This window comes from Dendrobates tinctorius, unplaced genomic scaffold (assembly GCF_039654945.1).
Source record: "Dendrobates tinctorius isolate UK_male_01 unplaced genomic scaffold, ASM3965494v1 ptg000366l, whole genome shotgun sequence".
Classification (NCBI taxonomy): Eukaryota; Metazoa; Chordata; class Amphibia; order Anura; family Dendrobatidae; genus Dendrobates; species Dendrobates tinctorius.
In genome coordinates this window covers 3098929-3171017 of record NW_027362032.1, presented here as the reverse complement: position 1 = coordinate 3171017, position 72089 = coordinate 3098929, and the positions used below count along the sequence as shown (strand labels likewise).

Here is a 72089-nt window from a genome sequence, read left to right as displayed (position 1 = left end):
AAATGTGGGAAATGTTTTAAACAGAAATCAGACCTTGTTATTCACCAGAGAATTCACACAGGAACAAAACCTTTTTCATGTTCAGAATGTGATTAATGTTTTGTACAGAAATCAAATTTTGTTACCCACCAGAGAACTCACACAGGGGAGAAGCCTTTTTCCTGTTCAGAATGTGGGAAATGTTTTAACCGGAAATTGATTCTGGTTAAGCACCAGAGAACCCACACAGGGGAGAAGCCTTTTTCCTGTTCAGAATGTGGGAAATGTTTCAAATGGAAATCGTTTCTTGTTAAGCACCAGAGAACTCACACAGGGGAGAAGCCTTTTTCCTGTTCAGAATGTGGGAAATGTTTTAACCGGAAATCGGTTCTTGATAGCCACCAGAGAACTCACACAGAGAAATCTTTTTCATGTCCAGAATGTCGGAAATGTTTTGCACATAAATCACATTTTGTTAACCATCAGAGAGTTCACACAGGGGAGAAGCCTTTTTCCTGTTCAGAATGTGGGAAATGTTTTAACCGGAAATCAGTTCGCGATAGACACCAGAGAACCCACACTGGGGAGAAACCTTTTTCCTGTTCAGAATGTGGGAAATGTTTTAACCGGAAATCAGTTCTTGATAGCCACCAAAGAACCCACACAAGGGAGAAGCCTTTTTCATGTTCAAAATGTGGGAAATGTTTTAAATGGAAAAAAAATCTTGATAGGCACCAGAGATCCCACACAGGGGAGAAGCTTTTTTCTTGTTCAAAATGTGGGAAATATTTTAACCGGAAAGCGCTTCTTGATCACCATCAGAGCAGTCACACAGAGGAGAAGCCTTTTTCATTTTTTTAATGTGGGAAATTTTTTACCTTGAAATCAACTGTTAATAAACATCAGAGTCATCACATAGGGGAGAAGTCTTTTTTATGTTCATAATGTTGGAGTAGTTTTAACCAAAATTGGATTTTCTTAAAAGGGTTGTCTCTTGTCATTCCTCATGTTTGCTGACAAAAGGATAAAACTAAACTTTATTAACTCAAAATATAATACTATACTCATTATTCACCCCCTGAAGGTCAGTCAGAAGATGACTAATAGAAAAAACATATACCCCACATGTCAGTATATAGGGTGATTAAATAGCAATTTGTATAGCAATTTGGTTATGGACATTCTTAATGATGTTGATACTTATAGGAAAGTAACAAGTTACCCTACTAGTGTTTGTAAAAATGAATTGGAATCTTTTGCAATGGAGGGAGAAAATTTAGGGGTAATTAATAAAAAAAAATAAAACTTTTTTGAATAAAGATTTTCCTGTCACCTTGGTGTTTTACGGTCTCCCGAAAATACACAAACAAATTTTTCCCCCTCCATTTCATCCAATTATATCGAGTATAGGATCACTTAACGAAATTTTAAGTGTTTGGATTGACAGACATCTACAAACCCTAGTTTCCTAGGGGAGGGAGGTGCCGGACAACGGCCGTTTCGCGATTACTCGCTTCTACGGGTCCAGGTGAGGGGATTAGCTAAAGGTCATTCCCTATATAGGATCACAGACCTTACTAATTAACATACATAACAAGTTGTGAAACAAACATTTACAAAAAAATATATAGTTATACAATATACAGAGTGCAAGATACTAGTAAAGAATAAATCTTTCCATATCGATTTACAAGATAATCTATATTTTTACAATATCATAGGAAGATTATAATCTAAATAACTTTACATACAATTTTTTATATAACATTTTTTATAAAAATACTGATAGTCCCAAAGGACTAAACGACCGGATCGATCTATCAGTATTTTTATAAAAAATGTTATATAACAAATTGTATGTAAAGTTATTTAGATTATAATCTTCCTATGATATTGTAAAAATATAGATTATCTTGTAAATCGATATGGAAAGATTTATTCTTTACTAGTATCTTGCACTCTGTATATTGTATAACTATATATTTTTCTGTAAATGTTTGTTTCACAACTTGTTATGTATGTTAATTAGTAAGGTCTGTGATCCTATAAAGGGAATCACCTTTAGCTAATCCCCTCACCTGGACCCGTAGAAGCGAGTAATCGCGAAACGGCCGTTGTCCGGCACCTCCCTCCCCTAGCATTCCTCCACGTCCTGCATGTCCACACATTTGATGGAAATTATGTGAAATAAAGACTCACAGTTTTTCAGCTACATTGGTGAGTGCTGCATATTTCTTCTTTTTTCGCTTCACATTGAAATATTCATGTTTTTTCATGCAAGCACCTCCATTTTTTGACTGAATCATATGCCGCAATACTTCAGATAAAGAGCTCCGTCTGGTAATGTGGTGATTTGTGCCCCCTAGTATGCCGTTCATCTGTTTGCTCTTTGCTGGGATCATTCAACTTGTGTAATTGAACTGAGCACAGGGTTTATTTCACTCACTTTTTATCTATACAATGGACACAGACGTAAATATGGAGCTTTCTGATATGAATGCGGTTGAACAGGGACTTTTAGCAGGACGAGAGGATGCAATCGTAAGGAAGAGCTGCATATTATCAGCACAAGATCACTTGAATTTAAAATACAATCATTAGCTGAGAGAGAAATCCGATCATTCTGGACTGTAAAATCATTGAAATCATACACTGAATGCAAGAGAGTCCCGAGAGGTTTACGTATCTTCAAGGAAATTTCACAATTTCAAGATGATCCTATTTTCCAAAAGAAATGGACTGATCTCCTTCACCAATGTTCTTTCAATTTATTACAATTGGTAGCAGAGAAAAATGAGCAGGAGTATGATCATCTGACTGAACAGTTGGAGAAAGCGAAATCAGAAATAAAGTCACGCTACACAGAAAACCAAAATACAAATTTTTACAAAAAATTGGATAAAAAACTCGTATTACAACAAATTGATATTAAACAGAAGAAAAAAGGAAAATTTTTGAGAGATAAAAATGACTATGAAAAGAACATGATTTTTTCCTGGAATAAAAATCGTTCCTCTTTTTCTAAAAAGCGGAGATACAACATGGCTCATAAAAAGAAAAATAACTATGAAGGATGGACCACGGATTCGGACTCAAGTGTTGCAGACGATCGAGAGGACTCAAGCATGCTTACTGTTCCTTCTACCTCTAATAATACGCCCGCTTTAGGAAAAAAACAAGACGAGGCCGGAAAATTACAAAATCAAGAAACGCAAGCAAGTATCATGGAGGAAATAACACCTCCAAGGACAATCTACGTATAATAAACCTTTCAAAGCACCAATTATCCAGTGAACATACTGAAGTTCTATCTAAAGGCTTAAATTTTTGTATTCCAGAAAAATTTGATTATGTCGATTTTAGGATTGAATTGTTTAAAAGTATAAGAAAGCTACATCTAAAAAAATCTTTTTCCAATGTTTCAGCTGCAGTTTCTCTTCCTATACATGAAGGTGAGAAACCTCCAACTATTGGTCCTTTAGGCTTTATGCTAAATTCAGATATCTGTCCCAGACAATTTTTAAGTGATGTTGAAATGTTAATGAGTATAACTGAACCAGATTTCTCCCTGGAATCAGTTAATTCCAACGAAGAAATACCAATACCTTTTAAAGGAGGCATAAAATCAAATTTCATGCCTCCTATATCTCCTGGGAACAGTATCGATCTTTTCCATGATCTGGTCATCAAGGATGTAGAAGCTTTACTCTATCCCATGTCAGAAAAAAATTTGAAAGTACCTGAGATGAAAGCTTTGCAAGAAATGAAGGGATGGAATGATACTGTTTTCAGGAGATCTGATAAAGGAGGAAATTTGGGTCTTTTGGATAAGACATACTATATACAAGATGCCCTAAATCACTTGAATGATAGTAATACCTACTGTATGCTAAATGACAACCCTTTGCATAAATATAAGGACAAATTAAGATCTCTTTTAAGAAAGTATGTTCAATTGGGGATATTATCAAAAAAGAGAGCAGAAAAACTCTTTCCAGAATACCCAGAAATTCCCTATTGGTATAGTGTGCCAAAAGTGCACAAGTCTTTAAAAGAGCCTCCGGGTCGCCCTATAATTTCAGGGGAAAACTCTTTGACTGAACCACTTTCACAATACTTAGACTGGCTACTAAAACCTTTACTAAAAGCTGTGCCATCTTTTGTAAAAGACTCAGGAGATTTATTGAAAAAATTGAAAGATTTCCATTGGCAACCACATTTCTCCCTTGCATCTATTGATGTTGAGAGTCTATATACCAGCATCCCCCATGATAAAGGCATAGCAGCAATAAAGGAGATTTTACATAACACAAACAAATCACAGGATTTTATTTCCTTTATTATCGAGTCACTCGATTGTCATTGTGATTGGCATTGTGTGTCAATTATGTTTTGACACACAATGCCTTCAAATTTCTGGATAAGTGGTATATACAAAGGTGGGCACAGCAATGGGCACGCCAGTCTCTTGTGTCATACAAAGAGTGGGCACAGCAATGGGCACGCCAGTCTCTTGTGTCATACAAAGGGTGGGCACAGCAATTGGCACGCCAGTCTCTTGTGTCATACAAAGGGTGGGCACAGCAATGGGCACGCCAGTCTCTTGTGTCATACAAAGAGTGGGCACAGCAATGGGCATGCCAGTCTCTTGTGTCATACAAAGGGTGGGCACAGCAATGGGCACGCCAGTCTCTTGTGTCATACAAAGGGTGGGCACAGCAATGGGCACGCCAGTCTCTTGTGTCATACAAAGAGTGGGCACAGCAATGGGCACGCCAGACTCTTGTGTCATACAAAGAGTGGGCACAGCAATGGGCACGCCAGTCTCTTGTGTCATACAAAGGGTGGGCACAGCAATGGGCACGCCAGACTCTTGTGTCATACAAAGAGTGGGCACAGCAATGGGCACGCCAGTCTCTTGTGTCATACAAAGGGTGGGCACAGCAATGGGCATGCCAGTCTCTTGTGTTTATGCAAATTTATTCCTAGCACGATTTGAAGAGTTTTATATAAAAACAGCCCTAAATCCACACTTAAAACATTTACAAGCATATTTTCGCTTTGTGGATGATATTTTTATTATCTGGGGGGGTTCTCTGGAAGAATTTGCAGATTTTGTAAAATACCTGAACAATGTGAACAGTGACAACATGCGCTTCACATTTTCATTTGGGGGGAACACAATAGATTTTCTTGATGTCAAATTTAAAATAAAAAATGGCTCTTGAAAAACAGAAGTGTTTAGAAAAGAAACCGCAACAAATAATTACTTACATTATAAGAGCGCTCGCCCATTACACACTAAAAAGGGACTTCCATATAGTCAAATGCTAAGAGTAAGAAAACTGAATAAAGATGAAACCATTTTTAATGAACAAATTTCTGAGCTGAAACAACGTTTTTTGCAAAGGGGATATCCTATGAATTTATTAAATGAAGCATATGAAAGGGTAAAAAAATTTTCTCAGATGGATTTATTAAAGGAAAGGACTAAAAAATTAAATAGTGTACTCAAACCTACAAAAAAAATTTAATTTTTGTTTCAAACATAGTGCAATGGATAGAGCAATACAAGCAGCAGTGAGAAAACACTGGCATCTCATTGATGCAGAAAAAACCTCACACACAGATGGTAAATTAGTTCCTCAATTTGCATACAAAAGGGCACATAATATAGGGGATTTATTAGTACATCATAGACTTCGTCCCCCTCAAAAAAATTGGCTACGAGATTTATCAATAAAAGGAAATTATAAATGTGGTCACTGCAGATACTGTCATCTTCATCTGACAGGGAATTCTATACATTTCGGCTCTATGGAACATTAGGTACAAAACTACATTTCTTGTCAAACTAAATTCGTGGTTTATGTTATTTTTTGTCCATGTGGTTATTTTTATATTGGAAAAACTATAAGACCACTTACGATACGTTTTGGTGAACACTATAGATCTATTACATCAGGAAAGGGCTCACTGCGATTAATTAAGCATATTCAAGATGTGCAGAAAGCTAACCCAGAAATTTTGAGTTTTGCAGGGATTGAAAAGGTCAATTTTCCACCTCAAGGAGGGAACCGTGACAAAGCTTTACTGCAACAAGAAGCAAAATGGATCCTGAAAGCGAACGCACAAGGTCCTTTGGGACTAAATGACGGATCGATCTATCAGTATTTTTATAAAAAATGTTATATAAAAAATTGTATGTAAAGTTATTTCGATTATAATCTTCCTATGATATTGTAAAAATATAGATTATCTTGAAAATCGATATGGAAAGATTTCTTCTTTACTAGTATCTTGCACTCTGTATATTGTATATTTTTTTGTAAATGTTTGTTTCACAACTTGTTTTGTATGTTAATTAGTAAGGTCTGTGATCCTATATAGGGAATGACCTTTAGTTAATCCCCTCACCTGGACCCGTAGAAGCGAGTAATCGCGAAACGGCCGCTGTCCGGCACCTCTCTCCCCTAGCATTCCTCTAACGTCCTGCATGTCCACACATCATATTGATGGAATTTATGTGAAATAAAGACGCACAGTTTTTCAGCTACATCGGTGAGTGCTGCATATTTCTTCTTTTTTCGCTTCACATTGAAATATTCATGTTTTTTCATGCAAGCACCTCCGTTTTTTGACTGAATTATATACCGCAATACTTCAGATAAATAGCTCCGTCTGGTAATGTGGTGATTTGTGCACCCTAGTATGCCGTTCATCTGTTTGCTCTTTGCTGGGTACATATTGGGCTGTTATGAAAGAGTCACCGTAGGAGGCAGACACAAAAATAGAAGCTATGTCCAGAAAACCAGAGAAGTTGGCAACTATCAGATTGCAGACCCCTGAACCTATCAACACAACTAGCAGTAGCCGTGGGGGGTTCCTACGGTGCCCTAGACCCCTCGATCACAGCCGGAGAGCTAAATAGCCTAAAGACAGAAAAGGAAATCTAAACTGCCCCAGAGCAGACCCCAAAGTAAAAGGCAGCCCCCAACATATAATGACGGTGAAGCAAGATGAAAAAACACTCACACAGATAGAAAGATAGGCTGAGCAAACGATGGGGCCCAAACTAACTAAACAGGACAGGAAAGGAAGGTTGCTGTCTGCAATCTGCCAAAACCCTATCAAAGACATAAGCCAACAGGCTGATATGGAAAAAGACCCTGAAGCAGCTAGGCTTCAAAAGCTATATCAGCACTCAGGTACTTTCTGAAGACAGAGCTAAAGGAATTCAGCTCACCCCAGCAGGGAATGGCAGAAATCCAAAAAAACAAAGCAAAACAAAGTCAAAGCCAAAATGCAAAAGGCAGAGCAGAAAACTTAGCTTTAGAGGAGCAGGAATTCAGACTGGTCTCCAAGGATCCCACAGAGAAATCACCCGCAGGGCAGAAGGGCGTCGGCGGCCTTATATCCAGTCAGTCACTCCACTCAGCCAGTCATCATCACTAGGCTCAGGTGCTTGATAATCAGGCTCACTACCTTTCTTTACCAGAAGAGGGAGTTCATCGGGCCTCAGTAGTGAAGGGGAAAATGAACTCACAACATTGGGCCGTCTGAAAACTGAGTTTAGTCTAGGACAATTTGTCTGCACTACTAACAGCAGTTACAATACCAAACTAGGGCAGACCCTATAGGAGAAAAACACAAGAATTATACTGTATTTTCACATACTATCTATTCCTGACACTGGAGTGGGTTATAAACTTACACGGAGTGGGTTATAAACTTACACAGTATATAGTCTGAGGTCTGGGATCTGCCAATATGGGGCTAGTTTTCTGACTGTTTCGAATAACATGATACATGATTTTATTTTTTTCTTTTGTCCAGTCTCACTTGAATATAGGTCAATATTAAATAGTCTCCTGATGAGTCGCCTTTGGTCAGGACGATGAAACCCGTAGAAATGAGAGGCTTGGAGAGTGAGTGTGTATACGTCAACTCACCCTATATACTGAACTGTGGGGTACATGTTTTTTCTATTAGTCACCTACTGACTAACCTTCAGGAGGTGAATTATGGGTATAGTTTTACATTTGGAATTAATAAAGTTTAGTTTTATCCTTTTGGCAGAAAACATGAGGAATGACAAGAGACAACCCATTTAAGAAGATTCAATTTTGGTTAAAACTATTCCAACACTATGAACACAAAAAAGGCTTCTCCCCTATGTGACATCTCTGATGTTTATTAACAGTTGATTTCCAAGTAAAATCATTTCCCAGATTAAGAAAATGAAAAAGGCTTCTCCCCTGTGTGACTGCTCTGATGTCTAACAAGAAGCTCTTTCCGGTTAAAACATTTCCTACATTCTGAACAGGAAAAAGGCTTCTCCCCTGTGTGACTGCTCTGATGTCTAACAAGAAGCGCTTTCCAGGTAAAACATTTCCCACATTCTGAACAGCAAAAAGGCTTCTCCCCTGTGTGGGTTCTCTGGTGAGTAACAAGATTCCATTTCTGGATAAAACATTTCCCACATTCTGAACAGGAAAAAGGCTTCTCCCCTGTATGGATTATCTGGTGCTTAACAAAATCTGATTTCTCGTTAAAACATTTCCCACATTCTGAACAGGAAAAAGGCTTCTCCCCTGTGTGGGTTCTTTGATGGCGATCAAGACTTATTTTCCATTTAAAACAGTTCCCACGTTCTGAACAGGAAAACGGTTTCTCCCCTGTGTGATTTCTATAGTGAGTAACAAAATGTGATTTCTGGATAAAACATTTCCCACATTCTGAACATGAAAAAGGCTTCTCCCCTGTGTGACTGCTCCAATGGCGATCAAGACGTGCTTTCCAGCTAAAACATTTCCCACATTCTGAACATGAAAAAGGCTTCTCTCCTGTGTGAGTTCTCTGGTGTGTTACAAAATGTGATTTCTTGTTAAAACATTTCCCACATTCTGAACATGAAAATGACTTCTTTGCTTTAGGAGCAGTTTGTTTTTTAATGCCTCTTTTGTGACTTTGATTTTCCTTAGTAGTCGGTAATGAATCAGAAGATGGGACCTGTTTCATAGGATCAGATGACAGATCTTTGCTGTGAATGGATGATGATATATCTGGAGTAATGGCATTCACTTCAGTTGTATCTTGTAGGATCTCAAGATCATCAGATTTAAAAATTGAAGATGTCAGCTGTCCCTCTGTTCTCCTGCTACAGTCATCTGCGAAGATAATAAAACAAAGTTTTTTAATAAAATATCCTTGAGTTTTATATTTTTGAACATTTCTACTTAAACTGTCCATAAAAATGGCAAGCTATGTAAAAAAAACTTTAACCCCTTTCTGCCATATGACGTACTATCCCGTCCATGTGCCCTGGGACTTAATTCCCAAGGACAGGATAGCACGTCATAGAGATCAGCGGCGCTCACAGGGTGAGCGCCGCTGATCGCGGCCGGGTGTCAGCTGATTATCACAGCTGACACGTTAGCCCCTAGCACACTGCGATCAAACACAATCGCAGTGTACCGGGGGTTTAGGGAAGCATCGACAGGGAGGGGGCTCCCTCCGTGCTTCCCTGAGACCCCCAGCGCAGCGCGATGTGCTGCCCTGGGGGCCTCCTTACCTGCAGGTCCCTGGATCCAATATGGCTGCGGGGACCTTCAGGGGCCTGCAGGGAGGCGGCTTCGTCAGTGCCTGCAAAGCGCAGGCATGATGAAGCCTTGGGCAGTGCCTATGTGAGATCGCTGATCTGTCACAGCGATCTGTGATGTGTCAGATCAGCGATCTCACACATGACAATGATTTCCCCCCTGGGACAGTATAATAAAGTTAAATAAAGAAAAATAAGAGTAAAAATAATTTATAAAAAAAATCGCTAAATTTAAAAAAAAAAAAATATTCCCTAATAAATTCATTTTTTGGAAATGAAAAAAACCCAAAACAATAAAAGTACACATATTTAGTATCGCCGTGTCCGTAACGACCCACCCTATAAAACTGTCCCATTAGTTAACCCCTTTAGCGAACCCCTTAAAGAAGAAAAATAAAAAAATTATGCTTTATTATCATACTGCCAAACAAAAAGTGCAATAACGCGCGATCAAAAAGACGGATATATATAACCATGGTACCGCTGAAAACGTCATCTTGTCCTGCAAAAAACGAGCCACAACACAGCATCATCAGCAAAAAAATGAAAAAGTTATAGCTCACAGAATAAAGTGATGCAAAAATAATTATTTTTTATATAATAAAGACATAAATGAGGTATCGCTGTAACCGTACTGACCCGAAGAATAAAGCCGCCTTTCAATTTTACCGCATGCAGAATGGTGTAAACGCACCCCAAAAAGAAATTCTTGAAATGCTGGTTTTTGTTCATTCTGCGTCCCAAAAATAGGAATAAAAAGAGATCAAAAATGTCACGTGCCTGTAAATGGTTCCAATAAAAATGTCAACTCGTCCCACAAAAAATAAGACCTCACATGACTCGGTGGGTCAAAATATGGAAAATTATAGCTCTCAAAATCTGGTAATGCAAAAACTATTTTTACAATAAAAAGCGTCTTTTAGCGTGTGACAGCTTCCAAACATAAAAACCGCCATATATAGTAAATCAAACCCCCCGTTATCACCCCCTTAGTTAGGGAAGAATAATAAAATAAAAAAAATGTATTTATTTCCATTTTCCCATTAGGGCTAGGGTTTGGGTTAGGGGTGTGTTGGGGTTAAGGTTGGAGTTAGAATTGGGGGTTTCCACTGTTTGGGCACTACAGGTGCTCTCCAAACGCAACATGACGTCTGATCTCAATTCCAGTCAATTCTGCGTTGAAAAAGTCAAACAGTGCTCCTTCCCTTCCAAGCTCTGCCATGCGCCCAAACAGTGTTTTACCCCCACATATGGGGTAGCAGCCTACTCAGGACAAATTGCAAAACAACTTTTGGGGTCCAATTTCTCCTGTTACCTTTGGGAAAATAAAAAAATTGGGGACTAAAAGATCATGTTTGTGGAAAAAATATGATTTTTTTATTTTCACGCCCGGGCGTTATAAACTTCTGTGAAGCACTGGGGGGTTCAAAGTGCTCACGACACATCAAGGTAAGTTCCGTGGGGGGTCTAGTTTTCAAAATGGTGTCATTTGTGGGGGGTTTCCACTGTTTAAGCACATCAGTGGCTTTCCAAACGCGGCATGGCGTCCAATCCCAATTCCAGCCAAAAAAGTCAAATGGCGCCGTTTCCCTTCCGAGCTCTGCCATGCGCCCAAATAGTGGTTTACCCCCACATGTGGGGTATCAGCGTACTCAGGACAAATTGCACAATAACTTTTAGGGTCCTGTTACCCTTGGGAAAAAAAAACTGGGGGTGAAAAGATCATTTTTATGGAAAAAGTATGATTTTTTAATTGTACGGCTGTACGTTATAAACTTCTGTGAAGCCCTTGTGGGTTCAAAGTTCTCACCACATATCTAGATAAGTTCCTTGGGGGGTCTAGTTTCCAAAATCGGGTCACTTGTGGGGTTTCCACTGTTTGGGTACATCAGGGGCTCTCCAAACGTGACAAGGCGTCCGATCTGAATTCTAGCCAATTTTGCATTGAAAAAGTCAAATGACGCTCCTTCCCTTCTGAGCTCTGCCATGCGTCGAAACAGTGGTTTCCCACCACATATCAGGTATCAGCCTACTCAGGACAAATTGAACAATATCTTTTGCAGTCCAATTTCTCCTGGTACCCTTGGTAAAATAAAAAAATTGGACCTGAAGTATTTTTTTTGTGAAAAAAAGTTAAATGTTCATTTTTTTTAAACATTCAAAAAATTCCTGTGAAGCACCTGAAGGGTTAATAAATTTCTTGAATATGGTTTTGAGCACCTTGAGGGGTGCAGTTTTTAGAATGGTGTCACTTTTGGGTATTTTCTATACTATTATATATATATATATATATATATATATATGAGAGAGAGAGAGCCCTTAAAGTGACTTCAAATGTGATGTGGTCCCTAAAAATAAAATGGTGTTTCAAAAATAAGAAATCGCTGGTCAAATTTTAACCCTTATAACTTCCTAACAAAAAAAAATTTTGGTTCCAAAATTGTGCTGATTTAAAGTAAACATGTGGTAAATGCTACTTAAGTTTTTTGTGTGGCATATCTCTGTGATTTAAGGGCATAAAAATTCAAAGTTGGAAAATTGCAAAATTTTCAAAATTTTCACCAAATTTTCATTTTTTTCACAAATAAACGCAAGTTATTTGAATTAAATTTTACCACTAACATGAAGTACAATATGTCACGAGAAAACAATGTCAGAATCACCGAGATCCATGGAAGTGTTTCAGAGTTATTACCTCATAAAAGGACAGTGGTCAGAATTGTAAAAATTGGCCCGGGCATTAACGTGCAAACCACCCTTGGGGCTTAAGGGGTTAATTATTTACCAAGACAATGACAGTTCACAGTCTAATAAAAAACCTTGTTGGATGAACCAGTAGTGTGTGGTGTTCAACTGTTTGTTCATTCTGCCTCCCAAATATCGAATAAAAAGGAACCAATCAATGTTATGTAGGCGAAAATAATACCAATTCTCATCTCACAAAAACAAGTCCCCACTCAGGTCCATCATATGTCAGTGGAAAAACAGATAAGGCAGGTTACAGTTAGTGCCATAGTTAGGGTTAGTGTTGGGGCTAAAGTAAGGGTTTATTCTAAAGTTAGGGTTTATTCTAAAGTTAGGGTTAGGCAAAAGAATTAGACTTTTCTCTATTGTCTCCCAAATAATTTGGTCACATCAGAGTTTTGTATTTCCGGAAAAAAATATTAAAAAAAATAAAAATGGCCCGTCAGTGTTATAGTGCAGAGGAGACTTATCCACTTTCATGTTCTGACAGTGAAGAAAGTGCAGTGTCAGATGGCGATGTGGATTTCGAGGGCTTTAGTAGCAGCGACAGTGATAGCTCAGAAATGAGCAGTGATTCCGGTCCATCCTCACACACAAGGACCAGTACAACAAGAAGGACAAATAGCGCTTCTGGAGAAATGTCTCCAACTCAGGGAACAATGCCCAGTACTAGCGCTGTCCCTAGTGCTAGTGAATTGGCGCACACCAATGTCCAAGGGGCTTTGCCTCTTGATGTAGCATTTCCCAGATGGGAGGCTTCGGATTCGGCTAAACCATTCATCGCTCATTTTAATGCCATTCCTGGTCTAAATGTGGAGGTGGTGGAAAATTTTGGACCAATTATTTCAAAGAGGGCAAGGTTCAGAATAAAGCTCTATAAAATGTGTGAGAGTTCAACCGGATACACATCAGCTTTTCATATTTATGAGGGGAAAGACAGCCAACTAAACCCACCAGGATGCCCTACTTATCTGGGGACATCTGGAAAAATCATTTGGGAACTGATAACTCCATTTTTACAAAAAGGCTACAATCTGTATGTTGACAACTACTACACCAGCATACCCCTATTTAAAAGTCTGGTTGTACATAACATAGGGGCTTGTGGGACCATTTGCAAAAACCGTCAGGGGTTTCCACAATCAGTGGTCAAAAAAATTTCCGAAAGGGGCAGTCAGGGGTTTTACGCAATAGAGAGCTGCTTGCCCTTAAGTATAAGGATAAAAAAGATATTTTTATCCTGAGCTCGATCCACACAGATGCCACAAGAGCCACTGCAGACCAACAGGGATCCACTACTCCAAAACCTGTGTCTGTCATTGACTACCACAAATATATGGGGGTGTGGACCTTGCAGATCAGGTTCTACAGCCATACCAGGTATCAAGAAAATCATATATCTGGTATATAAAGTTAGTCATTTATTTGTTTCAGGTGGCCACATATAATTCTTTTGTGTTATACAAAAAAGGTCACTGAAACAGGGATTTTTGTGATAAACTCACCGTAAAATCCTTTTCTCCGAGATGCTCATTGGGGGACACGGGTACTGTGGGTGTATGCTACTGCCGCCTGGAGGCTGACACTAAGTGAAAAAAAGAGGTTAGCTCCTTCTCTGCCGTATACACCCTCGCCCGGATTGCGGGCGGAAACCAGTTTAGTGCAAAAGCAGTAGGACAACAACAAAAATCAGCCTTAATGCAGGTAACAATATGTTTAGAAAAGAACCACCCTAATATCATCGAAAATGCATATTAATTAAACAAGAGCTAACTGGCTATCAGGGTGGGTGCTGTGTCCCCCAATGAGCGTCTCGGAGAAAAGGATTTTACGGTGAGTTTATCACAAAAATCCCTGTTTCTCCCTCGCCTCATTGGGGGACACAGGTACTGTGGGACGTCCTAAAGCAGTTCCTGGGTGGGAAGTTGACTCACCGATCCAAGCTACATGCACCTCCTGTCTAAAAGGTGCGCCACCGCTGCTTGGAGAATCCTTCTACCTAGGCTCGCATCCACTGAAGCCTGAGTATGGGTATTGAAATGTTTGGCAAACGTGTGCAGGCTGGACCAGGTTGCTGCCTTGCAAATCTTTTCCATCGAAAAGATGGTGCTGAAGTGCCAAAGAGGCGCCCACTGCCCGAGTAGAGTGTGCTCTGATCCCTGCTGGAACCGGCGCACCCCTGATGCGGTAGGACTCCTGAATAGTCAAATGAATCCACCTCGCTATGGCCGATTTTGAGGCCACGAGTTCCTTCCTGCGCCCCTCGGGGAGCAAGAACTGAGTGTCTGTCTGCCTAAAGGGTGCCGTCCGTGACACGTACCTCCTGAGGACTCTTACCAGGTCCAACGTGTGAAGGGGCTTTTCCACTCGGTGTGCCGATGCTGGACAAAATTAAGGCAAGACAATATCCTCATTAATGTGAAACGAGGAAACGACCTTCGGTAGAAAGGGGGGAGCTGGTCTGAGAACCACCTTATCCCTGTGGAAAGTGAGAAACGGGGCTCGACAGGATAGGGCCGTCTGCTCTGAGACTCGCCTGATAGACGTTAACGCTACAAGGAATACCACCTTCCAGGAGAGGTATGACAAAGAAACATCCTGTAGCGTTTCAAATGGAGCTTCCTCCAGAATGCTTAGGACCAGGTTAAGGTCCCAGGCGTCCAGAGGCGCACTATAGGAAGGTACCAAGTGGGAGACCCCCTGGATGAAAGTCTTTACCTGCACATTTACAGCAATTCTGCGCTGGAACAGGACGGATAAAGCTGATATCTGTCTCCTGAGGGAGCTCGGGGCCAACCCTGAGTCTAGGCCAGACTGGAGAAAGGCCAAGATGTTGGGAATAGAGAATCTCAGTGGAGAATAACTGCGGCCTCGACACCAAGAAAAGAAAACCTTCCAGGTTTGATGGCAAATTCGCGCCGAGGTAGGCTTCCGGGCGCTAACCATTGTAGCAAGCACCTCGCGCCCAAACCCCACCTGGGTCAGAATCCAAGATTCAACGGCCATGCCATCAAACACAGGGCCCCTGAGCTCGAGTGGAAGATCGGGCCCTGGGACAGTAGATCTGGGCGCTCTGGCAGTCGCCAAGGAATGTCGGCGAGCAGCTGCACTAGATCCGCGTACCAAGCTTGACGGGGCCAGTTTGGGGCCAGGAGAATCACTGGAACCCCTTCTGTTTTGATCTTTTTGAAGACTCTCGGAAGTAGTGGCAGCGGGGGAAATAGATATGAGAGGCAAAACGGGTTCCACGGCAGAACCAACACATCCAAAGTGACTGCCTGCGGGTCCCTGGACCGAGCGACAAACAGGGGCACCTTGGCATTCGCCCCTGAGGCCATCAGGTCCCTATCCGGTGTCCCCCACCATTGGAAAATCTGCTGGAAGATCTCAGGGTGTAGTGATCACTCCCCGGACGCAAGACACTGCTGGCTGAGGAAGTCTACTGCCCAGTTCTCCACGCCCGGGATGTGGACTGCCGATATCACCGAGTGGTTCCTCTTGGCCCAATGCAAAACGTGCCCTACTGTTGTGAGTTCATTTTCCCCTTCACTACTGAGGCCCGATGAACTCCCTCTTCTGGTAAAGAAAGGTAGTGAGCCTGATTGTCAAGCACCTGAGCCTAATGATGATGACTGGCTGAGTGGAGTGACTGACTGGATATAAGGCCGCCGACGCCCTTCTGCCCTGCGGGTGATTTCTCTGTGGGATCCTTGGAGACCAGTCTGAATTCCTGCTCTTCTAAAGCTAAGTTTTCGGCTCTGCCTTTTGCATTTGTGCCTTGACTTTGTTTTGCTTTGTTTTTCTGGATTTCTGCCATTCCCTGCTGGGGTGAGCTGAATTCCTTTAGCTCTGTCTTCAGAAAGTACCTGAGTGCTGATATAGCTTTTGAAGCCTAGCTGCTTCAGGGTCTTTTTCCATATCAGCCTGTTGGCTTATGTCTTTGATAGGGTTTTGGCAGATTGCAGACAGCAACCTTCCTTTCCTGTCCTGTTTAGTTAGTTTGGGCCCCATCGTTTGCTCAGCCTATCTTTCTGTCTGTGTGAGTGTTTTTTCATCTTGCTTCACCGTCATTATATGTTGGGGGCTGCCTTTTACTTTGGGGTCTGCTCTGGGGCAGTTTAGATTTCCTTTTCTGTCTTTAGGCTATTTAGCTCTCCGGCTGTGATCGAGGGGTCTAGGGCACCGTAGGAACCCCCCACAGCTACTGCTAGTTGTGTTGATAGGTTCAGGGGTCTGCAATCTGATAGTTGCCAACTTCTCAGGTTTCCTGGACGTAGCTTCTATTTTTGTGTCTTCCTCCTACGGTGACTCTTTCATAACACCCTACCTTGCGCATGGTTGCTCTGCTGCGGGTGCCCCCTTGATGATTTATGTAAGCCACCGCCGTGGCGTTGTCCGATTGAATCCGGACTTGGCGGCCTGCTAGAAGGTGACGAAAATGTTGCAGAGCCAGCCAGATCGCTCGTATCTGCAACAAGTTGATCGGGAGGTGTGCCTCCTGCGGCGACCACCGTCCTTGGGTCGTGTGGTAGCGAGAAAACGCTCCCCAGCCGGGGAGGCTGGCGTCGGTTGTGACCACCAACCAATAGTCTGGGGGAAAAGGTTTCCCCTGAAGCAGGGAGGAACTGGTTATCCAACACTCGAGTGACTGTCTGACCTGAGAGGACAACCGGCACCGATGATCGAGCGAGAATGGGTTCTTGTCCCAGGATGACAAGAGGGCGCGCTGCAGGGGGCGAAGATGGAACTGGGTGAACGATATTGCTTCCATCATTTTTCCTAGAATCCTCATCCCGAAACGGATGGTATGAGGGACTGGTTGATGAAATGTCCGGACTCCCTGCCGGAGAGCTAGGGCCTTGTCCTGATTGAGAATTACCAACCCTCGAAAGGTGTCGAAGATCATCCTAAAAGGAAATCCTCTGAGCTGGAACAAGAGATGATTTCTTCACGTTGACCAACCACCCTAAGCGGGAAAGAGTAACTAGCGTGATGTTGACACTTTCCTTGCATGCCCAAATAGAAGGGCCCTTGACCAAGAGGTCATCTAAGTAAGGCAAGACGACTATGCCCTGGGAGTGCAGGATGGTCATGACGACTGCCATGACCTTTGTGAACACTCTGGGGGCGGTGGCTAGCCCGAAGGGAAGTGCTGCGAACTGAAAATGTAGACTGTTGATGGCGAAGCGTAGAAATCTTTGATGCGGAGGAAAAATGGGGATATGTAGGTAAGCATCTTGGATATCGATAGAGGCCAAGTATTCTCCCTGCCCCATGGCCGATATGACTGAACGGAGTGCCTCCATTTGGAAATGTCTGACCCTGATGAATTTGATCAGGAGCTTCAGGTCCAAAACAGACAGTCCCATCCCTCTCGGGGACCGTGAATAGGTTGGAATAGAAGTCATGAGCCTTTTCGTGTTCTGGCACGGGAATAATGACTCCATTGCGGTAGAGCGATTCGATGGCTCCTAGCAAAGCCCTTGCCTGGGTATCCACCTTGGGAAGATAGGAAAGAAAAAACCGTCTTGGGGGGGTACCTGACAAACTCTATCTTGTACCCTGAGGACACCAGCTCTCTTACCCATGTGTCGTGTGCGATGGTGAGCCAGACATGGCGAAACCAGAGTAGGTAGCTCAGTGGATAGCACTGCAGCCTTGCAGCGCTGGATTCCTGGGTTCGAATCCCACCAAGGACAACATCTGCAAGGAGTTTGTATGTTCTCCTCGTGTTTGTGTGGGTTTCCTCCGGATACTCCGGTTTCCTCCCACATTCCAAAGACATACTGATAGGGAATCTAGAATTGTGGGCTTCATCGGCGACAGTGATGATAATGTGTGCAAACTGTAAAGCGCTGCGGAATATGTTAGCGCTATATAAAAAAAATAAAGAGAAGATCTTTGGGACCTGGATCCCCTCGACCTGGGCTGGTGAGTATGCATTCTCCCCAAGGGGTTGGCTCTATATGAGATCAGGTGGGATCAGAGATGAGCTGATCTAACTTCTCTCCGAAAAGGCTGCACTGATAAGGTAGAGAAGTCAAGGACTTCTTGGAGGCTGAATCGGCCCGCCATGTCCTTAATCATAGAGCTCTCCTAATGGAAATTGTGCTTGCGTCAGCAAGTGCCGCGCAATTGGCCGCATCCAAAGATGCATTGATTAAGTAGTCCCCAGCCATAGCGATCTGACTCGCGATCTCTGATAGTTCTGCAGGTAGGGCCCTATCCTGCAAGGCTTTGTTTAATGATTCTGACTAAGAAATCATGGCCTTGGCCACCCACGTTGCCGCGAACGAGGGAGAGAGTGAGTGCTGACCCTGATGCCTCAAATACTGAGTGAGCCAAGCTCTCTATGAGACGATCTGTGGGATCCTTCATAGAAGAACCACTAGGTACGGATAACAGGGTTTTAGAGGCCAAGCGTGACATGGGTGAGTCCACCGTTGTGGATTCCGTCCATCTTTTACAGAGGTCCGGGGCAAACGGATACCTCGCTTCGAGCGCCTTCTGGCCCGAGAAGCGTCTGTCCGGCCGTTCCCTGTGTCGTTGCACTATGTCCTCGAATTCTGGGTGAGTGCAAAATACTCTATGCGGCTGCTTAACTCGCTTAAATGACACCTTATGGCCAGAAGCCAAGGTGCAATCATCCTCAATCCCCAAAGTCTGGTTGACGGCTTCAATGAGGCTGTCCACTGTTTCTCAACACCCCGGAGTATCTAGGTCAAGGGGCTCGTCTGAGCATTGCTCGCTATCGACTACTGGTGAAGGAGAGCGAGAAGCAGAACTCACGGATGCCGAGGCACCGGATGAACCGGGAGACGCCGTGTGGGTTCGTTTCCCCCGCGTCTGCCTGGAGTGAGGGCGGCCCCTGCAGGCCGGATGCTCTTGTGAGGTAAAGGACCCCTCTAACACAGGCAAGCCACTGTCCCTGCCCCTATCTGGGGCACGAAGGGACTCGATTGCTCTCGTAAGCGACGCCATGGACTGCGACAGTGATAGGGCCCACTCGGGGGACTTGCACTGGGCTCAGTCGCAGGGTAAGGCTCCTGGGCGCGTTTGGAATCACAGGCTTCGCATAATCGCTTGCTCTGTGCCCGCGGAAACGCGGCCCGACAAGAGATGCATGCAGCGTATAGAAACGTGTGCGTCTTCGCTTTTTCAGACATGCTGTATCTACCCGGCATCAGCACTGCAGACTGCTGGGGGGGGCACTCCTCATTTTCCCGCAGCGTGGCCTCTCGGGTTGGGGGGCAGCACTTACCCCAGTCCTGTGCCCCCACGTGTCCTGGAAGTGCCGGGCATTGCTCCAGCTCAAAGAAGCGCGCGCCACAGCTGCGGGAGGGCCGTCAGAAGAAGAGGCATCCTTGGGACAGTCTTTCCAGTTTTGCGGCCTAGTGCTGGTCCGAAACCGGGGCCTCAATTTCTTCGGCGCCCGCCCAGGCCACAGGAGGCAGGCTGCCGGAAGTGACGCGAAGGAGGGTCTTCTGCCTGCGGCCTAACGCCAACCGAAACCGCGGGCTAGATTTACATCGCCTGCCCGTGACGGGGGGTGGGCGGACCCGTCTCCCACGGAGTTCCAGGCCGAGGATACATGGCTGGACATCAGGACCCGCCACCGTGCGCGATGGGGGTGCTATCTTCGGATGCTGCCGCTCTGACCCCCGAGGAAAAGGCTAAGGGCTCCATCCCTGTGGACGCTGCTGCAGGAGCCCTCCCCGGCCATCCCCCTCCGTGACCATGCTTCAGCTTCCCAGCTCAGGTAGAGGGGAGGGGGGCCACATATAGGACAGTGCAGGCACCCTAGCTCCATCTTTCCCTCCAGGGATGAGGAGAGGGACCGTCCGCTGCCTTGCAGCACCGCAGTCTAGCATTGGTGGAGCAGTGGGAGCCGCACGGACTATGCTTGTGCCTCTGTACAGCCTAGGGTTTCAATACCTTAGGGAGGTCAGGGCTAAGTCCGGCATCATGTCCCACGTTGCGGGACAGGATACATGGAGGCGACACTCGCACGTGCTCGCCCGTTGATGGTTTGGGGAAATCGGACCCTTTCAATAGGATCCATTGCCCCTATCTCATCTTCATGGAAAAAATAAAAAAGTCTGGGAAAAAAGGACCAGATGTGTCCCACGTTGCGGGAGAGGATACGTGGAGGCGACACTCGCACGTGCTTGCCCGTTGTTGGTTTGGGGAGATCGGACCCTTTCAATAGGGTCCGTCGCCCCGGTCTCATCTTCATAGAAAAAGGGAAAAAGAAAAAAAAATAAGTCTGGAGAAAAAACAGGCATGTGCCTCCAACGGACACAAAACATGAACTGGTTTCTGCCCGCAATCAGGGTGAGGGTGTTTACGGCGGAGGAGGAGCTAACCTCTTTTTTTCACTCTTAGTGTCAGCCTCCAGGCGGCAGTAGCATACACCCACAGTACCTGTGTCCCCCAATGAGGCGAAGGAGAAAATCTTGTTTTTGAAAATTTTGTCCCCGCCAATCCTTTAGAATGTGAAGATGTCAGAAGACTCACCAAGTGACATTTTATTGCACTCATCCCAGTAACTGAAACAAGAAAGAACCCCCAGAGAAGATGTCGTGTATGTTCCTAGAGAGGAATGAGGCATGATCCCCGCTATTATTACCCACAATGCCCATCATTGCCAGCCTTATGCCTCCATGACGGCTTTACAATCTTCCACACAGAACCACGTTTTTTAACTGTTTTGACATTCAAGCATTTGGATTATTTAGTGACAGACACATTTGAGTAGAGCGGACTTAACAACTTCCGGGGGTAGGTGGGGGGAGGTCTCCAGAGACACAAGCTGGGCACAATATATTGGGCACTACAATGACTTTTTTTTGCAATTTTTGCTCTGAAACTTCCACTACGTGTTTCTGGAAATCATCCTTGTAGTGAAAATGGTCACTATATCCATAGATGAATTCCCAGAGGGGTGTCATTTCCAAAATGGGGTCACTTCAGGGGGGATTTGAGGGGGAAAATTTTTGTGAAAGAAAAGTAAATGTTTATATTTTCATTCCACATTCCATTCATTCCTGTGAAGCATCTGAAGGGTTAATAAACTTCTTGAATGTGGTTTTGAGCACCTTGAGAGGTGCAGTTTTTAGAATGGTGTCATTTTTGGGTATTTTCTGTAATTTTGACCCCCTAAACTCACTTCAAATGTGAGGTGGTTCCTAAAAAAAATGGTTTTGTAAATTTTTTTGCAAAAATGAGAAATCGCTGTTTAACTTTTAATCCTTATAACTTCCTAACAATAAAAAGTTGATATAGATGCTACTGTGCAGGCGCCGCCATCGCCGCTGACATTTTGCTGGATGTAATTTTTTTTCTAAGCCTCACAATAGCCACAATATTATAGGCATTATCACCAATAATATCAATGCTATTATATGCATTATGTAATAATGGGGGCAGGTCAGTGAGGGATCAGCGACCTGTCATAAGCCAATACAGATGAATATGTAATCAGAGCACCACATAAAGCCCCGCCCACAGCCCCACCCACAGCCCCGCCCCAGAGCACGAGAATCTCATTACCTGAAAGCTACAAATACAGATTAAACAACAGTAAACCAGAGTTGCCCTCATTTATGGTGGACCATTGGAGCTACTATGGATCCTGAGCAGAAGATTAGAGAAAATAATATTGCTCCCCATTTCAGGAGAGATTGTGCAGTAATCTGAATTCCTTAGGATCAAAAAAAAATGTAATTGGTTGTAAGTTCTATAGAAAAGGGCTTTCAATGCCCAAAGTCATTTGAACAGTTTTGGGTATAGGAGAATGTTGTGGTCTAGAGGCAAAATGGGGATCATGGTAATGTGGCACCCCTGAGGGTTCAGTCGCCACAGAGGTACTGCACCTCCTCCTGAGGTGTGGTACCCCACCATCCAGGTAAGGTGAAGACACCTGACCACACTCCAACACCTACAACCCCACGCCACAAAGTAGTGTAGCAAAGCACCTTCGGCGGCTCCCTGCTTGGAGTGTAGCATAGCACCCCTTGATGGCTCCCTGCTTGGAACATGAAACGTGCTGGGAGGTGGGTGGGGTTAGTTCACATAAAAGAGCGGAAAGAGTTGAGTCAGTCATTCAGTCAGTCTTTCATTCAGTCAGTGAGTGAGGATGTAGAAGGACAGAGTATGAGACACAGAAGATCCCTGGGAGAGGGATGGAAGAAGGAAGTGCTGCAGCAGGCCACAGTGATCTGGGTCTGCTGGCACAGGAAAGAGACAGAGAAAGGAAGCTTGATTCTCCATTGGGAAGAAGGATTAGCACGGAACGTGAGGAGAATAAGACCAGGGTTAGAGGAGAACCCTTTTCAAGTTCTAAGCGCAAGGCCGGGGTCCGGTCCCCGAGGTTGTACGGATACTAATGGTCCTGCAGCAGACACCGGAGGAATAGAAGTAGTGACCACTTTATTCCCACTCAAGACTTGGGGGCACAACAGCAACATATTAGTGAGCCGGGACTTAGTAGCAAGGAGTCCCCGAAGCAGGCTACAGCTGTCTGCCGTAAAAAAATAAAAATAAAAACAAATCTGAACTGAGAAAGTAAGTTAATGTGTATGCACAATGTAAGTGCATATTAACACATGACCATTAACCATAGAAAACAAAAAGCAAAAAACACAAATATCCTGAACTAAAAAGTAAAAAATATACTGCCAATAATGCATAAAGGTAGTAATAATAATAAGGGTATTTAGTAAACATAATTCTGATCAAAATAATGTACAAGCCATCCCGCCACGTCACGGCAACCCTTGTGGGACAGTCCCTACTCTAGTATTTAAAACCTTTTCACTTGCCAAGTGACGTGAATGTTAACAAGGATCGAGCAGCTGAACCACTAGTAACAGCTTAGGCCAGACTGGATGGCTTTCCCAGCTCAGAAGCTGCCGTACAAGAAGAGTTCATAGGAACATCTGTCAGGAGGAACTCCAGTGTAATTCAGTACTGAGAGTACTTCACTCAAAGGCGCTATAAGAGGAGACGTTCAGGAAAGGCACATATGTTGGTGGAGTGTTGGAAAGGAGTACTTCATCTTGCCTGGAAGTTGGCTGAGCTCCTGGCCCGGAGGACACGGCACAGATGCGGGCACCTGTACCTGCAACAGACTGTGAGTAAAGCTTTGGAACTACATGCCCTGGTGTCCTTATTCCTGCGCCAACCTGCCCAGCACTGCTACATCTCTTGCGCCTGACACTACACCATCTAAGTGTCACTTCACCTACACTGCCCGGGGACTACAGCCCTGCCTGTGGAGGGCTATAACATCATTGCTGCACCACACCATCTGTCCCAGAGGATCTGTCTGCAGCGTCGGCTTACATCTCTATTGCCAAACACCACAGGTGGCATCACGAATCACTCATCATAAGCACACTGAACATTTCCCTTTACAATGGGCACCCAGGGCCACGGGCCAGGTCCCAGCTGCTGTGACATCTGCCATTGAAGCTTATCGGGCCCGGTACCCCACAGCCCTGGGAGGGCGTCGCAGTAACACGGTCGGACTACACCACCGATAAAGCAGCCACAGCCGGTGACTGAGAGGAATCTGTGACTTCTCTGCATTCAGTGGTTACTACTCACCTGGGTAGTCATATGTGGGAATCTCCTCTTTACACCACTCATCACCCCTCACATATGTCTCTGTAGTGTTAATATGGGTCAGATCTTCACCCTGAAACAAATATTGTAAAAGTCACAGACAGATGGAGAAGTCCCATCTATGATCAGCTCTAATCCTGCCATCTCCACCGCTCTCATTACACAAGTATAAAACATATAATACTGGTGGATAAAACAAGACTGAGCACAAGACCTTCACAGCCGTCTACACATCATAGGGGAGATCTCCTGACACCTTCTCTCCATCTACCTGATGATCCTGAGGAGCACTGGGATCTTCTTGTTTACAGTCCTCACAGACAAAAGGCAAATACAGTCAAAAGGTCAAACACCAAGTAAAAACAATTTTATTGGTATGTATAAAAATATGTATACACATATATACAGACAAACATGCATGGAAAAGGGCTGAAGGATGGAAAAAGGCTATATCAACCACATACAAAAGAGCCCAGGTAGGTGTGTCACAGGGGAGTAGCAATAAACAACAGGGTACTGTGAATACATCAATCACTCATAATGTTATGCCAACAGGTAATAAATACCGGGTACCCATGCAGGCAAATATGCCATATCAAGAACAGATTCACATGTTCATACAAGAGATGAATGCCACCAATATTAAGCAAAGTATAGAAATATACAGGTACCTTGTAGGCAAAAGGCAACCCTCCCGGACCAACCTACCAACCCCAACGCGCGTTTCGGCGTGCCTTCATCAGGGGGAATAAGGCTTAAGGTACTGGATCTGAATTTAAATACAATCCATACCGGAACCATCATCGCGGCCGCGCGGCCCCCCGGTGACGTCACGTCCGCCGGATCGCGCTCGCACGGGCAGCCGAGAGCCGGAAACACGTGGGGCCCCACGTGATCCGGAAGTCGGCGCACTACAGAGACACGAGCCGGCCGACACAACGAAAGCAGGGCGCACGTGCACCGTAATGAATAAGATAGGGCGCGCCATGGCATATGTGGGCAAGGAAATGGGCGGCTGGAAAGAATGATAGTCAAAGTATGTCACAAAGACAAAACCTAGCAGAGAATTATATACAATTTACATCACATAACAAATAATAAGAAAAAGAAAAAGAAAAAGAATTGGCTTTGTAGAAATGACATCATACAGTGGACCAATAGCATAAATCCATATAGTGAAAACCCATGCCTAGACGAACATAATTGCCATAGAATCGCAGATGAACATAACAATATAAACAAAAGCGTTAACATTATACAGGTATATGTTTATATAGAGTATCAACAAAGAAAATGAAAATGCACATACAAATATAACAAAAGTGATCCCATATGGATGCATAAAGACAGATACGTCACAAATATAATGGCCATGTCATTAATTATAGCACACATATTATCCCATACATTGAGAGTATAAATACAACATGACAGATACAACATCAATCTGTCTCACCAAAAATACGGACCCCAAAAATTATTTATATATATATACACATGTGCATATACCTGCAAGCAAAAACATTCAAGATGACAAAAAACGACACCAACGCATATAATATATATGTATAACGACGATTGTGGAATAAATCCAAAGATGAATACGCGTCCATATCAGTAACCGGATACAGATAGCCGTCAACAATAACACAAAACACTAGAAAAAAAAAGGAAAACAAAAACATAATTAAAATCAGTTAAAAACAATGTATGCGGAAGCATAACCAAGCACAGTAGACCAATGGTTAGAGAAATGGCGAAAAGCTGAGATTCTCATTTAATCCGTATGGCTGAACTGTATTAAGGGTCCAAATCCATCTACACTCCAATTGACCTAAACGTTTGGACAAATCACCACCCCTGATATTAATCTCCAACACATCAATGCCGCAAACTCTCAAAAGAGAGCTGTTGCATTGATGGAATAACTTAAAGTGTTTGGGGATAGTTTTGAGGGTGGTTGTCTCATCATGCCCGTCGGCAGCTTGAATGCCCAAAACGTGTTCTCTAATCCGGACCTTAAGCTGTCTTGTCGTCATCCCCACGTAAGTTAAACCACAAGGACAAGTGGCGAAATACACCACATACCTTGTGGTACACGTGATACGTTTCCTAATACTATAGGTTTTTGTACCAGCCGAATTAGAGAAGTCATTGCACCTGTCCACATTAGGGCATGCCACACAGCGGCCACAAGGAGAACAACCACCCACAATTGAGCCAGCGCCCAAAAACGTCTGTGACTGTAAACCCACATGGTGGCTTTTAGTTAAGAGGTCACGTAAATTTCTAGCACGTCTAAACGTAATTAAAGGTCGTTTAGGTAGAAACTTATTAATTATAGGATCCACTTGTAGAATAGGCCATGCCTTAATTAGTGCTGACCTAACACGATCCGAATGAGGATGGAACGTAGTAATGAACCTACAATGATTCATATTATCAGGTTCCCTGACCCGTTTATTGTATAATAGAGAATTCCGTTTAGAGTGCTTGGCCCTATGATAGGCCTTCTTAACAATCCGCCTACTATGTTGAATCTTTTTTATTGAAGAAGTTAAAAGATTTTAACATACAACAAACAAGACATAAGGTACAAGATACAGTATTAGACATGGTTATACACCAATCCGTACCGGATTCGCCAACATTTTACCCATAACCTGTGAGGGTGTATTACAAGTATCAAAGAGATAGGGTAAGGAAACAGAAAGAAAAGGATAACTCACAGGGAGGGGAGGGGGGGACTGAGGGATGGGTTACGGATCTCCGAGCCGGTCTCTAAGAAACATTTTCAGTTAACCGAAGTAGTCCAGGCATCTCCCTGAACACCATCCAGGGCTGCCATGTTCGAATCAAGCGAGAATTATCTCCCTCCAATTCAGCCATCAACTCCTCCATACGAAAAATGTCTATAAACTCTGATAACCACTCTGCTATAGTTGGCTTTGTCGTTGTACGCCAGTAGCGCGGGATCACCATCCTTGCTGCAGTAATACAAAACCGGAGAAGGCTCTTCTTTTGTGTTGATATGGAACCCGGAAGAATTGATAAAATGGCAATTTGTGGGGAGGGAAGGACACATTTCCCAGAGATCTCCTGGTATGCCCGAAAAACCCCCTCCCAAAAGGGTCGTATAGCAGGGCATTGCCACCATATGTGGTATAGCGTGCCTCTCTCCATTGCACATCGCCAGCATGTATCATCCAATGTCGGGAAGATGGACTTCAATCTAACGGGGGACAGATACCACCTAGTCAGTATCTTGTAATTTTTCTCTTGAGCGCCCCCGGCCGGAGACATTTTATGTGTATAAAGAAAAGCTTTATCAAGGTCCTCCTTCGAGAACTTGCATCCCATCTCTTCCTCCCATGCGCGGATGTAACTTGGAACCCCTTCCGAATCCCCTGAGTGAAGTTCCTTATATAAAAAGGAAATCAAATGTGAGGGAGGGTCTTGCATTTGTAAGAGAGCTTCCAACCGCGTCATGGGAGGGCGAGAAGTACAGTCGGCCAAACGTCCCCGTATAAACGATCGCAACTGGTTATACTCCAACCAGGAGAGTGTCCTACCTGGGAACTTTTCCCGTAAGGCGTCCCATGTCAGAAATTTTCCGTCCATTAGTGTCTGTCCCAATCGTAAGTCAGAACTCCTGTGCCAACCCAAAAATTGGTCTATGTGACACCCTGGGGGAAAGCCCGGATTACCAAATATCGGTGACAATGGGTTCAAATTACTGATCAGTTTCTGTTTATGTTTAACCCGATTCCAGACCCGTAGAACTTCTCGAGTCAAGAAACCTGTTGGTCCCTTATAGTCATTTGCAACCTGTTCAGTTCGTCTGATCCACGGGAGATGACGCAATGGGACGCCGAAAGATACCTGTTCCAATTGTACCCATTGTTTAGAATGATGACCGAACTGCCAGTCAAACAGACGTGCAAGTAGGGAAGCTCTGTGATAGAGTTCCAAGTCAGGGAGGCCCGCTCCACCTCTGGGTTTCGGGGCGGTTAGAATAGAATATTTAAGACGAGGTTTAGATGTCTGCCAGACAAAGTGTATTAACGCAGATCTAATGGTCTGAAAGAATGTCTTCGGCGGCACTATCGGGACCGCCTGGAATAGATATAAGAACCTTGTAAGAATGTCCATTTTAAATGAATTCATCCTACCAAACCATGAGATGGTCTTCCGTCCGTATTCCCTCAACCGTTTCAGAGTCGACTCCAACAAAGGCACATAATTTAACTTATATAAGTCGGTCGTGTCAGTAGGGATTTGAATGCCTAAATATTGAATGGCCCCAGTCTTCCACCGGAAGGGGAAATTTCCCATAAGTCTTATAAGTTCAGCCTGTCCTAGGGATATATTTAGGGCTTCAGTTTTCTGAAAGTTAATCTTGAAGTTACTGACCTCTCCGTATTTTTGAAACTCCTCCATCAATGATGGAAGGGTTATGTGTGGCTGGGATATGTACACTAAGAGGTCATCCGCATAAAGAGAGACTTTATACTGAATATCGTCCACCCATAGACCGTGTACACTAGGATTCTTCCTGATCGCCACTGCTAAGTGCTCCATAACTATCGCATAGAGAAGGGGCGACAAAGGGCATCCCTGCCTGGTCCCGTTCCCAATGGTCATAGAGCCCGACATTGCTCCATTTACCTTGACTCTGGCCGACGGGCCAGAGTATAGGGCTGCGACCCTATGCAGAAAGCGGTTCCCTAGGCCCAGCTGTCGCAGGGCCGAAAACATGAAGCCCCAGTGCACACGGTCGAAGGCTTTCTCCGCATCCATCGACAGTACAGCCAACGGTTTACATTTCGATTTAGCATAGGCAGTCAAGTTGAGAGTCTTACTTATGCCGTCCCTCGCCTCCCTTCCTCGCACAAACCCCACCTGATCTGAATGTATTACCGAGGGCAAGAGGGGAGCCAGACGATTAGCCAGTATTTTGGCGTATAATTTTACATCAACATTGATGAGAGATATTGGGCGATAATTTGTTACTAATTTAGGGTCCCTGCCCGGCTTTGGCAACACCGTAATAAAAGCCTGTAAAGACTGTGGGGCAAGCGGGGACTCAGCTGTGATGGAGTTAAATACCCCCGTCATAATAGGGCTAAGTTGTTCCTGAAACATCTTATAGAAATGAGGGGAAAACCCATCCGGTCCCGGGCTTTTACCAGCCGGAGTGTTTTGGATGACTTCAACAATCTCCTCTGTCGTAAAGTCCGAATCCAACGGGATGGTTAAATCCGTGGACAGTGTGGGAAGAGCGGTGTCGTGAATATACGATTCTATGCTTGGTTGAGGATCCAAAGGTGACTGAGGGGAACAATCTCCACCAATATTATATAATGTATGATAGTAATGCCTCATTATGTCCAAAATTTCTGTCGGGTTCGACGTCGCTCGACCCCCCTTTTGCTGAAGAGAAGAGATATATGTAGTCTGGTTACGCGGATGTAAGAACCTGGCCAGTAGACGTCCGCATTTGTTAGCCTGACCGTATAATATACTTTTAAAGCGATTTCTGTGGTGTCGGTATTTCTCATTCAGTAGGGACTTCAGATCGTCTCTGTATTTGATCAAGTCAATCAGCGTTTCCGTGTCCTTGTCCGTTTTATGCTTCGTCTCTAACGTCAATATCTTTTCTGTCAAGTCTGTAATCTCTTTACTTTTTATTCGTTTCAAGCGAGATCCATGCTTAATGAGGACCCCTCTGAGAACACATTTAAGGGCCTCCCATTTAACAGGGATGGCAGTAGTGTCGTGTGCATGGTCTTGTAAGAAGTCCGCTATGGTAGACTTGATGTCGGCCGCACAAGTATTATCTTTTAAAAGATTATCGTTCAATCTCCATGTCCAATGCCGCTGCCACGAGTCAGGATGGCTAATGTCCAGAAACACTGGAGCATGATCCGACCATAGAAAACTCCTGATAGAAGGTCTTGGGTTCCAGGCCAATGCACAGTGGCTAAGGAGAAAGAAATCAATCCTCCCATAAGAGTTGTGCGGTGTGGAAAAGAACGTGTAGTCTCTTTCAGTGGGATTACAAAGTCTCCAGACATCAGTGAGTCGCAAATCCTGGAGATCCCTTTTCAGTGAGGATAGCTGGCGATATGAAAGATATGACCTCGCTGCCGTGGAGTCTAGAGTCGGGTTAAGAGTCATGTTAAAGTCACCTCCCAGTATGACCACCCCCTCGGCAAACTCAGCCACGATCTTCAGGAAAGATCTAGCAGCTCGTATTTGGTCCCGGCCGGGAGCGTACCAACCCGCTATAGTATATGTGGTTGAAAAAATTTAAATTTTCAAAAGCACGTATCTGCCCTCCGCATCAACCAATGTGTCCAATATGGTATGCTGGAGGGATTTATGGAGCGCTATGGAGACCCCGCGGGAGCGTGAATCCGGGTTAGCACTATGAAACCAGGTCGTGTAATGTCTGTCGTGAATATTAGGGATGTGTCCGACTTTAAAATGTGTCTCTTGTAGGATTACTATATTTACTCTTTTCTTATGCATGCCATATAAAATATGTGACCGCTTCTGCGGAGTATTAAAGCCTCTAGTATTCAAAGAGCCCAGTGTTATCTTTTGTACAGTGTTCTTACCCGACATTGTATCTGCAGCGTGAGGCCAAGGATGCAGGCTACGGCTAACAAGATGGATCGGCTCCGGAGTCCTACGCCCATTGTTGATGAGGGAAGGAGAGCTAGGGAAGGGAGTGGGTATTAACAAAGAAAGTAGATGAGAGGTTAGAAAAAGGAAAAAGAGAAAGGAGACAAAGAAATAGGATTTTTAACTATACGAGTGTAAGTAAGCACACTCCAGGAATACCTGTTGGAGGTAAAATATAACAGCTGCGTGCCTCGATGGCAACCCAGCGCCTCCGGGGGTTAAGTGTATAGCAAAAAGAGGAGTTGGAGACACCTACTCCCCCAGTTCCCGACCCTGCAATGATTTAACCATCGTATTCCCTTTATAACGGGAACTAAACAGATAGAGAATATACGTGTAACAGCTAATTATAGGCTAGTGAAACATGCCCCAATTCTCAACTATTTTCAATATCGACAGCACTGATAGTATTATAAATACTTCGCTTTTAAACAACAAACCAGTATAACCTACTAGACTGTAAGTTAACTCTCAAAACATAACACCGCAGAGCCACCTGCAATTTAGGACAAGGCATACTATCCAGCCTCGTCGTCTACAGGATGCATGTGCCCTGGACCGTTGGGCCGACCCCTGCGACGACGTTGCTGCTGAGGGATCTGGCCTCTTTGGAGACCTTGAAGTCCATAGTATGAAGGCAGGGGTGGCCAGTCAGGTATATCCACCTCCGTTAGATCCAAGGCAGCTGAGAACGCCGGAACTCCGCCAGGATGACTCAAACAATGCACTCTACCTCCCTTCCGAACCCGAAGGCAGAATGGAAATCCCCAAGTATAGGGAAGGCCTCGTCGTTGTAGTTCGTCTAAGAGGGGGCAGAGAGCTCTGCGTCTCTGTAGTGTCCATCTGGACAAATCTGCGAAGAGCTGTATACGAGATCCCAAGTGGTTCATAGATTTTGCTTTCCTGGCTGCTCCCATGATCGCATCTTTAAGTTGGTACTTGTGAACCCGGCATATCACATCTCTTGGTGGATCTTGCTCGCCGGGACGCGGGCCCAGGGACCTGTGGGCACGATCCAGTTCCAGTTGGGCATCCTGAGGCCTATCTAGTACCGAGTTAAAGATATCTCTCAAAGTGGTGTTCAACTCTTGGGGGGATATAGTCTCAGGCAATCCCCTTATTCTTATATTGTTTCTGCGTCCCCTATTCTCGGAATCGTCCAGCATTTCAGCTAGAGTTTGCAACTGTCTTGCTTGTGCGGCTGTGGCAGTTTCCTGAGCCTCCATTCTTTCGGTTAGGGAGGCTATAAGCTGGTCATGAGATTCCACTTTCTCACCACATTGCTGGATATCATCTCTTAATACGGAAAGTTCAGCCTTATAGGAGCATTCCAGACGAGCAATGTACTGCTCCATATCCTGCTTCGTCGGGATATCTTTTATCTTATTGTATAATAGGCTGAAATCAGCTCCCATGGGTGTCACGGAGCACCCTGTCGTGGAGGAGAATGATCTCCCGTGTTGCGGTGTCAGGAGTGCGTCTGGTCGGCGGGTTACATTATTTTGTATATCTGATGCTGCGGTGTCCATCATCATAGAGTCTGCAGGGACAGCTGTAGTGGCCATGTCGACGTCTGGGGGGACACTGCCGCCTCTCTGTGACACGGGGGGTTCTGCACTCATCCCCCCGGGGTTCTTATCTGATCCGCCGGCCTGTATCTGCGCGGGACCGTCCGCATGGTGCCCCTGTGATTGACGGATCTCCTGGGCCCCAGAGGATTTATTAGGAGGAGATAGCCTCGCTGCCTGCTGGGCCCCCGTGGATGTGCCCCCTTTCCCTCCACGGGGTCCCCCTCCGGCTGCCGTCTCACCAGTTTTCTCTCCTCCCGCCTGCGCCTTACTTCCTGGTGGCGGCGGGGCCTGCACACCTGTCATGGCGCCCGCGGCCTTCCTTCTTCCCGCTCCTACAAGGTAGCGGGAAATGCCTCCGGGAGTGCTGTCGGGTGCTGAGGGGCCCGCGGACGTATTCCCCCTGGTCCTCCTAGCCGACATCAGAAGGTGGGGTAAGTATTCTGGGCTCTGTTCGGGTCGGTCACCGGTGCTGGAGCGGGAGCTCTCTTACATGCGTCCTCACTCCTCGCTCGCCATGCCACGCCCCCTTGCTTTTACTTTTTACAACTGAAGAAGAGGAGGCGATAGAGCTGGAGGCTGAGTCAGCAATGTAAGACAAAACTTTTTCCTGATGCTCTGCCTTTAAAAGCGGTTTGCCAACTCCTAGAAAACTAAGCGTTCGAGGCCTTAGGCTGGTTTCACATTTGCGTTTTTTTTCGCGGTAATTTAGCGCTAAATAGCGCATGCGTTTTTTTTCCCTATACTTTGCATGGGATGCGCTTATGTGCGCATACACATGCGTTTGTACGCGTTTTACCGCGCATGCGTTTTTTTTGCGGTATGCGCTCGGGCGCACAAAATGCAACTTGTTGCATTTTTTGTGCGTCCGATTTGCCTCAAAAAAACGCATGCGCGCGCAATGCGTTTTTTTACAGCAAGACACCCAATATAAGTCTATGGGTGCGCATATGTGCGCATTGGCATGCTTATGTATGCGTTTTTTTGCACATGCGTTTTTTTTTGTTAACCATGGAATTTAGGGGTTTGGGTTAGAGTTAGGGTTAGTTAAGGGGGTTTAGGGTTATTGTTAGGGTCAGGGTTAGGGTCAGGGTTAGGGTCAGGGTTAGGGTTAAGTATGGTTTGGTTAAGGGTTAGGGTCAGGGCTAGGGTTAAGTATGGTTTGGTTAAGGGTTAGGGTTAGGGTCAGGGTTAGGGTTAAGTATGGTTTGGTTAAGGGTTAGGGTTAGGGTTAAGTATGGTTTGGTTAAGGGTTAGGGTCAGGGTTAGGGTTAGGGTTAAGTATGGTTTGGTTAAGGGTTAGGGTCAGGGTTAGGGTTAGGGTTAAGTATGGTTTGGTTAAGGGTTAGGGTCAGGGTTAGGGTTAGGGTTAAGTATGGTTTGGTTAAGGGTTAGGATCAGGGTTAGGGTCAGGGTTAAGGTTAGGGTTAAGTATGGTTTGGTTAAGGGTTAGGGTCAGGGTTAGGGTTAGGGTCAGGGTTAGGGTTAAGTATGGTTTGGTTAAGGGTTAGGGTCAGGGTTAGGGTCAGGGTTAAGTATGGTTTGGTTAAGGGTTAGGGTTAGGGTCAGGGTTAGGGTTAGGGTCAGGGTTAGTAAAGTCATGGTTTGGGTTAGTGTGAGGGGCCACCTAATGTTGGAAAAAAAAAGCAAACGCGGTAAAAACGCACTAAAAACGCATACAAACGCATAAAAACGCTGCTTTTTTTCATGCATGCTCATAAAAATGCTTGAAAAAAACGCAGCAGTTGTATGCTTTTGTATGCGTTTTTCAATGCGTTTTTTTTGCGGGAAAAACGCGCTGCAAAAAAAAGCAAGTGTGAAACAGGCCTTATGTAGCCAGACGATGACGCAGGGTCAGCACCTCCTGCATTCGGTCCTATTTTGCTCTTGCCACTACCATCAGATCCACCACCAACACCATCATTACCAGCTGCCAACCCCCGCCCAATTCCACGGCCTCTTCCACCAGCCTTCCTCATTTTTGGTAGAAATGTAGACAAAATCCAACAAACTATATAGTAATGTAAAACAAGGTACAAGGTGTCTATAGGACAGGGGAGATTTAGAATTTCTGCACACACTTGTGGACAGTGGACACTTTTGGATTGTGTGAAGCCCACTGATATCTGAGCGCTATGTGACAGGCTCGATGGCACAGCTGCCTGTGACCAAAGTGACGAGAGGATAATGGAGATTTTGAATCTCTGCACACACTTTTGGACACTGGACACTTGTGGATTGTGTGAGGCCCACTGATATCTGAGCGCTATGTGACACGCTCGATGGCACAGCTGCCTGTGACCAAAGTGACGAGAGCATAATGGAGATTTTGAATCTCTGCGCACACTTTTGGACACTGGACACTTGTGGATTGTGTGAGGCCCACTGATATCTGAGCGCTATGTGACACGCTCGATGGCACAGCTGCCTGTGACCAAAGTGACGAGAGGATAATGGAGATTTTGAATCTCTGCGCACACTTTTGGACACTGGACACTTGTGGATTGTGTGAGGCCCACTGATATCGGAGCGCTATGTGACACGCTCGATGGCACAGCTGTGACCAAAGTGACGAGAGGATAATGGAGATTTTGAATCTCTGCGCACACTTTTGGACACTGGACACTTGTGGATTGTGAGGCCCACTGATATCTGAGCGCTATGTGACACGCTCGATGGCACAGCTGCCTGTGACCAAAGTGACGAGAGGATAATGGAGATTTTGAATCTCTGCGCACACTTTTGGACACTGGACACTTGTGGATTGTGTGAGGCCCACTGATATCTGAGCGCTATGTGACAGGCTCGATGGCACAGCTGTGACAAAAGTGACTAGAGGATAAGGGAGATTGGATTGCTTTTAAAAAAGCAGTTTGCGGAGCAGTGGGTAAACAGCAATGCCAGCGTGTCAGGAAGCCTTAAAAGGCAGCCCAACAACCAACTCCACTGATACACCACAATATAGCCTCCCCTTGCACTGCACACACAGTGACTTGTGTGTTGTGCAGGCCAAATCGCTAGCAGCAGAAGCAGTTTTTTTGTCTTCTTCCCTGCCTAACGCTCTCCCTACAGAATCAGCAGCAACCTCTCCCTATACTAAGATCGGCAGAAGTAAGATGGCGGTCGGCGTGCACGCCCTTTTATACCCCCTGTGACGCCCACCAAAGCAAGCCAATCACTTGCATGCCCTTCTGAAAGATGGTGGTGACCCGTGCCTAGGTCATCACGTTGCCCAGTGTCCGTGGATCCTGATTGGCTGAAAAAGAGCGCAAAACAAACTTTTGAAACGCGACTTTGGCGCGTAAGTCGCCGACCTCGTGGCCGACCTCATCCTAGGGTCGGGTTTCGTTTCATGAAACCCGACTTTGCCAAAAGTCGGCGACTTTTGAATTTTTTCGACCCGTTTCGCTCAACTCTAGTCAGGCCAGTAGATAACAGGCTCCAATTAAGACGCCAGACGTACATTACAATAGCCGTGGGATTTACAAAGGTGGGGGGAGGTCAGAAGTGGCATATCTTGCTTACTTCTGCCCAGGGGGTGGCAGCAGGTCGGTTGCTGCATTAAGGGCATACATCTCCTATTCGGTGTGCTGGGGGGGTTCTGTAACAATGACTCTACGTTATAAACTTCTGTGAAGCACTTAGGGGTTCAAAGTTCTCACCACACATCTAGATAAGTTCCTTGGAGGGTCTAGTTTCCAAAATGGTGTCACTTGTGGGGGGGTTCCACTGTTTAGGCACATCAAGGGCTCTGCAAACATGACATGAGGTATCGGTGTACTGATGAGAAATTGCCCAACAAATTTTAGGATCCATTTTATCCTGTTACCCATGTGAAAATGAAAAAATTGATGCTAAAAGAAAATGTCATGATCCCAGTGCAGGTTTTTGAGCTGCACACCAGGGGTTAATGTCTGGAGCTCTGTGCAGGTTTTGACCTGCACACTTGGGGTTAATGATTGTGGCCTCTTTCTGGTTCTGGGAGAGCTTCATAAACCCCTGGGTAGCTTCAATCCCTGCCAGTTATACTTTTGCCTTTGGCCGAGTGTACTGACACTGTGTGCCTGTTTGTTGCTATAGCTTGTTTATATGGTTCTGACCCGATTCTGTTTCCCGTTGTGAGTTTGCCTGTTGATGTTGATTTTGTACTGCGTTATTATCTGTGTATGACTCATTGCCTGTGACTTGACTACTCTCTGCTCGCCCCTCTTGTACCTTGCAACTATCTGTGTATGACTCATTGCCTGTGACCTGACTACTCTCTGCTCGCTCCTCTGGTACCTTGCAGCTATATCTGTGTGTGACTCATTGGCTACGTCCTGACTATTCTCACTGTCTATGCCCCTTGGTAACTTTGTCTCGCAGTTACTCTGCTAGGAATTGTCTTGCAGCTCCTAGCTCTGTGGAGTTTAGGCCACGCCCCTAGCAGTCACGTGCTTCAGGTCCTGCGGGTGTGAAGTACACATCTACTCGGTTGCTGCCCGCTCCACAGGTATATTTGAGCACTGTTTGCTTTACTCAGGACACGCGCACTGGCTCAGTGAGCAAGTTCAGTGCGGTGTCTCTGACATTATAACTGGCCTACAATTTTTTTTTCTCTCCTCACTTCTGCAGCATGGACCCAATGTGTGCTTTATCTGAGCAGGTGAAAAGCTTGACTCAGTCACTGCAGAAGCTTAGTTTGGAACACCAAGCTCTGGCCCAGTCCCAACGGCGGGTTGAGGACTCAGTTCAGGGGGTACTTTCCGCAGGCTTCCAGCAGGTGGGGAATAGAGATGTCATTTTAGTCCCACCTGAATCCCCGGTTAAATTGCCAGATATATTTTCTGGTAACAAGGATGATTTCAGGGCATTTAAGGAGGGCTGTAAGCTTTTTTTTTCTTTGAGACCCTGCTCCTCTGGGGATGAGAAACAGAGGGTGGGGATGGTGATGTCCATGCTTAGGGGGTCACCACAAGCCTGGGCATTCTCACTTTCCTCTTCTGCCCCTGAGAGAATGTCTGTGGATGCATTTTTTGAAGCCTTAGGGCTTATTTATGATGAGCCTGATAGAGTGCGGTTGGCTGAGGACAAAGTAATGAGTGTCTGTCAGGGGGAGCACTCGGCCGAATGGTTCTGTACTGAATTCAGACGTTGGGCAGCGGAGATTTCCTGGAGTGATGCCGCCCTTCGGGGGCTGTTCCACAGAGGCCTGTGTGAACGTCTGAAGGATGCTTTGGCACTTCATCCTCCGCCTGACTCCCTGGAGGATGCCATGGTCCAAGCGGTTCGCATGGATCGCAGGCTGCGGGCTAGAGGCATTATGCAATGGGAATCGCCCTTATTCTTCAGTGGAGATGAGACCCAGGCTCTTCCTATGGCTATGGAGGTGAGCACTGTCACCTGTGAGGGAAAGGAAAGAAGACGCCGCCGGGAAAAGCAGTTGTGCTTCTATTATGGGAAATCTGGACATTGGAAGAAGGACTGCCCCTCCTGTCCGTCATCCTCCAAGATGGCGGGAAACGACTAGGTCTGGGTAGTAATCGAGGAGGCTACTCAGACCTTCAGGTACAATTTTCCTCATGTGCAAAGATGGTGCTGCAGGTGGAACTGGAACTTGGTTATGGTCCTGTTCAGACTACTGCTTTTATTGACTGCGGATCGGCTGTGAACCTGATTGATACCAAGGTTATGACACTTAATAAGATAGGGACAGTCAGGCTTCATGATCCTGTTAAACTTGTGGCAATTGACTCATCTCCTCTTACCCAAGATGGTATCTGTTGCAGGTCTGATCTTTTTTCTCTAAAAGTGGGTTCCACTCATGTGGAGAAACTAAGTTGTCTGGTGCTAGATAACTTGCCTGCAGGACTGATACTGGGGATGCCTTGGCTTCAACGCCATAATCCTACCATTGATTGGGTTACAGGGGAAATCACTCAATGGGGATGCAATAATAAATGTGGTAACTGGGGACATCTTGTTAACGCTGTTAAATCCGTGTCTGTGTCGTCTGTCGATCTGGAAGGTATTCCGGAGTACCTGAAAGATTTCGAAGACGTTTTTTCCGAAAGTGAGGCTGAGGCGCTGCCACCACATAGACCCTATGATTGTGCCATTGATTTAGTACCTGGAGCCAAGTTACCTAAGGCTCGATTGTTCAATTTGTCTGGGCCAGAGCGCCAAGCCATGAAGGAGTACATAGCTGAGAGTCTCCGCAAAGGGCATATCAGGCCTTCTGTGTCACCTGTGGCAGCAGGGTTCTTCTTTGTGAAGAAAAAAGATGGTGGTTTGCGGCCGTGCCTCGACTTTCGGGAACTGAACAAGATAACGGTTAGGAACTCTTACCCGCTTCCCCTCATCCCAGACTTATGTAATCAGTTAGCTGGGGCCCAATGGTTCTCCAAGTTAGATCTGCGGGGGGCCTACAATCTGATAAGGGTTCGGGAAGGGGACGAGTGGAAAACGGAATTCCTCACATCAGAAGGACTCTTTGAGAACCTGGTAATGCCATTTGGGTTAACTAATGCACCCGCTATTTTCCAAAATTTCATCAACGTTGTGTTTTCTGATCTGATAGGCCGTTTTGTTATTATTTATTTGGATGATATTTTGGTGTATTCCCCGGACAGTCAATCTCACTTGCAACATCTAAAGACAGTTCTCCAGAGACTCAGGGAGAACCAATTGTTCGCCAAATTGGAAAAATGTTCGTTTTTTGTACAGGAGCTGTCTTTTTTGGGGTTGATTGTGTCCTCTGAGGGGTTTCATATGGATCCTAAGAAGGTGCTGGCGATCGCTGACTGGGTTCAGCCTCGAGATCTCAGGGGGCTCCAGCGCTTCTTAGGATTTGCGAACTGTTATCGGAGATTCATTAAAGGTTTCTCACAAGTGGTGAAACCACTCACAGATCTTACCCAGAAGGGAGCTGATGTAAAAAATTGGTCTGTACTCGCTAAGGAATCCTTCTCAGCGATTAAGAAATGTTTCATGTCTGCCCCGGTGTTGGTGCAACCTGACCCGTCCAAACCATTCATTGTGGAGGTGGATGCTTCTGAAGTGGGGGTGGGGGCTGTGCTGTCCCAGGGTCCGGCCACCCTTACCAATCTCAAACCCTGTGCCTTCTTCTCCAAGAAGTTCTCTTCAGCTGAGAAAAACTATGATGTAGGCAATAGAGAACTTCTTGCGGTCAAGCTGGCGTTTGAGGAATGGAGGCACTTTTTGGAAGGGGCAGCTCACCCTATCACGGTTGTCATGGATCACAAAAATTTGGCATACCTTGAATCTGCTAAGAGGCTTACTCCTAGACAGGCCCGTTGGTCACTTTTTTTTTTTCACGATTTCAGTTCTCAATTACTTTTCGACCGGGGTCCAAAAATGTTAAAGCGGATGCCCTGTCCAGAAGTTTTGATCCAGTGTCTCCCCCTGAGCCGCCGTCCTCCATTCTTCCCCCAGGGGTGGTAGTGGCGGGGGTCTCAACTGAGTTGGAACAAGAAATCCTAAGGGCTCAAGCCCTAGCTCCGGCAACCAGGCCAAGCGATAAACTGTTTGTTCCAGATTCATTGTGGCCTAGACTTCTGCAGGAGTTTCATGATTCTAGGCTGAGTGCTCATCCAGGTATCAAGTCTTCATTAAGGTCCGATGTCAAGGAATTTGTTTCTGCTTGTGACATATGTGCCCGTTCCAAAAGCTCGCATAACCGACCGGCTGGGGAACTCATACCTTTACCGGTTCCTGATAGGCCATGGACTCATCTTTCCATGGATTTTATTACCGGCCTTCCACCTTCCAGGGGCAATACCGTGATCTGGGTGGTGGTGGATAGGTTTCCTAAACAGGCCCATTTCATTCCCTTGGCAGCATTACCTTCAGCAGAAACGTTGTCAAGATTGTTTGTGCAGCATGTGGTCCGATTGCATGGGGTACCCCTGAATGTTGTGTCTGACAGAGGTGTGCAGTTTGTGGCCAAATTTTGGAGGGCGTTCTGTATGAAATTGGGCATCTCACTCTCCTTCTCGTCGGCATATCACCCGGAGAGTAATGGTCAGACAGAACGCACCAATCAATCCCTGGAACAAATTCTCAGGTGTCTGACCTCCGCCAGACAGGAGGATTGGTGTGATGCGTTACCGTTGGCTGAATTCGCTTTTAACAACCGGGTGAGTCAGTCCACCAACATGTCCCCATTCCTGATTAACTATGGCTTTAATCCGCATTTTGGGGAGTTTTCTCGGGTGGATTCCGGTTGCCCAGGAGCAGAGGGGTCCGTTCAATGGTTAAAAAACCTCTGGGCTGAAGTCCGGCGTAATATCTCTCGAGCCCAGGGGAGATACAAATATTTTGCGGACAAAAAGAGAGCCTCGGGAGACATGTTTCAGGTGGGAGAGAAGGTTTGGCTCTCCACGCGTAACATCAACTTAAAGGTGTTAAGGGAAGAATATATGGCACATGAATATATACAAGAATCAAAACTGTATCACTATATGGACGCTTTGCTGGATATTGGGATCATGTTGCTTTAAGATACTTCTGATTTTCTTATATTTTCTTAGAGTTGTTTCTGTATGGTATCACTCACCTAAGCTTCATCAAATATTGAATAAACTGGGTGGACCAGGGTGAGTCAAGCTAGAAGACAATACTTGTGTATATAAGTATTAGCTAGCAATGTGGGAGCAGCCAACGGTAGCCCAGAAATGTACATAATAATTGTGTAGCGACCTGGGAAAAGCAAATAGTAACTGGAAACATGCCCATGATGTAACTGATGATGTAGCTCAAATTCTGTTATAAGAGCTGTACACGTTTGATTAAAGACAGAGAAGAATCATATTGACACGATACCCTCTTGTCTTGTGTATTCTTTTCTCGAGTATACGTATACCTTGTGCCAAAGCTACAATTCGGCCACAGACAATTAAGACGGGTCGCACCTTAGTGTGACAGAATCATCAGTTGGCGCCCAACGTGGGGCTCAGGACGATACCAGACGATCACAGCCGCAACAAAATCTCCCCCCAGGATGGACGTCTTTCCAGCGGGACGAGGCTGCGCAGCTCGAGACCAGGTGAGAAAATATATCATCTTACCTAACCTTCTGTATTCACGTCCGGCTGGGAGGAGATAGTTGGCTGTCTTCTCTGAACCCTTAAACTGACCACGTTTGAAAGTCCTGAGCCTACGGACCCGGTCAAATATATAATTCCTTAATTGTCTGTGTGTATTGATCGATCTAACCAATTCTAAAAATTCTAAAGGCGTGTCTAGTATCTGTTAAAAAACTATTTTATGCTGCACTAGGGCTATTAGAAACATACAGAGCAGAGTTAAGGGGAGGGACACACACTGAGTTATCACCCTGGTTCCGACCTTAGACGGTCAAAGAAGTTATATATAAGTATATATATCAGATATATACATATAGGTGCTCACGTCCGGCCATACGCCCACGGTATAAACTGGGCCCGGTGACGTGAATGACACGGCATATACATTTTTAAGGAAAAAGGTGATTATTAATTTTTCCTCCTCTGCTGAAACATCAACCACCTATTTACAAGTGATTTCCACTATTTACTATACCTAAAGTGACAAAAAGCCTAGCCCTAGTTGCCTTGGTAACAAAGAAACATTGATTGTTGTATTGCAATAATTTTTGTAGAACTGACATATTGTTGAGACACGCCTGTCCGCAGCTCTTATACTGAGAAAAACTGGTTAGACCGCTACTTCAGCTGCATTTCCTGAACTCAAAGTGTTTTACAATCACGCTGAATTATCTGTAATCAGTCCGGAAGATATAACATCATATTATATAGAAGTGTAATGAGTTGTTTCATAATACACACATACACAGTAACCTTTTTGACATATTTACAACTACGGCAATATAAAAGTTTATAAGATTCTGCTAAGATACAGTGGTTGAAAATTAAGTTATAAACATGGGTCATAGTGAGTCTAAGGCTAATTATTTTTCTGCTCAAGAGGTAGTGGCACAAAGAGAAGGCAAACAGTATGTTAAAAATGCGAAACTCCTCCTAAAGCTTATAGGGTCTACAACCCGAGGAGGTAGACTTGATGAGACAGAATGGAAAAGTATGTTAATTACCAAGAAAGGTTTGTTACGTGATAGGAATGTATTGAAGGATGCGGAAGCATGGCACAGAACCGCAAGGGAAATTAAGAGACAAATGTGGGTTGAAGAATGTGATTCTGCCACTGGTGAATATATGTATAAGCCACCTCTTGATAAAATGACTCCAGTTTTGGCAGCTGCACCTGCACCATATAAACCACCTCCGTATAATCCAGGGGGGTGGACATGTGCAGTCTGTCAAAATCAGAACCCAGATTGGAGGGACACATGTGCCGTTTGTGGGGCACCCCGCCCACACAAGTTTTCTTCCTTGTACCCAGTCCTGAATGTAGACGGCACACCTCATGTACCAGAGGCCGTCTTGAGACAAACTACACACACACCTACACCAGCAGCCATTTTATGTAAGGACACACGTCATCCAGCAGCCATCTTAGCTCCGGTAGCATCTGGCATATATACAAATGGTGAGCAGAGTGAGACTGAAGGAGAGGATAAGGAAGAAAAACCAGAAACCTGTTTCTCCACAACCACATCTTTACCACAGAATACAGACCCAGAGCCAAGCAGTGGTGTAGCAGCATCAACCAATCTAGGGAGGATGTCTTTACCTTTGTATGAGGATGAAAGTCCCCCAAATAGCCCCGAATATACAAATGCTTTCTACCCACGCCGAACTAGGCATGTAGCCCCCACCAATGACATTTTTGTTCCTACCAGACGCAGTACCAGATATGTGAGCTGGAAACCGCAGGAAGCTGCCACTCTAGTTAACAGCTTACCTGATCCAGAAGGGCACCCAATGCCTTTTTATAGGAAAATGAGTCAGATACACAAAACCCATGCAGCAGCATGGATAGACTTAATTGGGTTGGCTGAGATCAAAGCAGGAGATTCATTTTGGCCTGTAATGGAACCATCCCTAAGACCCACGAGTGGAATGCCTGAATATTATCAGACCCTAGCATCTGGGGGGGACTTCCTAGAAAAGCTCCAGAGCTGGGCCAAGGACCGCCTAATAGACCAAGCCACCTCCTTACAGGATACAATGCAAGAGAAAAATGAATCGGTGGAAAAATATTACCACAGGTTGAATCAAATGTTTACTGATTTAGGATTTGACCTCGGGGACAAAGCCCACCACCAAATTTGGGTACAGGCCTTTGTGCAGGGTCTCAGAGAACCAATACGCAAGCAACTGCAAAACACCAGGCCAGAATACCGCAGACTAGAATCAGAGGTACTACATACTGTTGCAAAGGGACTAGAGTTAAACCTGTCAGCTAAACCCCGCACCACCCTTCTGTTGTCCCAAGACCCGTCCCAGAGTAATCTCAGACCACCGAGACCTAGGGTAGCCTGCTTCAACTGTGGGAGAATAGGACACCTAAGGAGGAACTGTAGATCAGCTCCACTCAGGAGAGGGCCAGAACAGCGACAACAGCCTACCCAGGGACCACCTGGACCACGTCCACAATAGGACATTGGCAAGCCGGATCCACCACACACCACATTACTCATACACTCCACAAAACAACCAAGTGGACCAACGCCCACTATCCAGTTAGAGGTTGAGGGCAAACCCCTCACTTTCTTGGTGGACACCGGTGCAGCCAGAAGTGTAATCAGAAACATTGACCTACCAGATCCAGACTGTCTGACGGATGAAATCGTGCCTTGTGTGGGGGTGGATGGAAATACTCGGTACACACCAATGACCAGACCCCTCCATGTAAGTCTCCAGCCAACACAAACCATGTTGTCTCAATTGGTAGTCTCATCCACCTGTCCAGTCAATCTGCTAGGGTCAGACCTGCTGTCAAAATTTCAAGCTAATATTCTGTTTCACGAAGACGGGACAGTCAGTCTCAAGACCCCACTTTCTTATGATCACTCTGCAGAATTATACGCTTTTTTCTCTTTGCAGTGTAACGAGCAGGGCGCGTCCATAGATCCAGTCAAACCAGAAATCATGGCATTGATCCCAGACATGTTGTGGGCGCGAGGCCAAGAAGACATTGGCCGGCTTAAGGTTCCGCCCGTGAAGGTAGAATTGAAACCTGGCGCACTGTTGCCCAGGAAACCACAATACCCGCTCTCTATCTCACAATCTGCTGCTATTACACAACAACTGAAAATCTACCTCGAGAATGGAGCCATCACACCCACCAAGTCACCCTGCAATACTCCTCTGTTTCCAGTGAAGAAGAAAACACCAAAGGGACAACCTACTAAGTTTCGCATGGTACATGATCTGCGAGCTGTCAATGAAGCCACAGTACTGGACACACCGATTGTGCCTAACCCACACACACTGCTTTCATCCATCCCACCCACCTCTAAGTGGTTCACGGTGATTGACCTAGCAAATGCATTTTTCAGTGTGCCTCTACATCCTGACTGTCAGTACCTGTTTGCTTTCACGCATGAGGGTCGGCAATATGCCTGGACTGTGATGCCTCAAGGGGCGCAAAATAGCCCCTCTATGTTTACTCAAGCCATGATGACTGTCTTAGACCCCTGGAAGATGACACATCCCACTGTTGTTCTTTTACAGTACGTAGATGACCTCCTCCTCTGTGCTGACACACTGACAGAAGCCCAAACGGAGTCCATCTCCTTACTACAGTTCTTGGCGCACAATGGATGTAAAGCATCAAAGGACAAACTGCAGTTCTGCAAGGAAAGAGTGGTATTTTTGGGACACTGTATTTCCCACCAAACCAAACACCTGACTGAGGACAGAAAAACGGCTGTACGAAATATACACCTGCCGATCAAGCCCTCACAACTGCAGACCTTTCTTGGCCTTGTCTCCTACTGCCGTCCCTGGATCCTGGATGCCTCTCTGCACATGCAACCTCTGTATGACTGCCTCAAGGTCGACCCCTTCAGCCTGACCAAAGAAGCCATCGATGGATTCCACACGCTAAAGACTGCCATCACATCCTCTCCGGCCCTAGGACTACCAGACTACAACAAGCTATTTTGCCTGTTTGTCATGGAAAAACAAGGACATGCAACTGGAGTCCTGACGCAGCTCCATGGAGGAAGACAACACCCTCTTGGGTACTACTCTGCCCGATTGGATCCAGTGGCTCGTGGAGCCCCAACTTGCATGAGAGCTGTGTTTGCAACCCACCTACTCCTGGACAAAACATCTGATGTCATACTGGGTCACCAGCTGAAGATCATGGCACCTCATGACATTACTGCCATCCTGGCCCAGACACAGCCGAAGCATCTGTCTGCCGCCCGCCACTTACGTCTCCAATGCTCCCTTCTGCTTCCAGACAACGTTACTATCTCCAGGTGTGCTGTTCTTAACCCAGCCACTCTCCTACCTCTGCCAGAAGGAGGGGAGGGCGAAGACCACATCTCTGACACATCAGTGGAAGAGGTAGTCGACTCTGAAATGGCCCAACATGATTGTCTCGCTCTGATGAGACAGGAGACCTCCGGGTTTGATTCAGTCACGGATGTTCCTTTGGAAAACCCGGACCTGACACTCTTTGTGGATGGATCACGATATGCAGACCAAGAAGGCCGGTTCCATACGGGTATGGCAATAGTTACAGAAGATACTGTGTTACTAGCACAACCATTACCCCCATCCGCCTCTGCCCAGGAAGCGGAACTGCGAGCTTTAACAGAAGCATGCCGGATGTCTGCTCAACACACAGCCACAATATACACTGACTCACGCTATGCTCATGGTGTTTGTCATGACTATGGACCAATCTGGAGAGCAAGAGACTTCATCACATCCAATGGAACGCCTGTCAGACACCACAGAGCCATACAAGAATTAATGGAGTCCTTGTTGATGCCAGAAAGAGTTGCGGTGGTAAAGGTAAAAGCACACACTGGAGGAACTTCAAAGGAAGCAGTGGGCAACAGACTGGCTGATGTCACAGCAAAAGAGGCTGCCTTACTACCACTTGACCCAGAAACTGTTCATCTTTTCTCTCTTAAGGACTCAGTATCAGAGGAAAAGGAGCCCTGGGAGAAGACACTCTCCACACTTCAGAAACAAGCATCCAAAGAAGAGAAGGACCACTGGACCCTGGATGGAGCCACAATAGATGCCAGACATCTGATGATGTACAGAGGAAAGCCCTGCCTACCAAGAGTCCTCTACCCTATGGTGGCCAAATGGGCTCATGGCACAACTCACCAGTCCAAGGTCAAGATGCACAACCTTGTCCGCCAGTATTACCACGCACCAGGCTTTTCAACAGTAGCCGCCAACATTACAAAAGGGTGTCTTGTCTGTACCCGATGCAATCCAGGAAAAACCGAAAAAACACCTCAGAAATGTACACCCAGACCCCTGTACCCTTTTCAGCGCATACAGATAGATCACATACAAATGCCACACTCAGGGGGTTTTGAGTATGCCTTAGTAGCAATAGACATATTTTCAGGGTGGCCAGAAGCCTTCCCTGTCAAGAACCAGTCAGCAAAAACCACTGCTAAAAAACTTCTCTCAGAAATAGCGTGCAGGTATGGGCTCCCAGAGACCATAGAAAGTGATCAAGGACCCGCATTCACAGCCAATCTCACAAAAGAGATATGGGAGGCCCTCGGGACCGAGTTGGCCCTACATACTCCATATCACCCACAAAGCAGTGGCAAGGTTGAGAGGTTGAATGGTACATTAAAGTGTAAGATGCTAAAAGCTGCACAGGAGACAGGAAGACCATGGCATGAGAGTCTTCCCCTCGCACTGTTCAGCATCAGACATACACCTGCTGGTCCCACCAAGCTTAGTCCATACGAGATCCTGTTTGGTAGTGCTCCAAGGCTAGGACTGTATTTCCCACAACAGTTGTCTCTGCAGTATGACACTTTGACTAAGTTTGTAATTGAACTAACTAAGCACTTAACTAAAATACATTCTCGAGTTTTTTCATCCATCCCAGATCCACAGGACCTAGAAGGAACCCATACGATCCAGCCTGGTGATTGGGTCCTCACTAAGAGGTTCAACAGACGTACCCTGGAACCCAGATACGACGGCCCATACCAAGTCCTGCTGACTACTACCACAGCTGTCAAGCTCGAGGGCAAGCCCACATGGATCCACGCTTCACACTGCAAGAAGGTCCCAGATCCAGAAGCCAGTGGCGACCACCACCCTTCATCTGCCTAATACTTATCCTTTACTTAATTCACCCTGTAGCCAACCTCCTGGGGACAATCACTCATGAGGAGGGCATGATGACTTTCTGGTATAATGTTTCCACCCCCAGGGTAACATATCAATTTGACTATTGTCTTATAGTAGACTGCCCAGGCCCCATGGGACAGTTTGATATTTGGTTAGGTACCCAATTCATCTGTGTCACCACAGCTGAAAGGGGGGAAGGGTCAAACTGTGAGGATTGGGCTCTTGTTGGATGGAACACCGGTGAACATGATTGGGGTTATCGACCACTCCCAGCCTTAGAGCGAAGGGACAAATGGGGAACCAGCCTATTATCCCGCCTGACTCTGACTAAAGCCCCTTTCAAAGGCCAGAGAGCCTTTCCAGGCTTACCCATCCCTGCCACTCACTGCCCCAGGGAGGGATGCATAGTTCTCTACCTTACTATTGACAACCCCTCAGAAAATGACCAAGGGTTGTACGTACTAGGCTCAAGTACAAAAGCCGGTAGAGCCGGGAAGGGTGACAACATGGGTAAATTCCGATTAAGAAACCTTGAATCTAGACCATCAACTGAAGAGATAGATGAACCAGTACCAGGAGCTAAGTTCCTAGTAGATTTGACATATGAGGAAGAACTTGCCATAGAAACAGGGTTTTCTGACTCCAACATCTGGCTCGAATGGGTGAGATATACCGCCACTAGTGCAAACCGCTCCTCATGCATAGCTTGCACCACCGCCAGACCCCATTTAGGCACCGTACCTTTCCCAATTAACCCCTGGGAAGATGAGAAGGGATTCCTGTGTACCCTATCTCTATACATGGATAATCAACCAGGTGACTCACAAAAATGCCAATCCATAGCCCATCTATACCCACCTCATCAAAATACCGAACCAACTGGTCATGGGATTACCCCCTACCCAGGTAATTACACCTGCTTCCAACGAGATGCCCCTGGTAGACAAGTGAACAATCTACCATCTGGTTACTGTAATAATCAAGTCATTCAGGTACAGGAAGGTAACCTATATAACGACTCCTTGTTAATAGGCCAAATTTACCAATTGCCTGATGTATATTGGTTATGTGGGGACATGAAGATCAGGCCAAGACTCACTGTTCCATGGAAAGGACAGTGTGCCATAGTAAAAGCCCTTATGCCTTTCCATATATTTGATTTACCCGGCTGGGATCAAGTACTCCAAGAAAGACGTTTGCCAAAAAGGGTAAAAAGGGAACTCCAAGGAAAGAAGGAACTTCAAGGTTCTTTTGACCCCCATATTTACATAGATTCTATTGGACTTCCACAAGGGGTACCTAATGAGTTTAAAGCCAGAAATGAGATAGCAGCTGGTTTTGAGTCAATTATTCCCATGATTGGGGTAAATAAGAATGTAAAATGGATAAATTACTTATACTATAATCAGCAGAGGTTTGTTAATTTTACTAGAGATGCTATACGGGGACTCAGTGAGCAATTAGGCCCCACATCCATCATGGCCTTCCAGAACAGGATGGCCTTAGATATGATCCTAGCAGAAAAAGGCGGAGTCTGCAAAATGATAGGTTCCAGTTGCTGCACCTATATACCGAACAATACTGCCCCCTCTGGAAGTATATCCAGAGCACTTAAAGGCCTTACTGACCTATCAGAAGAGTTAGCTCAAAACTCTGGAACCGATGACAAATGGGATACCTGGTTTGGGTGGTGGAATGGCTGGCAAAAAGCACTTACAAAGTTTGGAATAACCATATTATGTGTTCTAATTATTGTTGCCTTAATTCTATGCTGCTTAGCTCCATGTCTTAAGAAAATGATGATGAAAACTATGGAAACCACAGTGATGACCATGCATGCTGATTTCGAAGATTCCCTGTATGAAAACATGCAATCACCACCTCCGGAATATGCCTGTCTGAAGCAAGCCAATGAGGGAAAGTCCAGGATCTGACTTCCTCCTGTGCAAAGTCCGTTAGGAGGGGGTCCATCTACTAGAGATGGGTCGTCTCGTATATACGGTGAAGATTAGTTAGTTAGGTTCCAGCATTGTTGAGATAGGTAGGCCGGGAGGACAGATCGATAGGCTCGACGAGATTAGGGTTTTGATTTTGCATATCTCCAAAGGAGGGACTGTTAAGGGAAGAATATATGGCACATGAATATATACAAGAATCAAAACTGTATCACTATATGGACGCTTTGCTGGATATTGGGATCATGTTGCTTTAAGATACTTCTGATTTTCTTATATTTTCTTAGAGTTGTTTCTGTATGGTATCACTCACCTAAGCTTCATCAAATATTGAATAAACTGGGTGGACCAGGGTGAGTCAAGCTAGAAGACAATACTTGTGTATATAAGTATTAGCTAGCAATGTGGGAGCAGCCAACGGTAGCCCAGAAATGTACATAATAATTGTGTAGCGACCTGGGAAAAGCAAATAGTAACTGGAAACATGCCCATGATGTAACTGATGATGTAGCTCAAATTCTGTTATAAAAGCTGTACACGTTTGATTAAAGACAGAGAAGAATCATATTGACACGATACCCTCTTGTCTTGTGTATTCTTTTCTCGAGTATACGTATACCTTGTGCCAAAGCTACAATTCGGCCACAGACAATTAAGACGGGTCGCACCTTAGTGTGACAGAATCATCAAAGGTACCATCAGTTAAGTTGGGACCAAAGTTCATTGGTCCGTACGAGATTATGGAGATAGTCAACCCTGTGGCATATAGGTTGCGTCTCCCCGCCTCCTTAAAAATATCTAATGTGTTCCATAAGTCTCTGTTGAAACCAGCAGGATCTGTCAAAGAGAACTATGAGACTGTTGTTCCTCCAGTGCTGGTGGAGGGTCAATTGGAGTATGAGGTCGGACATATTGTGGACTCTCGGCGGGTGCGCCGCTCTTTGCAGTACCTGGTCCACTGGAAGGGATATGGACCAGAAGAGCGCTCATGGGTCCCTGCTCGCTCGGTACATGCAGATCGCCTGGTTCAGGCGTTCCATGCCAAGTACCCGGGGAAGCCTGGGGGTCCAGAGGCCCCCCGTTGAGAGGGTGGTACTGTCATGATCCCAGTGCAGGTTTTTGAGCTGCACACCGGGGGGTTAATGTCTGGAGCTCTGTGCAGGTTTTGACCTGCACACTTGGGGTTAATGATTGTGGCCTCTTTCTGGTTCTGGGAGAGCTTCATAAACCCCTGGGTAGCTTCAATCCCTGCCAGTTATACTTTTGCCTTTGGCCGAGTGTACTGACCCCCGTGTGCCTGTTTGTTGCTATAGCTTGTTTATATGGTTCTGTCCCGATTCTGTTTCCCATTGTGAGTTTGCCTGTTGATTTTGTACTGCGTTATTATCTGTGTATGACTCATTGCCTGTGACTTGACTACTCTCTGCTCGCCCCTCTTGTACCTTGCAACTATCTGTGTATGACTCATTGCCTGTGACCTGACTACTCTCTGCTCGCCCCTCTGGTACCTTGCAGCTATATCTGTGTGTGACTCATTGGCTACGTCCTGACTATTCTCCCTGTCTATGCCCCTTGGTAACTTTGTCTCGCAGTTACTCTGCTAGGAATTGTCTTGCATCTCCTAGCTCTGTGGAGTTTAGGCCACGCCCCTAGCAGTCACGTGCTTCAGGTCCTGCGGGTGTGAAGTACACATCTACTCGGTTGCTGCCCGCTCCACAGGTATCTTTGAGCACTGTTCGCTTTACTCAGGACACGCGCACTGGCTCAGTGAGCAAGTTCAGTGCGGTGTCTCTGACAGAAAATTTTTGTGAAAAAAAAGTACTTTTTCATTTTTATGGATCAATTTGTGAAGCACCTGGGGGTTCAAAGTGCTCATATGCATCTAGATAAGTTCCTTGGGGGTCTAGTTTACAAAATGGGGTCACTTGAGGGGGAGCTCCAATGTTTAGGTACACAGGGGCTCTCCAAACGCGACATGGCAACCGCTAAATATTCCAGCATATTTTCCATTCAAAAAGTCAAATAGCGCTCCTTCCCTTCCGAGCCCTGCCGTGCACCCAAACAGTGGTTTATGACCACATATGAGGTATCGGTTTACTCAGGAGAAATTGCTCAACAAATTTTGCGAACCATTTTATCCTGTTGCCCATGTGAAAATGAAAAAATTGATGCTAAAAGAACATTTTTGTTGGAAAAATTAAAGTGTCCATTTTTCCTTCCACGTTGCTTTAGTTCCTGTGAAGCACCTGAAGGGTTAATAATCTTCTTGAATGTAGTTTAGAGCACCTTGAGGGGTGCAGTTTTTAGAATGGTGTCACTTTTGGGTATTTTCTGCCATAGAAACCCCTCAAAGGGAAATCAGAGGGACAGGTGGTCGCTAAAAAAAAATGGTTTTGTAAATTTTGTTGTAAAGATGAGAAATCACTGTCAACTTTTCCATGATTCCAATTTCACATGGTTGAGCGCACTTGGGATCTGCCCCCAAGGCCCTGCCCATGCCCAATGTTTGGTCCGTAGACCGCGGCTAGGAGTTAGTCCCGCTTTTGTGCCCAGCAGTGATGGTGGATCTGCTGGGCTTCAGGGCGCTGGATGCTTAGGTTTCCTGTCTTTCAGATGGTTCTAGGGCAACAGTGACAACAAGCAAATACTCGAGCAGCCCTGGATAATCCACGCCGGCAGGATGATAAGATCCGGCGGAAGATGGAGCCTATGAGAAGAGAAGTGAATATAATGTAAGTGATGGGACGCCATCGGACATGATACTACTGTGCGGTCACTGTGGCCGGACGGCAGAGGAATATTATCACACAGAGGTCAGGGGTCATTGTCAGCCATCATACATGTGATAATCCCATCACTGACAGATGACATCTGCTCCACATGAGTGATTCTCACTGATATCACACAACATGGGGCTGATTCTCACACTTACCTCGTCTCTTTTTCCCCTTTTTTCCTTTTTCTGATTTTTCTTCTTTATTACTCAGATTTGTTGCAGATATTCTTTCTGTCTGAGCTGGAAAATCTGATCAGAAAGTAAAAAACAAAACCTCAGTAATGACATATCCTAATGGGATCTGCTTTGTCTCCTGTATATAGTAGGATTGTTCTAGTCCTGTCTCCTATAGTCCTGATAATCTGGTATTATATCATAATAGGGCAGAATAAGTCCTATATAATGTACATAATCCCATCTGAGGGGCATTAGATGTGTCACTGATATAGAGCAGTAAGCGCCCTGTGTGCCGCCATGTGGTGCATCACTGATGAGCGATATTCTACTATAGGAGACAATGTCGCCTTATGATGATGTAGGTTATTGGATCCCACAACGCATCTCACAGAATCCATGAAAAAGCTCCTGTGCAAAATTAGTGAAATAGAGATGCAGTATGGGCCCATGGGCAACATAAATAACAAAGGAGACCTATTACAGAAAAACCATGTGGAGATATTGGAGCCTTGAAGTCAACATTCACATTGTTTTTGCTGTAGACATGGACATACCTGATAGTGGGGACGAGGATGGTAAGATGGTAATAGCGTCGTCGTCTCCATCAGATACGGGGACAGATCCTTTCTGCCTGTTAGGAAGAAAAAAACTCATAAATCACAAGTAAACACATTATAAAAGGGGTTGTCTATAAGAACACCAACTATAAGGCCTAATGGGAGATATGACTGCCATAGTAGGGAAGGTCTTCTGCTCAACGCTACCTTCTACTAAGAATGTGTGGCATGTAATACTACATCTCTCCTACAGTGTCGGCAGCACGAAAAATGCTCAACCGGCGGCAGATATGGGCTGTTATCACCAATGGTTTCTGAAGCCAAATGCACAATGACCGCTAACCATGGGATGGTGGGTGCTGCATGTGATATTCTGGTATTTATGTCCTATATTTGGTGATGAGCTCCCAGTAATGACCCCATAATCTACTTACTTTTCTGAAACGTTTGTGTTGGATTTTGGTGCACACTCTGGAGGGGACTCGGGATCCTCCTCATCCTCTGAGTCCAGATGTTTCTTTATCTCAGAATGATCTACAAGACATAGGTAATGAAGTGTTATTAGAGGTTGTCAGTATAACGTAGTCACCATTTATACATGAAACATGGAAAACATAAAAACCATGTGGAGATATTTGAGCCTTGAAGTCAACATTCACATTGTTGGTGCTGTAGACATAGACATACCTGATAGATGGGACAAGGATGGCAAGAGAAAAGCAGAATCGTCACTATCAAATATGAGGACAGATTCTTTCTGCCTGTATGGAAGAAGAAAAACAAGTAAATCATAAGTAAACGCATTATAAAAGGGGTTGTCTCACTATAAGAACACCGACTATAAGGCCTAATAGGACATATGACTGCCATAGTGGGGAAGGTCTTCTGCTCAAAACTAACTTTTATAGAGCAGAGCAGAAAACAAATACCATGAATATCTGGCATATTATATGACATCTCTCCTATAGTGTTGGGGGGCAGCACTAAAAATGCATAACCATCCACAATTATGGGCTGTTATCACCAGAAGTTACTAATGCCAAATGCACAATGACCGCTAACCAAGGGATGGTGGATGCTGCATGTGATATTATGGTATTTATGGCCTATATTTGGTGATGAGCTCCCAGTAATGACCCCATAATCTACTTACTTTTCTGAAACGTTTGTGTTGGATTTTGGTGCACACTCTGGAGGGGACTCGGGATCCTCCTCATCCTCTGAGTCCAGATGTTTCTTTATCTCAGAATGATCTACAAGACATAGGTAATGAAGTGTTATTAGAGGTTGTCAGTATAACATAGTCACCATTTATACATGAAACATGGAAAACATAAAAACCATGTATGGATATTTGAGCCTTGAAGTCAACATTCACATTGTTGGTGCTGTAGACATGGACATACCTGATAGATGGGACAAGGATGGCAAGCGAAAAGCAGAATCATCACTATCAAATATGAGGACAGATTCTTTCTGCCTGTATGGAAGAAGAAAAACAAGTAAATCACAAGTAAACGCATTATAAAAGGGGTTGTCTCACTATAAGAACACCGACTATAAGGCCTAATAGGACATATGACTGCCATAGTGGGGAAGGTCTTCTGCTCAAAACTAACTTTTATGGAGTGGAGCAGAAAACAAGTACCAAGAATATCTGGCATATTATACGACATCTCTCCTACAGTGTTGGGGGCAGCACTAAAAATGCATAACCATCCACAATTATGGGCTGTTATCAGAAGAAGTTACTAAGACCAAATGCACAATGACCGCTAATCATGGGATGGTGGATGCTGCATGTGATATTATGGTATTTATATCCTATATTTGGTGATGAGCTCCCAGTAATGACCCCATAAGCTACTTACTTTTCTGAGACATTTGTGCTAGATTTTGGTGCACACTCTGGAGGGGACTCGGGATCCTCCTCATCCTCTGAGTCCAGATGTTTCTTCATCTCAGAATGATCTAGAAGACATAGGTAATGAAGTGTTATTAGAGGTTGTCAGTATAACATGGTCACCATTTATACATGAAACATGGAAAACTTAAGAGACCTATTACAGAAAAACCATGTGGAAATATTGGAGCCTTGAAGTCAACATTCCCATTGTAGGTGCTGTAGACATGGACATACCTGACAGTTGGAACAAGAATGGCAAGAAATAAATAGCGTTGTCGCTATCAGATAAGGGAACAGATTCTTTCTGCCTGTTTGGAAGAAGAAAAACATGTAAATCACAAGTAAACGCATTATAAAAGGGGTTGTCTCACTATAAGAACACCGACAATAAGGCCTAATAGGACATATGACTGCCATAGCGGGGAAGGTCTTCTGCTCAAAACTAACTTTTATCGAGTAGAGTGGAAAACAACTACCATGAATATCTGGCATATAATAATACATCTCTCCTTCAGAGTGGGCAGTTCTAAAAATGCATGACTGGCCTCGATCATAGGCTGTTATCACCAGCAATTACTAAGGCCAAAAGCACATTGACTGCTAACCATGGGATGGTGGATGTTGCATTTGATATTATGATATTTATGTCCCATATTTGGTGTGCACATAATCAGCCTCGAGATCCCAGTAATAGCCCCATAATCTACTCACATTTCTGAGATATTTGTGCTGGATTCTAGGGTACAATCTGGAGAAGACTTGGGATTCTCATTAATCTTCATTATGTTAGCGGTGGTAAGGAGCTACATGCGGAAGCAATAAGATATGAAATAATTGTATGTCTACCTTCATAGGTCTTTTTATACATATTTTTGATTTATTAATCACATACTTACTTTAAAAAGCCTTTCAGAAGATGATGTAAAATTTTTAAAGTCAAGGCTCTCATTGTCCTCACTTGTGGCCTTCTCATCCTCTGAGACCAGATGTTTCTTCATATCCCAAAGGTCTGCAAGACATAGGTAATGAAGTGTTATTAGAGATTGTCAGTATAATAGAGTCACCATTTATTAATGGGAACCAATTGTCACAAAATAAGGAAGACGAGACAAACAGACACTTAGTCTAGATGATGGCTCCTTCTACTTACTGGTAAATAAGCTGGTGTCCACAAGCTGAGGAACGTACACTAGCTTTTGACTTAGAAGGGAATCAAAGTCTAAGTCAACAAGAAATGGATGACCCCTGATCTCAAAAGCTCCTCCTGGATAAAGGAAAACAAAAGTGATTCGGACATTGTCAGAGACAGCTTCATATCTGAACAGTTTATCTTAATTAGAACTAATTACACAACTGAGCAGACATGTAGGAAATAGAATGAAAATCTTAGTAGGGAGAACTATAAATGATGAAGCTGATAGAGAAGTAATGATCCTCATGGACATGAGTGATACGTCATCGGTGTAACAAGGGAATATTGATATTATTGTATCTGTTACCTGTCCCAAGTCTATCCACAGGATTTGCTCTGAGCAGCTGACTGATGAGGTCCTGCAGAAGGCTATCCACAGGATTTATACTGAGCAGCTGAGTGATGAGGTCCTGCAGCTGAGTGATGGGGTCCTGATCATCGGATAGAGTAGCTTGATAAGTATCCCAAATTATATCTCCTGTTATATAGAAAGTTACAGAAAATAAATCCTCTGTATTGGACTATAAGGTAAAGCAAAGGAAATAACTAAAGCCATGTAACCAGGCAAAGCAATGATGGGATTATTCTACTTACCACCGACAATATTTTTATTCAGCCCAGTTTGGAAATCCCCATCAAATGGTGTATAGCCATGGACAAATTCATATATTATGATGCCCATTGACCACCAGTCAATAGGTCTTCCGTAGCCTTTCTTCAGGATGACCTCAGGGGCTGTGTACCACGGGGTGCCGCACACCTGGAAACCAACAGAAGATAGAGATGAGAATCGATGAAACGATTATTATGACAAGTTCTTGACATAATAACAGAATTAGAGAAGATAAAATATCAGTGGAAAAGCTGTCTAAAAATGAAGAATGTGGGGAAGAGAAAATAGAGTTATGAGATTTGTACAGAACAAGCTAAGTTCCTGTGTGTAATGCTGACCTCCTCATCCTGGAACTCTCTGGAGATGTCCTCTGCTGATTGCTTGTAGATGTTGGTGTGTGGTATCATGACACCAACTTTTGAAAGTCCAAAGTCGCTAATTTTAATATGTCCAGCAGATGTTATCAGGAAGCTGTGAAAGAGAAGATGATTTTAGCTTTATTGTCCGTGAGATGATAAGGGATAACTTCCCCCCTTTGTTATACTACAGGTATGCACTTACTTCTCCGGCTTCAGGTCTCTGTGCACCACACCGTAACTATGCAGGTATTCCACACCAAGGACCGCTTCTGCAAAGTACAAGCGGGCCAACAAGACAGGGAAATGACCCATCATGTTTAGAAGGGTCCGACAGTCTCCACCTATAGAAGAAAGGAAATATGACCGGTGAGGGGTTTATACAGCAGAACACCATGATCTATAAAGAGAAGTGAGCAGAAACATTGGGGCAGGAGAAAATATATAAGCACAGAATGTACAGAATATTAGTCTGAGGTCATGATGAAATTGTTGTCCAAGTAACTAATGACATAAAGTGATGTCACATCTCGTCTACAGCTGGAGATATTGACGTGCTCAGTGCGGACCGACAGGGAGATCCCACACATCAATGACTTTCCGGGCACCATGGTAAGAGATAACCTATAGTAAATGCTCTGTGGGGATGTAACCGTCCATGGGGATAAGTCTTAATGATGTGAGAGGTGATAAGATGTCAGCAGACATGGGCTGAATATAACACAAGGTGTGGGTCCTACCTCCTACATACTCCATGACCATACAAAGGTCAGATCTCGTAGGGAAAGAGCAGAGCATGGAGGCCACAAAGGGACAATCTGCGAATGTTAGGATGTCCCGCTCCAGAAAGGCCATGTCCACTCTAATAGGAGTTTTCAGGCTCCTCTTGGTCACTTTCTTCATGGCAAAGGTCTGTTGTGATTCTTTGTGGCGCACTAGGTAGACGGCCCTGAAGAGAAGGAGAATCCATGGTTTATAATAAAGCCTTATTAACAGTCTATATACACAAGTCATTCCATGATCTTTTATACTAATGTTTAATACCAGCTAGAAATCCACATCTAGAACCCATGAAATAACACTCCATAGATGATGGGAGGTCTGCACCACGCCACGTCTGCCCTCACCAGGTCACATTGTAGATGAGAGAATCTACCGAAATTCATCTTGGGCAGATTCCCTATAACCCACCAATAGATAGGATTCAGTAAAAATAAAAATTGGATAAAATTGAAAATGCTCCAATAGTCGTAAGAAGTTGGTTTTTGGCTTTCTCCACAGCCCGTGGCAGAATAAATGGAGGGGCAGGAAGAGGTTAAAATTTAATTAAACACATTAGACCCACTTGTCCTCGTCCCTGCCCATCCATCATTGCAGTGCTCCGTCCTCTGTGCCGGTCTTTGGCTGTTCTTCCTCCTGCTGCTGGGGCCGGTGATCAGACTCACATGGTTATGGTGGAGGGTGGGGGTGCAGATGTCATTACCGTCAGTATCGTGTCACCCCTCACGTGACCGTGTGCAACCAATTACTCTTATCAGCTCCATAATGGGGCCCCAAAAAACCTAAGATCGATGCGGAGGACAGGGAAACTGGTGTAGGCGGATGCAGAAGAGCAGAGGAGGTCTAGGACCGGGGAGTGTCGTCTATTATATCATCCCTTTCCTTACAGACTGATTGGTTACAGAACAGTTCGCTCAGCTGTATATAACTGAGCTGAATAGTGACCTGGAGATGTGGACTCCAATCGTTTCCCTATGACAACACTGACTGGTAGAGCACAGAGGCCGAAGCATTGTCATAGGGAACCCTGAGAAATGGGGATTATGGGAATAGAAATCTCACCCAAAACCTCCTCTGCCGATCAGTTTAGATGTTTCATAGTCGCTCATACGCGGTTCTCCTGCCGGGATCAATGATTTCATCAAGTCCTAAAAAAGAATAAGAAATAATACTAAGATCTAGAAGCTGCAGGAAAACATCTCAGGATGAATCTGTCAGCAGCATAAACCTGGTGACAGATTCCATTTACTATAAATACTATTCTCTAACACCAAAGAGTCATCTACGCTTAGAACAGAGCCGTCCCATGGTTATATGGGGATAATACTGGATGGGTCACTCACACCCCATGATCTGGTGATACACAGACACCCCCTATGGCTCTATAATACTTACACCGGCAGATTCTTGGATCTCCGGGATCCCACAGATTCCACTGTTGGGATTCGCCAGCGCTGATGGTACTAAAATAGTGATAAAGTGATGAATAAATAAAATATATTAGTCGATATCAATCCTACATACATAATACTGCAACATAAGGGAGAAATAACAAGACGTCTGTAAACGGGAATAATACGGACGTATGGTGCATCCATAGATTAATGTAAGGTAAGTGGTGGCGGACCCCCAATCATCACATGAATGAGGACCCCCACCCTCGCTGCACACTCCTATATGTAACATGTGCTGACAGGTCCCATTACATGGAGTAGAGAGTGATCTGCCATTATTCCCTGCTGTGTAATATCTGTATATAATAGGGGAACGTCCTACACCGTCATCCCACCACTCCTATATGTAACATGTGCTGACAGGTCCATTACATGGAGTAGGGAGTGATCTGCCATTATTCCCTGCTGTGTAATATCTGGATATAATAGGGGAACGTCCTACACCGTCATCCCACCACTCCTATATGTAACATGTGCTGACAGGTCCATTACATGGAGTAGAGAGTGATCTGCCATTATTCCCTGCTGTGTAATATCTGGATATAATAGGGGAACGTCCTACACCGTCATCCCACCACTCCTATATGTAACATGTGCTGACAGGTCCATTACATGGAGTAGAGAGTGATCTGCCATTATTCCCTGCTGTGTAATATCTGTATATAATAGGGGAACATCCTACACCGTCATCCCACCACTCCTATATGTAACATGTGCTGACAGGTCCATTACATGGAGTAGAGAGTGATCTGCCATTATTCCCTGCTGTGTAATATCTGGATATAATAGGGGAACGTCCTACACCGTCATCCCACCACTCCTATATGTAATATGTGCTGACAGGTTCCATTACATGGAGTAGAGAGTGATCTGCCATTATTCCCTGTTGTGTAATATCTGTATATAATAGGGGAACATCCTACACCGTCATCCCACCACTCCTATATGTAACATGTGCTGACAGGTCCATTACATGGAGTAGGGAGTGATCTGCCATTATTCCCTCCTGTGTAATATCTGGATATAATAGGGGAACGTCCTACACCGTCATCCCACCACTCCTATATGTAATATGTGCTGACAGGTTCCATTACATGGAGTAGAGAGTGATCTGCCATTATTCCCTGCTGTGTAATATCTGGATATAATAGGGGAACGTCCTACACCGTCATCCCACCACTCCTATATGTAATATGTGCTGACAGGTTCCATTACATGGAGTAGAGAGTGATCTGCCATTATTCCCTGCTGTGTAATATCTGTATATAATAGGGGAACGTCCTACACCGTCATCCCACCACTCCTATATGTAACATGTGCTGACAGGTCCCATTACATGGAGTAGGGAGTGATCTGTCATTATTCCCTGCTGTGTAATATCTGTATATAATAGGGGAACATCCTACACCGTCATCCCACCACTCCTATATGTAACATGTGCTGACAGGTCCCATTCCATGGAGTAGGGAGTGATCTGCCATTATTCCCTGCTGTGTAATATCTGGATATAATAGGGGAACGTCCTACACCGTCATCCCACCACTCCTATATGTAATATGTGCTGACAGGTTCCATTACATGGAGTAGAGAGTGATCTGCCATTATTCCCTGCTGTGTAATATCTGGATATAATAGGGGAACGTCCTACACCGTCATCCCACCACTCCTATATGTAATATGTGCTGACAGGTTCCATTACATGGAGTAGAGAGTGATCTGCCATTATTCCCTGCTGTGTAATATCTGGATATAATAGGGGAACGTCCTACACCGTCATCCCACCACTCCTATATGTAATATGTGCTGACAGGTCCATTACATGGAGTAGAGAGTGATCTGCCATTATTCCCTGCTGTGTAATATCTGGATATAATAGGGGGAACGTCCTACACCATCATCCCACCACTCCTATATGTAACATGTGCTGACAGGTCCCATTACATGGAGTAGAGAGTGATCTACCATTATTCCCTGCTGTGTAATATCTGTATATAATAGGGGAACGTCCTACACCGTCATCCCACCACTCCTATATGTAACATGTGCTGACAGGTCCTATTCCATGGAGTAGAGAGTGATCTGTCATTATTCCCTGCTGTGTAATATCTGGATATAATAGGGGAACGTCCTACACCGTCATCCCACCACTCCTATATGTAATATGTGCTGACAGGTTCCATTACATGTAGTAGAGAGTGATCTGCCATTATTCCCTGCTGTGTAATATCTGGATATAATAGGGGAACGTCCTACACCGTCATCCCACCACTCCTATATGTAATATGTGCTGACAGGTCCCATTACATGGAGTAGAGAGTGATCTGCCATTATTCCCTGCTGTGTAATATCTGGATATAATAGGGGGAACGTCCTACACCGTCATCCCACCACTCCTATATGTAATATGTGCTGACAGGTCCATTACATGGAGTAGAGAGTGATCTGCCATTATTCCCTGCTGTGTAATATCTGGATATAATAGGGGGAACGTCCTACACCGTCATCCCACCACTCCTATATGTAATATGTGCTGACAGGTCCATTACATGGAGTAGAGAGTGATCTGCCATTATTCCCTGCTGTGTAATATCTGGATATAATAGGGGGAACGTCCTACACCATCATCCCACCACTCCTATATGTAACATGTGCTGACAGGTCCCATTACATGGAGTAGAGAGTGATCTACCATTATTCCCTGCTGTGTAATATCTGTATATAATAGGGGAACGTCCTACACCGTCATCCCACCACTCCTATATGTAACATGTGCTGACAGGTCCCATTCCATGGAGTAGAGAGTGATCTGCCATTATTCCCTGCTGTGTAATATCTGGAGATTCATTGTAGGAGGTTATGTGATCGGTTCACCTGTGATCAGATCGCTGCTCAGCTCCGGCTGACTCCTATTAGAGTCAGGGGTTTCCTGGGTCACAGTCGCCCCATATTCGTCGTCGCCTTCTGGTGTTTCCTGATAGATATAATACAGTTAATTAATATGTGGAAGATTTCACTAAATCACCAAATACATGAATCAGGAAGGAGTAAACCAACATTTACTGATGCACCAACTGTAACTCTACAAATCACGCGCCATCATGAGAACTTTTCTTAGAAACGTCTCTCACTTATGTGGATTATGTGACACCAGATCTTCTGATATCTGATTGGTGATCTGGAGAAGATCAGAAAACAAGGACGTGTGATAGAGAAGATGATGGCTCCTTACCGGGCGTTCCGGCGAGCAGGCCGGACCTTCTAATACACGCAGGACTTCTTCGGCCAGTTCCTTAACAAAAGCCAAATCTCCATATTGAGATCTATTTTCAGCCTATAAAGAAGAAAAGACACAAAAAGAAAAATTCAGAGATAAGAAAGGAAACAATGGAGGCGGCCATTGTATGTGTCCTCTGCTCCTCTCTGCAGATACAACGACTCCATATCTAGGGACTCGTTGTGTTTTATATGGAAGGAAAGAAGCTTCTCTCCCACCATTATTATCTATGACTATGGAGAAGATTTGTGCCGAGTGTCCGCCACTTACCTGCTGTAGTAATGTTCTGATGTTGTGACGTAAATCCGTCAGATACTCTGATGTTAGTTTATCTTCATTGTTTTTGGTCAGGCAGTCATTGACTAGCTCCACCACCAGCCGGTGAGTGAAGCAGAGGACGCCATCGGGTGGTAGAAGCTCAGTGTTAGGGAGATTGTTGGTAAGAGTCTCCAACAGAGCATCTACCTGAAAATCGCTCAGACATAATCCAGACATAGTGAAAAATTGCAAACGCTCTCAGTCACTATAGAACCATAAATGGCACCGGTGACCCTGTGAACATTCTATAAGTAGGGACTGAGCTGTGATGTCACAATGGCCAAGAATCACCTGTGATGTCATAATGGGCTAGCATCACCAGTGATGTCATAATGGGCTAGCATCACCAGTGATGTCATAATGGGCTAGCATCACCAGTGATATCATAATGGGCTAGCATCACCAGTGATGTCATAATGGGCTAGCATCACCAGTGATGTCACAATGGGCTAGCATCACCAGTGATGTCACAATGGGCTAGCATCACCAGTGATGTCATAATGGGCTAGCATCGCCAGTGATGTCACAATGGGCTAGCATCACTCTGTCACTCTGATGGTCCGTATGGCATGTGACTGTTTTCTGGCTCTGTCTGGTTTTTTCCCATGCTGAATACAAGTATTTGCTGTGCTTTTACATGCATTTTTTAATTCACTTGAATAAGTAAAATTTGCTGCAAAACTCCTGAAACACTTGACAAACCACTGACTTAAAAAAACGCTGAGATTTCAGAATCCTTGTTTTCTAGGTCAGTACTATAAAATGAGTCTACATATTAGTCCATAAGAAATTGACCAGGTCACACTCCGTACATTAGATTCCTAAACAAGAGCCCCGATCATGGAAAAAAGGAGAGTCTCTATACAGGAGCCTCTCACATCATTAGAAGATCATCAAAAGGGAATTGATTTCAGTTCTTCAATACAAAAAGTGAGAGTCACCTATTCTATAGAGTCATTACACACAGACATCTCCATCTGTGATACTCACACTGACAGACTCATGGATCTCCGGGGGCTACGATTTTCCATTATCAGGATTTGCCAGCACATTTGTTCCTAAAATCTGAATAAAAAAATCTGAATAAATATAATATATTAGATTGTACCAATCCTAAATATGTAATGCAATGATATCATTAGGAAATGACAAATCTCCATGTTACACTGGGCAACACATTTTTTCCAAAGTTTTGCTTCCTTGAAAATGTGACGTGATTATAATAAACCCATTAGAGCCCAGCAGAAATATAATTTCAGATCGTCTGCATCACTTTACTGAACTTGAAAGGATTCAAAGGCGGGCTACTAAAATGATAAATGGGGTTGGTTCACTACAATACCCAGAAAGGTTATCAAAATTAGGTCTATTTACTCTAGAAAAGAGAAGACTTAGGGGAGACCTAATATATATGTGCAAGTATATCAGAGGGCAATACAGAGATCTCTCCAATGAACTGTTTGTACCAAGGACTGTGACAAGAACAAGGGGGCATTCTCTTCGTTTGGAGGAAAGACAATTTCTGCACCAGCATAGAAGAGGGTTCTTCACGGTAAGAGCAGTGAGGCTCTGGAATTCTCTTCCTGAGGAAGTGGTGATGGCCAACTCACTGAATGAATTTAAGAAAGGAATGGAGGCTTTTCTTGTGAGTAACAGTATAGAAGGTTACGAATAACAGAATATTATAGGTAGATGGTTGACCCAGCTTAGGGGAAGGAATTTTTTTCCCTATGGAGAAAATTGGCTTCTACTCTGAGTTTTTTGCCTTCCCCTGGATCAACAATGCAGAACAGCTGCACTAAAAATAGGCTGAACTAGATGGACATAAGGTCTTCCTTCAGCCTTCAAAACTATGTTACTATGTTACTTAGAAACGTTGTGAAACATGAGATGACGTTTTACGGATTATGAAGCATTAGGTCATTTGTAGTCACCGTCTGGTGCGTCCCGTACTAGTGTCCGGCAATAGTCAGCCAGCATTGATGGAGTCCAGGACACTTGATAACGCTTTTTCATAGTAGCAATATCTTTGGGAAACCATTCGCCATGGTCATTACTAATGGCACCAAGATTTACAGGGAAGAATTCCAAATGTGAATGCAAGAAATGAATGTTCAATGACATGTTGCACTTCATCGCTTTGTAAGCTTCCAGAAGGTTGATGACAGTTTGATGTAATTTGGGGTTGGGTTGTTGCGAAAAAAATTCTGGGAATCATCCTTGAATGATTTCCAAGCAATTTTCTCATTCCCCGCCAGCAGCTCCTTGAATTGCTTGTCATTCATGATGTGTCAGATTTGTGGACCAACAAAAATGCCTTCCTTAATCTCAGCGTCGGTTATTCTTGGGAACATTTGAATATTGAATTATTGATTAGTATTGGTATTGGACGGTGAACATTACCATTGTGTAACAAGACAGCCTGGAGTCTTTACACTGATGAGTCAATTAGGAGACACCACTGTCTTAACTCATGCGAGCAATCCAAAGCTGCAAACAACCCACCAATGTCGGTGCAAAAGCTCAGGTTGTCAACCAGTTCTAAAAACTGTGTTATGACATCTTAGCGGCTTCGAAAGACAGAAACTTTTGTAGCGGGTGACAGCAAATGCCATCCTTGAAGTCTTGAAGCCAGTAACTGCATTTGGTTTTGGCAAACATAAGTTCTGGAACAAGTCATTAAGTTCTGGCTGTGATATAAGATGAGGCTCACCAGACATACATGGCTCAATGTCTGAATCAGCATTGTTCCCCATCGCTGACCCATGGACAGCAACATCTTCATTGGATGCCTCCACTAGGCTCCTTGTCTCTAGAGGCTTTGCTACTGGACGAGGGTCATCATGTGGCACTGGTCTCATAACTGAAGGCAGATTAGGATATTCCATGGACTTCTTGCTCTTTTGTAGGAAAACCTGGGACATTGGTTAGACAGAAGTAACAGTCATGTGATCCTTCTGTTCCTGGCACTGACTTATGAGAACCTCTCATCCAACCTGTAAGATCAACAGATGTGAGGAGCCCAGGATTTGTCTTGATCAAGCTCATAGGCTTTCATGATGAGAGCTGTCATGGTGCATCTTTGAGGCTTCAACATGTAAGAGGAAATCCCCTGTGACGTCACATAACCTCACCGTATCATATGAATGATGCCGTCAGCAATGTTTCTAGTCTCACTGCACATCAGGCATGCGCACTAACCTGTTACCATGTTTATTGTGGGCTAATGAAAGGGCAGGAATACAGTCACCAAATACTGCTTTACATAGCAGCCAATAAGACCTATATTGCATAAATAAGAATGATTAAATATGAATTCTGAAGCGGAACCTGTATAAAGTGCTATGTGCAAGTTAAAGTGACAGTGTACCTATTTATCAATTCAATAAAAACATGAAAAAGGAACTAGATGAGAGATAAACCCGATAATGTCTAGATATAATAAGTAAATGTGAATTAATAGCTGCCCCTAAAAGTGCTAATCAGTAGTGACAGAGTTCCGTTTCAATCCTAATGCACTGAGTCTACAAGTGGAAAACATTTTTTATTATTATGATCAAATATAGTGACTAATAAGATCATAATGTGCGGGTAAAGGGAACGCTACCCCACAACAAGCAAATGCTTCATAGTTCATTCCCACATTTGAAAAGTAAGTCCAAGAAGAAAATTGTATTGCAAATACCAACTATAGATTGTCATCTCGGTAGCACAAGGTTGTGGATGGAGGATCCTATCCACCAAAAGGATCATTTTCTGATGCGATCATTGATATAATGATGCCATATATGATGTAATATATCACCAAGGGATTCAGGAATCATCAGGGGTTAGAAACAAATAACATTTAATGGAAATAAACACACAAATTAAAATCTAAATAAGAGACAACATATTTAGAAATATGGGACAAAACTCAAATGTTCATTTAAACCTGATGGTGTCATGGTATCAAGGACTAAATCAATATCGTCTTTGAAGACAATGGAGTCTACGAGACAAGGGTGAGAGGGTGATGAAGGCTAAATTTATGTATAGCCGAAACGCGTTGTATGTCTAACAATAAACTGGATATTCCTTGAAATATTCGGAGTAATTAATGAATCAGCTGGAAGCGCTCCTTGACAAACTGGAAATCCTTTTCTGCATGGTTTCAAGGACTGCAATCCACCTAAATTCCCTATGAAGCACTGTAATCCACCTACATTCTCTTTGATGAACTGTGATTCACTTACATTCCCTATGAAGGACTGTAATCCACCTACATTCCCTTTGAAGGACTGTAATCCACCTACATTCCCTATGAAGGACTGTAATCCACCTATATTCCATATGAAGGACTGTAATTCACCTACGTACCCTATGAAGGACTGTAGTCCACCTACATTACCTTTGATGGACTGTGATTCACTTACATTCCCTTTGAAGGACTGTAATCCACCTACATTCCCTATGAAGGACTGTAATCCACCTATATTCTCTATGAAGGACTGTAATCCACCTATATTCCATATGAAGGACTGTAATCCACCTACGTACCCTATGAAGGACTGTAGTCCACCTACATTACCTTTGAATGACTGTATTCCACCTACATTCCTTTGGAAGGACTGTAACTCGCCTACATTGCATTCCCTTTGAAGGACTCTAATCCACCTACATTCCCTTTGAAGGACTGTAATCCACCTACATTCCCTCTGAAGGACTGTAATCCACCTACGTTCCCTTTGAAGGACTGTATTCCACCTACGTTCTGTTGGAAGGACTGTAATCCACCTGCAGTACATTCCCTTTAAAGGACTGTAATCCATGTACATTACCTTGGAAGGACTGTAATCTACCTACAGTACATTTCCTTTGAAGGACTGTAATCCATCTACATTCCCTTTGAAGGACTGCAATCCACCTACATTCTATTTGAAGGACTGAAATCCACCTACATTCCCTATGAAGGACTTTGAAGGACTGTAATCCATCCACAATCCTTTTGAAGAAACGTAATCCACCTACATTCCCTTTGAAGGACTGTAATCCACCTATATTCCCTTTGAAGGAATGTAAACCACCTATATTCCCTTTGAAGGACTGTAATCCACCTACATTCCCTGTGATGGACTGTAAACCACCTATATTCCCTTTGAAGGTCTGTAATCCACCTACATTCCCTTTGAAGGACTGTAATCCACCTACATTCCCTTTGAAGGACTGTAATGCACCTATATTCCCTTTGAAGGACTGCAATCCACCTACATTCCCTTTGAAGGACTGTAAACCACCTATATTCCCTTTGAAGGACTGTAATCCACCTACATTCCCTTTGAAGGACTGTAATCCACCTATATTCCCTTTGAAGGACTGTAAACCACCTATATTCCCTTTGAAGGACTGTAATCCACCTACATTCCCTTTGAAGGACAGTAATCCACCTACATTCCCATTGAAGGACTGAAATCCATCTACATTCCCTATGAAGGACTGTAATCCACCTACGTTCCCTTTGAAGGACTGTAATCCACCTATATTCCCTTTGAAGGACAGTAATCCACCTATATTCCCTTTGAAGGACAGTAATCCACCTACATTCCCTTTGAAGGACTGAAATCCACCTACATTCCCTATGAAGGACTGTAATCCACCTACGTTCCCTATGAAGGACTGTAATCCACCTACATTCCCTATGAAGGACTTTGAAGGACTGTAATCCACCTACATTCCCTTTGTATGACTGTAATCCACCTACATTCCCTTTAAAGGACTGTAATCCACCTACGTTCTTTTTGAAGGACTATAATCCCCCTGCATTCCCTTTGAAGCAATGGGATGAAATTGAATGGGAGGAGACACAGATTAGATATTAGAAAAAACTTTTTGACAGTTAGAGTGATCAATGAGTGGAACAGACTGCCACGAGAGGTGGTGAGTTCTCTTTCAATAAAAGTCTTCAAACCGCGGCTGGACAGACATCTGTCTGGGATGATTTAGCGAATCCTGCTTTGAGCAGGGGGTTGGACCAGATGGCCCAGGAGATCCCTTCCAACTCTACGATTCTATGATTCTTTGATAGCCTGTAATCCACCTACATTCCCTATGATGGACTGTAATCCACCTATATTCCCTCTGAAGGACTGTAATCCACCTATATTCCCTTTGAAGGACTGAAATCCACCTACATTCCCTATGAAGGACTGTAATCCACCTACATTCCCTTTGAAGGACTGAAATCCACCTATATTCCCTTTGAAGGACTGAAATACACCTACATTCCCTATGAAGGACTTTGAAGGACTGTAATCCATCCACAATCCTTTTGAAGGACTGTAATCCACCTACATTCCCTTTGAAGGACTGTAATCCACCTACATTCCCTTTGTAAGACTGTAATCCACCTACATTCCCTTTAAAGGACTGTAATCCACCTACATTCCCTTTGAAGCAATGGGATGAAACTGAATGGGAGGAGACACAGATTAGATATAAAAAACTTTTTGACAGTTAGAGTGATCAATGAGTGGAACAGACTGCCACGAGAGGTGGTGAGTTCTCCTTCAATAGAAGTCTTCAAACAGAGGCTGGACAGACATCTGTCTGGGATGATTTAGCGAATCCTGCATTGAGCAGGGGGTTGGACCAGATGGCTCAGGAAATCCCTTCCAACTCTACGATTCTATGAAAGACTGTAATCCACCTACGTTCCCTTTGAAGGACTGTAAGCCACCTACATTCCCTTTGAAGGACTGTAATCCCCCTACATTCCCTTTGAAGGTCTGTAATCCCCCTACATTTCCTTTGAAGGACTGTAATCCACCTACATTCCCTTTGCGCCAACTGGTGACTGATATCTCCACCCCTTATTCTGGTATAAACTCTGTCAATACCCTTGACCTTCATTGTACATTTATGGTACAATTTGAAGTGCATGAGGATTGTTTAGAGTACCTGTATCCTCGGCATTTTGCGTGGACATGATGTCCCTCACATGTTCTCGAGTCCTGACACGCAGTTCGTGAGATGTGAATCCAATATAGACCATCTTACATGATATACTACGTGCGTTGTGTGACATGTGATATAATCTTTTATCTGTAACCCCTTCTCATGTACAACACTGTGGAATCAATGGTGCTATATAAATAATAATAATATTAATATTTTGTACTCTCTAAGGCCATCTGATGGTGTAAAGGATGAGGCGCGCAGTACGTTCTTACAGGCGTCGCAGTCACAGCAAGGGTTACCTCCACATTTTTTTCTCCCCGCCTTAAAAAGTTCATGGGATTTCGGCACACAATGGATATTAACTAGAAAATCTTTCAGGGTTTTATTTCTTCTAGCTGTCATCAGGGCTGCCATCAGGGCATTACTGCCCTGACTGGCGTATGGGGCCCGGTGGGCACAGGGTGCCCACATCGGGCCCCGTCTCATCTGTTCACCGGGCCTTACCGGCAGGCTAAACCAGGCCCGCACGTCAATAGTTCACAGTCGCCAGCCAATTGGAGTCTGGCAGCTGACGTCAGCCGCAGCGCGCATGGTGAGTGCCTGCTTCAGCTGCGTGGAGGGGGCTTTGCCGCAGGAGTGCGGGCAGGTAAGAAGGACTTTTTATTTTTTAATTGAAAGCGGCAATCTGGGGGGGCCCAGGGCAGACTGTGAGACACGGGGGCAGAATGTGAGACATGGGGGCAGAATGCAAGACATGGGGGCAGAATGTGAGACACGGGGGCAGAATGCAAGACATGGGGGCAGAATGCAAGACATGGAAGCAGAATGGACATGGGGCAGAATGTGAGACATGGGGGCAGAATGCAAGACATGGGGCAGAATGTGAGACATGGGGGCAGAATGCAAGACATGGGGCAGAGTGTGAGACATGGGGCAGAATGCGAGATACAGGGGCAGAATGGACATGGGGCAGAATGTGAGACGCGGGACAGAATTCGAGACAAGAGGGCAGTATGTGAGACATGGGGGCAGAATGCAAGACATGGGGGCAGAATGGACACGGGGCAGAATGTGAGACATGGGGGCAGATTATGACAGTGAGACACAGGAGGGGGGCAGAATGGATACGGGGCAGAATGTGACATTGAGACAAAGGAGGGGCAGAATGGACATGGGGAAGAATATGACAGTGAGACACAGGAGGGGGCAGAATGTGAGACATGGGGGCAGAATGTGAGACATGGGGGCAGAATGTGACAGTGAGACACAGGAGGGGGCAGAATGTGACAGTGAGACAAAGGAGGAGGCAGAATGGACGCGGGGGAAGAATGTGACTGTGAGACACAGGATGGGGCAGAATGGATACGGGGCAGAATGTGACAGTGAGACAAAGTAGGGGGCAGAATGTGAGGCACAGGGGCAGAATGTGACAGTAAGACACAGGAGGGGGCAGAATGTGACTGAGACACAGGAGGGGGCAGAATGGACATGGGGCAGAATGTGACAGTGAGACACAGGAGGGGGCAGAATATGAGGCACAGGGGCAGAATGTGACAGTAAGACACAGGAGGGGGTAGAATGTGACAGTGAGACACAGGAGGGGGCAGAATGGACAAGGGGGCAGAATGTGACAGTGAGACACAGGAGGGGGCAGAATGTGAGGCATGAGGCAGAATGTGACATTGAGACACAGGAATCCAGAAGAATCCAGGATATCTATAAGCAGAAAGATAGTGAGGAAACACTTAGCTAACCTAAATGAATTCAAGTCTCCAGGTCCAGATGAATTACACCCCAGAGTACTGAAGGGGATAGCAGAAGAAATTTTTGAACCCCTCTCCATAATCTTTGAAAATTCTTGGAGAACAGGAGAAGTGCCAGAAGACTGGAGAAGAGCAAATGTTGCTCCTATCTTCAAAAAGGGGAAGAAGGTGGACCCAGGCAACTATAGGCCGGTGAGTCTGACTTCTATACCAGGAAAGATCTTTGAACAAATTATTAAACATGTATGTCAGTACCTGGATAAGAATGTGGTGATTAAACAGAGTCAGCATGGGTTTGTAACTAATAAGTCATGTCAGACTAACTTAATTTCCTTCTATGACGGAATCACTGATTGGGTGGATCAAGGAAATGCTGTAGATATAGTATATCTTGACTTCAGCAAAGCATTTGACAAAGTCTCTCATACAATCCTTATTGAAAAAATGACTAAGTATGGAATGGACAAGGCAACTGTTAGGTGGATTCATAACTGGCTTAGTGATCGGACCCAAAGAGTGGTCGTAAATGGCTGCACATCCAGTTGGAAGAATGTCTCAAGTGGGGTACCA

At 44.7% G+C, this 72089-nt stretch overlaps 1 protein-coding gene and 1 long non-coding RNA gene across 2 annotated transcripts; both read right to left on the bottom strand.

The window, feature by feature from the left end:
• Positions 1-51537: 51537 nt before the first annotated feature.
• On the bottom strand, positions 51538-53482 carry LOC141075664 (uncharacterized). Its single transcript, XR_012227315.1, has 4 exons — positions 53362-53482; positions 52925-53001; positions 52350-52442; positions 51538-52124 (listed from the first exon to the last, which is right to left on the bottom strand). It is a non-coding gene; the product is annotated as an uncharacterized lncRNA (long non-coding RNA).
• A 179-nt stretch (positions 53483-53661) lies between these two features.
• Positions 53662-67115, bottom strand: LOC141075642 (microtubule-associated serine/threonine-protein kinase 3-like). The gene is made up of 16 exons (XM_073562752.1): positions 63811-67115; positions 62458-62559; positions 62100-62199; positions 59170-59237; positions 58837-58922; positions 57735-57943; positions 57200-57338; positions 56977-57109; positions 56620-56785; positions 56333-56503; positions 55984-56097; positions 55730-55842; positions 55545-55636; positions 55068-55141; positions 54334-54407; positions 53662-53688 (listed from the first exon to the last, which is right to left on the bottom strand). Exons 5-16 carry the CDS (start codon positions 58914-58916, stop codon positions 53662-53664), a joined length of 1392 nt encoding a protein of 463 aa, XP_073418853.1. The 5' UTR covers positions 58917-58922; positions 59170-59237; positions 62100-62199; positions 62458-62559; positions 63811-67115.
• Positions 67116-72089: the final 4974 nt, after the last annotated feature.

What these genes read in the sequence shown, in the direction of transcription:
- LOC141075642 (XM_073562752.1), bottom strand. Translation starts at nt 58,916, where the DNA reads ATGAAATCATTGATCCCGGCAGGAGAACCGCGTATGAGCGACTATGAA. An exon ending in GGACACCAGCTTATTTACCA is followed by an intron (nt 55,843 to 55,983) that starts GTAAGTAGAAGG and finishes TATGTCTTGCAG; the next exon opens with ACCTTTGGGATATGAAGAAA. An exon ending in AGCACAAATATCTCAGAAAT is followed by an intron (nt 55,142 to 55,544) that starts GTGAGTAGATTA and finishes TCTTCCAAACAG; the next exon opens with GCAGAAAGAATCTGTTCCCT.